Source organism: Papaver somniferum, chromosome 9 (assembly GCF_003573695.1).
Source record: "Papaver somniferum cultivar HN1 chromosome 9, ASM357369v1, whole genome shotgun sequence".
Lineage (NCBI taxonomy): Eukaryota > Viridiplantae > Streptophyta > Magnoliopsida > Ranunculales > Papaveraceae > Papaver > Papaver somniferum.
In genome coordinates, this window is record NC_039366.1 from 154,781,491 (window position 1) to 154,847,788 (window position 66,298).

Genomic DNA, 66,298 nt, shown 5'->3' on the forward strand with positions numbered 1-66,298 from the left:
GTTGAATGCGTGACTGCGCCGCCTTTTGATAGCGGTGAGGCCTTGGGTATCAAAGCTCCACTGAGCTTCCCTCGCCTCAATTCAACTTACTTTGACTCGGATTGATTCCAGATGGGTTTGATTAAATTGTAACGAATTCCCTTTCGAAGGATTAGAAGCTGGTCTAGAAACAATCTAAGTGGATCCATCATGCTTTTTGTTTGCTAGAATTCAGTAGGTTTGCTGTGGTGGAGTCAACCTTGTTTGTGTTTGCATAGAACTTCCCTTCCCTTTTAGGGCTTTTCGTTTTAGTTTTGTTTTTCTAGTGTATGCCCGAGGTCATTAGAGAACGGGCTTGGAAAAGAAACACTCTAGGTCGTCTGATTAGTGATAAACCTAGTAGTTCTTTTTGTGAAGGCGAGGAGCTCGAAGACTCTTCTTTAGAGAGCCCCGTTTTTGGAAACTTCAGTTTTGAGATCTGCTTCTTTGTGAAGAAAGTACTCCTAGTCCTTTGGAAGTGCCAGAAATGGAAACTTTAAAAGCTTTATTGAACCCAACTAGGACCTCTCGTCCGTCTTGTATCAAGTTAGCTGAAACCGAGGCAAATTATGAACTCAAACCTGGGACTTTACAGATGCTCCCAACCTTTTTAGGAAAAGAGAATGAGAACCCCTATTTTCATGTTAGGGAATTTGAGGAAGTATGTAGTACTCTGAAAATTAAAAACCTTAGTGATGATGCACTGAAACTTAGGTTATTCCCCTTTTCCTTAAAAGATAAAGCCAAATCTTGGCTGTATAGTTTGGATTCTGAGTCAATTGAAACCTATGAACAACTTACATCTGCCTTCATACATAAGTTTTTCCCAAGGCACAAAACATCGTCTATTAGGACATAAATTTGTACTTTTTCTCAACAAGAGGGAGAATCTTTATATAGGTATTTAGACTGGTTCAATGACTTAATATCTCAATGTCCTCATCATGGTTTAGAGAAGGTTAGGTTAGTTCAGATCCTCTACGATGGTTTAGATTATTCAACAACAACCATGGTTGAGTCCTTATGCACAGGTGGGTTTGAGAATAAAACTGTTGATGAGGCGATGACATTTTTGAATGAAATCGCCAATAAGACCCAACAATGGGAAAATAATAGGGAACCTCAGAAAACAATTCTTCTAAGTAGAGGAAATGTCAATAGGGTAGAAGGATCCTATGAGTCAGATGCTAAAATAGCAGCCATAGCCAAAAGGTTAGAAGCGTTGGAATTATGCCATTCTAGTGGTACTAGTGGTAGAATAGAGCCTTTTTGGGAAGACCATACTGTTGAAGAGCAAGCCAATGCTCTTTATAACAACACTAGATTCGATAACCGTCAGAAGTTTGACCCTTATTCAGAAACCTATAATCCTGGCTGGAGAAACCATCCCAACCTTTCTTGGTCTAAGGGACAGAATCAAGGCCAGTCTAGTAACTCTCAAGCTCCCCCAGGTTTTGGCTATCCTAAGAATCCTTCAGCCCCGATACAGTTTCAGAACCCTTCGGATAAGAAGATTATGAGTTTAGAAGAGTCTCTTGCTTTGTTAACTCGTAACACTATGCAGTTTCAACAATCTGTTGCTCAAGGTTTAGAAGAAAATAAGAGAATAGGTCAGGCTAACTCTCAGGCTATTTCCGAGTTGAAAACCCAGGTTAGTCATATAAATGAGTCTTTAAGAGAAAGAGGTAAGTTTCCTAGTCAAACTCAACCAAACCCTAGAGGAATTAATGAAATAGGTGAAAGACCATTCGATCATGTAAATGCTATTAAAACCCTTAGGAGCGGTATAGAGATATACAACAAGGTTTCCATGCCTAATAGTGAACATGTTGTAGTTCACCCTTCTGAGCCAGAGAATGAGAAGACTGATAGAGTCTCCAAAGAGACCAATGAGGGTCCTGCTGATCCCGGATTTGTTCCCAGAACCCCGTTTCCCCAGCTGCTAGTTCCGACTAAGAGGTAGTCCAACTTTAATGATATATTAGAGGTTTTTAAGCAGGTTACTATCAACCTACCATTGTTGGATGCGATTAAGCAGATTACGGCTTATGTGAAGTTCCTTAAGGACTTGTGTACACGAAAGCGTAAGCTTAGTTTCCAAAAGAAAGCCTTCCTAGCTAGTCACGTGAGTTCCATTATTCAGAATACCACTACTCCTAAGTATAAAGACCCAGGGTCCCCTACCATTTCTTGCACAAAAGGTAAACACCGTGTTGAGAAAGCTTTGCTTGACTTAGGAGCCAGTGTGAATTTACTTCCATACTATGTGTACCTTAAGCTAGGACTTGGTGAGATGAAACCTACCCAGATGACACTCCAGTTAGCTGATAGGTCCGTTAAAATTCCTCGTGATGTGATCGAGGATGTTCTTATTGAGTTCGACAAGTTTATTTATCCAATGGATTTTGTTATCCTAGATACCCAACCTGTCCCTGACCCAGAGAACCAGATAGCGGTGATTTTAGGTCGCCCATTTTTAGCAACATCCAATGCAATCATTAACTGTCGAACTGGTATTATGAATTTGTCTTTTGGTAATATGACTATTGAGCTGAACATCTTTCACATTAGCAAGCTACCCCAGGAACTGGACGACTCGAGCGTAGAAGAGGTGAACATGATAGGCACATTAGTAGAGGAGTCATTACCAAACACTTTGATAGAAGATCCATTAGAGAAATTCCTAGCTCACTTTGGGATTGATTTTGATGATGATGATGTGATTAATGAGGTGAATGCTTTGTTAGATTCAACCCCTTTGTTAGACACTAGTAATGGATGGAAACCTAAGTTCGAACCTTTAACCGTTCCCGAGTCTACCCTAGTTCCTTCTTTGGAAAAGCCTCCCAAGTTGGACCTTAAACCATTACCAGATACCCTGAAGTATGTGTTTTTAGGCCCCTCTGAAACTTTACCTGTGATTATAGCATCCGACTTGGATAGTAATCAGGAAAGTAGGCTAGTGACTGTCCTTCAGAATAACAAGGAAGCTTTAGGGTGGACCATAGCAAACATTAAGGGTATAAGTCCTATTGATTGTATGCATCATATCTATTTAGAGAGTGACACCAAACCTTCTAGGGAGATGCAACGTCGATTGAACCCTAATATGAAAGAAGTTGTTCGAACCGAGGTTCTGAAGCTGTTAGATGCAGGCATTATCTACCCCATTTCAGACAGTAAGTGGATCAGCCCCGTTCAGGTTGTTCCCAAGAAATCCGGTATTACTGTAGTCCAGAATGATAACAATGAGTTAATCCCAACCCGAATGACCACGAGTTGGCGTGTATGTATTGAATATAGAAAATTGAACAAGGTCACTAGGAAGGACCACTTTTCCCTTCCCTTCATCGACCAAATGCTAGAGAGATTAGCTGGACGTAGCCATTATTGCTTTTTAGATGGATACTGCGGTTATAATCAGGTTCCTATTGCCCCAGAAGACCAAGAGAAAACCACTTTTACCTGTCCCTTTGGTACCTTTGCGTATAGACGCATGCCTTTCGGCCTATGTAATGCCCCTGCGACCTTTCAGCGTTGTATGATGAGCATATTTTCTGACATGGTAGAACGGTTCTTAGAGGTCTTTATGGATGATTTTTCAGTGTTTGGTTCGTCTTTCGATGAGTGCTTGCATCATTTGTCATTAGTTTTGACTAGGTGTAAGGAAAAGAATTTAGTGCTTAATTGGGAGAAATGTCACTTCATGGTTCGTTCAGGAATTGTTCTAGGGCATATCGTATCTTCGAAGGGTATATAGGTAGATAGAGATTAAGTTGACCTTATTAAAACTTTACCGGTCCCAAAAACCGTAAAAGGTATTAGGTCATTCTTAGGGCATGCTGGTTTTTATCGTCGATTCATTAAGGATTTTAGCTTGATTTCTAGACCTCTTTGCAATTTGCTTGCAAAAGATGTTAAGTTTGTCTTTGATGATGCTTGTTTAGAGGCCTTCGAGAAGCTTAAAAGTTTACTCACTACCGCCCCCATAGTCCAGGCACCCAACTGGAACCTACCCTTTGAAATCATATGCGATGCTTCAGATTATGCTATTGGTGTTGTGCTAGGTCAGCGAGAAAACAAGTTACTTCATGTAATTTACTATGCTAGAAAAACTCTGAATGATGCCCAGTTGAACTACGCCACTACGGAGAAGGAACTGTTAGCCATTGTGTTTTCCTTATACAAGTTTAGACCCTATCTCTTAGGTTCTAAGATCGTAATATATACTGATCATGCTGCTTTGAAATATCTTTTGTCTAAGAAATATACGAAACCTAGATTGATTAGGTGGATCCTGTTGTTACAAGAGTTTTCTCCGGACATCAGAGACAAAAAGGGTGCAGCAAATGTAGTAGCAGACCACTTGTGTAGACTTGTTGTGGATACCCTTAATGATTCCCTTCCTATAAGGGACAACTTTCCTGATGAACAATTGTTCTTTGTTACCCAATTACCTTGGTATGCGAATATAGTGAACTATCTTGTTACTGGTCGAATGCCCCAACATTGGGGTAAACTGATGTTAAGCACTTCTTTTGGGATGATCCTTATTTGTTTAAGTATTGTCCAGACCAGATTATTAGGAGATGTATACCTGAGAGTGACCAGTCCAGTATTATTTCCTTTTGTCATGATCATGCATGTGGGGGTCACTTTAGTGATAAGAAGACTGCTGCTAATATATTGCAATGTGGATTCTATTGGCCTTCGTTGTTTAAAGACTCACACAGTTACTGTGTTACTTGTGAACGTTGCCAGAAATTAGGAACCATTTCCCGTAGGAACATGATGCCCTTGAACCCTATTTTAGTTGTCGAGGTCTTTGATGTGTGGGGTATTGACTTTATGGGTCCGTTTCCTAATTATTTTGGTAACCTATACATCCTTGTCGTTGTAGACTATGTCTCTAAGTGTATTGAGGCGATTGCGTGTAAAACCAATGACCATAGGGTTGTGATTGTTTTCTTGAAAAATAATATTCTTACACGTTTTGGTACACCGCGAGCTATAATTAGTGATAGTGGGTCGCACTTTTGTAATGGAACTTTTAGGCTTTTGATGAAGAAATATGGTATTACATATAAGGTAGCTACCCCGTATCATCCACAGACTAGTGGTCAGGTTGAGGTTTCCAATAGGGAGATAAAACGTATATTATAGAAAACAGTTAATCCTAATCGGAAAGACTGGTCGTCTAGGCTTACTGATGCCTTATGGGCTTACCGTATTGCGTTTAAGACCCCCATTGGAATGTCGCCTTATCGTCTTGTGTATGGCAAGGCATGTCATTTACCTGTCGAGTTAGAACATAGAGCTTATTGGGATGTTAAGCAGCTAAACTTTTCTCTTGACAAGGAAGGAGCCCATAGGAAACTCCAGCTCAATGAGTTGGACGAGATTCGTATTGATGCTTACGATAGTGCGAAGGAGTATAAGAACAAAATGAAACTTGTGCATGATAGAAATATTTTAAGGAAGTCATTTTCTCCAGGTCAAAAAGTTCTTCTGTATGATACCCGCTTGCATCTTTTCCCTGGGAAGTTACGTTCTCGGTGGACGGGTCCTTTTATTGTTCGCACTGTCTTTCCTCATGGAGCTGTTGAGATCGAGACACCGGATGGTAGTAGTTCTTCGAAGGTTAACGGTCAGAGATTGAAACCCTTTTTAGAGCCCTTTCCAACAGGTGATTTTGAATATGTCCCTCTGCAGGACCCTGTTTACCCTTGATTGACCATCGAGGCGATTGTATGTTGTATATTAGTTTTTGATTTCTCTCTTCCCAGGTACTATCTTTTCGACTTCTCTCTTTCCTCATGTTACTTTACTTTTTGGTATTGATCTTTCATTAGAAACATTGAGGACAATGTTAGATTTAAGTTTGGGGGTGGGGAAGAACTTTTTAGTTGCACTTTTGAAACTTCTAGCGTCACATGGTACCCGGTTAGCTAAGTTTACATACTGTTTCTCACCGAAAAGATAAAAATTGGAATGCTAGGGATAACAACCTTTTGAGACATTAGAGAAAAAGACATTGAGATCCTTGAAATTCAGGAGAGAACTTGTTCCTTTTAGAGGGTAACCGTGATGGACCTAACCATACATGATGGAAAGGCAAGTAGGTCAGGAAATGCCAGAAAGACAAAGCAACCTCACAATGTAGTCTTAGTTGCTGGATTACGACTCTCTCTCAGTAGAAACTTATCATCGTCAACAAGCGGAGCGACATCAAAATCTATGAAGAAAGTTGAAGACGTTTTAGGTTTAGAAGCAACAATAGAAAAAAATAATTCAAAAATCAAAGTTGAAGTTATAAGAGCAAATGATATAAGTTGTTAGAATCCATGATACCAAGACATCACAAGTTGCGAAGATCCAAGTTTTGAAAGTCCTTCTCTCATGGCCATGTAAATTGTTGTCTTGTAATTTTTGTTTCCAAAAAAAAAATGAAAAAAAAATGAAAAAAATGAAAAAAAATCATCGTAACGTTTTGTTCAATAAGGCCAAAGGGAAGTAGAAATTTATAAGTCAAGGAAGAAATCGAAGAGAAGAGTTAATTGTCAAGGTTCTATGAGGTTCGATAGTTTATCATCAACAGTTGAAGACCGAAGAAGACGTTGTTTCTACTGAGCACTATGAGAGAGTCGAAGAAAGATACATTTGGTTCCTTTGTTAGTCCGCTTTCATTCTGGCACAAGATCTTTCTAGCACTGGTTTAACTCATCACACGTAATTAGTCCAGCTGTGTAGCAGATGTCCCTCTCATCTTTATCTCTCTCCTAATCTTATCCAGCTGTAAAGCAGCGGACGCATCTTACAATGTTTATCTAGCTGTGTAGCGGATATCTCTTTATCTAGCAGTGTTGCGGATGTGTCTCCCCTTTTCTTCAGTCATCTTTAGAGCTGACACCTTTAATTTCTCTGGCATTCTAGTTACTTGGAGATAGGTTGAGAATATGTATGTCCTCATAGCTCTTTGGATACTTGTGACCAATTAGAAGTAATGGTTTTGTGGGTACACCTCTGGTAAACCCTCCCGAGATTAACTCGGTTTTATTAGTTTTGCTCGAGGAATAGCAAATAATAAGTTTGGGGGTATTTGATAGACGCATTTATGTGTCTAATTTGTCCTCAATGTTTCGTATTGTTGGTACTCGTTTTCGTCCTTATTATGATGTTTTGTGTATTTTTAGGTATTTTTGGAAATAAATATTGTTGGAAAAATCGGCTCGAAAAATAAATATTCATGGGTAGTTGTGATATGTCATAAAAGAGCTGGTATGGGTGTTTGTTTCGATCAAATTTGGCTGGAAAATCCGTGACAAGGAATCAGGGCAGCTCGTGCATGAGAAGAATAGTTCACGGGTTTTGGAAGATTTATGCGTGTTCTGCTCGTGTATGATGACTCTAGCAACACTCTGGACCGTTAAGAAGATAAATGAGGAGATTTTGCAACTGTAGAAACACGTGAGAAGCTAAAACAGGGAAGAAAATATTCCCAGAATATTTTTCTTCACTGCCGAGTTTAATGAAAATTTGTGAGAGTTATGGCGTGATATTTTGCTGCTGTTGAGTATATATAGGGTGAGGGGATCATAGAGAAGGGAGACGGAGAGATTGGGAGAGAAAAAGAGCACCACATAGCGAAAAATCAAATTTGCAACCATTTCTGCTGCTGCAAAACTGAAGAACACGAAGAACAGACCTGCACCAGCGGTCGTTTTTGAACAGTGACAGCAACTCATTCTGTGGGTCGCAGTTTACAGGCAGACTTAAAAACGCAACATCAACGGCTCTTTGTAACGGTTTTTGCAACAGTTATAAGCGTTGCAAACCCGATTTTTATTATAATTCTCCCTTATTCATCATTTGTAACCCTTTGAGCATAAATGAAATCAACTTTTGAGCGTGTTTCCAACATGATGAGCGGCTAATTCTCTCGTAACCAAGGCAATGGATGAAGCTATTCACACATGAACAATGGGTAACTATTTCATTTTCTCTAATATTTAATTATAATTCACTCAATCATTGCTTTTGCAGAGTTCTTAAAAGTTTACATAATTTTTTTCATTAGTTGTGATTCAATTAGATAGGTTATGCTTTGGTTAGATAATCTATGCTTAGGAAATACAATTAATTTTTGAGAATATGTTTGATTATTTGTGGATTAAGAAATAAAGGATTAAAAGGATAATTAGAGTTATGAAATATTTGACATCATTCATGTGTAATAGTGGATTCTGGTGTCTTGGTTATTTTCCAATCACTTGAAATCAATTTTGAGTTAAGTTTTCTATATTTTTAAGTTCTATTAAGTCTAGAATTCACTGCCTTCACAAGCCTCAACGAACTCTTTACTACAACATCATTGAAAATAATATCAATTTTTGGCGCCGCCGACGCGGGCTTGTCTTTAGGATAGAGTTTTTAGAATTTTTTTTTTAGTTTTTTTTGTTCTTCTTTACGTTTTTGGGTTTTTGTCTTTTCCTTTCAGATTTTGGGAATTTGGAGCGAAAGAAATTTTTGCCAAAGCTTTTGGCGAATATTTAAAGACTTGAAAAAGGCAAAGCGAAAGGAGCTAAAGAAGAAGAATTTTTTTTATTTTATAGAAAAAGAGAAAAAAAAAATAGTGTTATTTTATTAGATTGTATTAGGATTTCTTTTTATTTTGTATTTTTCTTTATCTTTTTGCACTTAATTTTTTGGACCTTTCTTTTGGACTTTGGACTTTGGACATTTGGACATTAATTTTTTTTAAACCCTACGGAAGGGTAGATTAAATATTAAATTGTTTGCAGAGAAGGACGGTGATTACGATATCACCTCGGCCCCTCGGGTTCGTACATAACATAGGAGTTGTGGCCCGAGTCGACGACAACGGTTCATCCCCCGTCTGGAACGGGAGGTAAGTTTGTCGAAACACTCGCGAATCCTCTGTCAGCGAGTTACTGTATTCCTTCGTTTGCATATATGCTGAGGAACTGAAAACGGATGTTTTAAATTCCTAGTAAAGGGCAAGGACTGGCCATACAAGATAAGGGTTCGGATTTCATCACCGTTCTCTTCTTGCCCGCCTTAGGAAAATGAAACCAAACGCGAACCTAAGCTTTAAAATTTGGAATAGAACGAGACCTATAGGGTAACGAGCTTAGTAGGAAAGTCGATCGAAAAATATTGGTTACTCTTTTAGCATACTTCGAAGTTCATGATGGTTTCTGTGAGTTGAATGCGTGACTGCATCGCCTTGTGATAGCGGTGAGGCCTTGGGTATCAAAGCTTCACTGAGCTTCCCTCGCCTCAATTCAACTTACTTTGACTCGGATTGATTCCAGAGGGGTTTTGGACGGTGGGTATACAATGGGACTGATCATCCCCACACGTTGGAAACTGGCCAATGGTGTGCGTTGTCAGGCCCGGCTAGCATCCCACTTACAAGTGGCAACCAGGATGACCGTCAGGGACGGTGGGCAACTGGAAGCTGTTCCACACAGTACTCCGCAAAAACCTTGTCATTTCGATGACATCTTTCAACCTGGTGAACTTTAAGGTTGATTGAGTGTGTAATATGGGATGCACATTTAGGATACCTTGTCGAGACATCCTTTTGGCACTGACCAATTGAGATTCTTGGTATTGTTGTGGGCACTTTTGGATTCCTAGGAAGGCGATATGGGACGGTTGCTCAGAAGTTCTTAATTGTTATCACGATAACTTGAAGAAAACCGTAATTTCTGAGCATTTGGTATGAGACTTTTGCTCAGGAAATCCAAACGGAAGAGATTAATAGTTTTGGTTTTGAATTTCGGGGAAGAAATTCTTTAAAGGGGTGAATAATGTAACACCCTGTGTTTTTAGCATGGCGCATGCCAAAAGATGCGCCATGGCCTGAGATGATGCTTCATCCAAAGCTTCTGTTGCGTAGGAAAAGGAACATTGGCCCTTGACCAATGCGTTGACAATGTTAAGCCAACATAGCTGGGCATCGGGTTGACAGTGGACAACCAACATGGCTGGACACCAAGATGGTAATGCACAGCCAACATGGCTGGACATCGGTTTGGCAGCGGACAACCAACATGGCTGGGCATCGTGTTGGCAGAATACAACCAACATGGCTGGACATCGTGTTGGCAGAATACAACCAACATGGCTGGACATCGGGTTGGCAGTGGACAACCAACATGGCTGGACATCGCAGTTGGCTAGGGTGGTAAGGTACAACCATCACGGCCTGGGGAGTTGATGAATGATTTTTGCTCCCCCAATTTAAGTTGTAAAAATGTCAACTTAACATATATAGGGAGGGGTAGTTGGTTGAAGGTACAGATGCGGGCCATGTACCAAGTAAGCTTCATAGCTTAGCCGGAAGAGTATAAATGATGCATAAGGCTCATTTATAGTTGCGTAGACTTTCAAAGAGTGCATTTTATGCTTAGGCATCACTATGCCATGTCATAAACCCAGTATTCATCACTTGGATGCATTTTGACGGAAGGGACTATACGGACTAGGCCATTACCATTATTGCTTGGCCACGGCTATGCAAATGAGTTGGCTTAAGCTTCTGTCCCTTCGGGATGAACTACGGTCTGTGCTTGATCCCTTTAGAGTAGGGAAGGGTACGTAGGCAGCCGCAATGAGTGCAGCATTGCCGGTCCAGAAATTTGTCGCTCATATCATCTAATTGTGAGATGATTGTGACATTCTGGCCTCTCACATCATCTGGCTCGGTATCCCGACGCAAGAGATGATTGTGGCCAAACTTGATGAGGCAAGTTGCATTCCATCCACTGGATGCTCATACTTCCTATCAATGCGTTCGACATAGGCAAAAAACCCGAGTGTCGTAATTTAGATCAAGAGGAGTCCATTTTGATGGGAAACAACCCAAAGATCAAGACATGTCCATCTCTAGATCCACATGGTCACCATAATTTAGCCAAATTCCATCATTTAGGGCCTCAAAAGGCCGTTTTTGCCGTTTTAGGAAAGTTTTTGTTTTCTTAATAAACGCTTCGCGGAACAAGGGTAAGTTGGAACGGTGTGGGAGCTAAGTTAGCTACATCATGCTTCACGAGCATGCTTGAAAGGGCAAATGGACGTGCATTTGCCTAGCTTTGAGGCCCGGATTGTAGCTTCATCAATGGCGCTTCGGGGGAGATTACGGCCTGCGGGGAAACGCGCCAAAGGAATAATTTTCCGGTCCATCACAGTTGGTATTAGAGCTAGTTCCGAGAAAACTCTAGGGACTTGTGCGGAGTGGACTCGTCAAACGAGCATTGTTTCCTTCCAAAGGAAATAAAGTTGGAGAGTAGGCCAAATTCTGCGCGGAGAGGAGTTTGTAACTGCTATGCCAGTTACTTTGCAAATCGAGTTGAGCTTGTTTGAGTGTTATGAGTTTGCCCGACCTAAGTGGCACCCCACTTACGAGTGGATATCCGGAAGACCGTTTGGGACGGTGGGTATACAATGGGACTGATCATCCCCACACGTTGGAAACTGGCTAATGGTGTGCGTTGTCAGGCCCGGCTAGCATTCCACTTACGAGTGGCAACCTGGATGACCGTCAGGGACGGTGGACAACTGGAAGCTATTCCACACAGTACTGCGCAAAAACCTTGTCATTTCGACCTGAGTGTGTAGTATGGGATGCACATTTAAGATACCTTGTCGAGACATCCTTTTGGTACTGGACAATTGAGATTCTTGGTATTGTTGTGGGCACTTTTGGATTCCTGGGCAGGAGGTATGGGAAGGTTTCTCAGAAGGTCTAAATTGTTGATCACGATAACTTGAAGAAAACCGTGATTTCTGAGCATCTGGTATGGGACTTTTGCTCAGGAAATCCAAACGGAAGAAATTGTCCACAATAGTTTTGGTTTTGAATTTCGGGGACGAAAAGGGGTGAATAATGTAACAGCCTGTGTTTTTAGCATGGCGCATACTAAAAGATGCGCCATGGCCTGAGATGAAGCTTCATCCAAAGCTTTTGTTGCGTAGGAAAAGGAACATTAGCCCTTGGCCAATGAGTTGATAATGTTAAGCCAACATAGCTGGGCATCGGGTTGGCAGTGGAAAACCAACATGGCTGGACACCGAGCTGGTAATGTACACCCAACATGGATGGACATCAGTTTGGCAGCGGAAAGCCAACATAGCTGTGCATCGTGTTGGCAGAATACAACCAACATGGCTGGACATCGTGTTGGCAGAATACAACCAACATGGCTGGTTATCGGGTTGACAGTGGACAACTATGACAGGGATGCATGTGGCGCATAATGATTACGCGTTACAGAGTTGCAGGCCAAGTCAGTGTGCAACCAAGATGGCGCGACACTGCGTAGACTTTCAAGTGCTAAGAATGGCATAACCCCGCAGGGTCAATGAAGTGAAAGGGTTGCAACTACATTGTAAATGCATTTGGATAAGTAATGAATCTATTGGCCGACACAATGAAGCTTCATTAAGTAGGAGGCAAGACAAAACCAAAGTTGCAAGATGCAACATGCAACATGCGAGGTGGCATGTTGGCATGTCCTTGGAATTGAGTTGGCCCAAACTCAAGGACGATGCAAGCATGCAGAATAGACTAAGGATTGGTCTATGGCATTAGTTCAAGGCTGGCCAAAGCTTGAACAATGCAAACAAGTTGGAAATGCAAGAGTTGCATTGCTGTTGTCGAGCTAATTGGCGAAGTGAAGCATATATGACGCATGAGTAACTAGAGTGAGCTTAAGGAGCTGGCCTCGATGTTTGAAGCATAAGGATTTTCCGTGCATGAGTTTGGAATGATAAACATGCAGGTCCAAGAGAGCTGAACGTTGGTGCAAGACAGAATCCAGTATGGCACAGCAAGTGTGCAATACGGCTCAAGTGACAGTTATAAGTTGGTTATTGGCTTCAAAAGCGTGCCAAAGGTGCGATACAAGATGGAAGGGTTATGAAATGAGTTCATAACCTTAGTAGAGTGTCCCTAACCGTTCAAGACAAGTGTGGCTTCAATCTGCATGACAACACAAAAGGTGACAGTTGAAAAGCAGATTGGCGGTTATGGAAACTACCTGATTGGACACATGGTTGTTCCATGCGTGTGCAAGTGTTGTGCACGGTTTTGGCCATTTTAACCATTGTATTAATATCCCTAAGGAGTGGGAAAATCAGTAGGCTTACATAGGAGAGTTAGTCTCATGTTTGAGAGAGTTACACATTCACCAAGAGGGTGAATGGTCTGTTTTTGGTCCATGTGATGGAGTTTTGTAATCTTCCTTTAGTGCAATAAAATGGGTTTGTTGCAGTATTCTTTGTGTTCATAATGTTGCTGATGTTGTGTGAGAATTGGTTAAGTACATGGCAGAACCTCTTATGCTTATGGGGGCATGAAGAGTTAGAAAGAAAGAAGATGAAGACTTCCGTTGTGCAAAGCCTTTAGAGTGAAGGCAGATGCGTACTTTGATGCAAGTATGCAAGTGTTGATGGTGGTTTTAGGACCGGGGGTAAAACCGTAATACCTCACGTATAACATGACGTCACCGGCGACACTAACACATTTATTAAAGCATTTAACGCGCTTACACAAAAATTAGCGGGATACCTTTTTTAACGCTAAATTAGGGTTTCGATAACCAACCCCTAATTCCCGCACCACTGTGCCAACAGCATGCCAGACATGCTAGCCGCACCACCGTGCCAGCAGCATGCCAGACATGCCAGCCGCACCACCGTTCCCGCAGCATGCCACACATGCCAGCCGCACCACCGTGCCAGCAGCATGCCAGACATGCCAGCCACGTCTCCACACCAAGGCATGCCAACCATGCCACATGTGCCAAACGCACATACCGCGCAATCTTCTCGCGCCAAGGCATGCCAACCATGAAACATGTGACAAATGCACATACCACGCACTCTTTGCACGCCAAAGGCGTGCCATGCCAGCCGTACAACCAAAATCTAACCTTGGCCATACTGCCACCCCTTCCAAATTCTTCCTGATTTTACTGTCGGGCCGTTTTAGCCCCCTAAAAAAGCTCAAAACCTAAATATTCGCGAGTGAGGAGATGGATAATTCTGTTTGTGTCTGATAAAGGGGCAGACCGTCAAAATCCGAGTCCGTACGCGGATTCTACAGCGATTCTAGTAAAGGGCGCTAATTAGGGTTTCGGTGTGTCAAACCCTAAACCGCAAGCGCTTCCCTTGCAAGTGTTACCCTTCCAAGCGCTTCCCTTCCAAGCCGCCACACGCGTCATTGGCACATGCCAAGCAACGCTTGCAACCTAGCATGCCAAGCCGTGCAAACCTAGGGGCCAAGCCGCCACACGCGCCATTGGCACATGCCAAGCAACGCTTGCAACCTAGCATGCCAAGTCGTGCAAAGCTAGGGGCCAAGCCACCACACGCGCCGTTGGAACGTGCCAAGAAACTCTTGCAACCTAGCATGCCAAGCCGTGCAAACCTAGGGCCAAGCCGCCACACGCGCCATTGGCACATGCCAAGCAACGCTTGCAACCTAGCATGCCAAGTCGTGCAAACCTAGGGACAAGCCGCCACATGCGCCATTGGCACATGCCAAGCGACCCTTGCAACCTAGCATTCCAAGTCGTGCAAACCTATGGCCAAAAGCCGCTACGCGCGCCATCGGCACATGCCATGCAACACTTGCATTTTGGCATTACCACTTGCACCCGATGTGCAACCTACAGCCAAGGCATTCCACACAAGCATTGGCACATGTGGTGCAAACCTTGCACTTTGGCATGCCGCGCTTACATCTAAGGCCACGATTCCTCTTAAGATGCAAAATCTCGACCGTCGAAGGTCGCCACTGAGCCGACACGTCTCTCAAGCTCAACTTATCAAACACCATCGACATGCTACACGTTTTCTACGAAAATAATCGAGACATCAATACATGTCACAAACTGGGGGATGCTTTTTAGGGTTTTGGTTTGGCGGTTTACAGCGTGCGACATACACAGATGCCCGTTTCAAGACAATGTATTAAGAATAAAACGGTTAGTAAATGCAGGAAGTAATGGTGAAACGTTATTTCACTATGGAACATCAATTTCATCAAATTCCATCAATACCAGGCGTTACCACCTTTTCCCATTTAACTCATCCGTTTCTTTTTCTTACGAGGCCAGAGTACGTTTCACTTAGACTTGTATAAATAAGTCTTACCTATTTCCACCAAGACACAAGTTTTTGGTCAAGTAGAAATACAACACTCAGAAGGCAACTTTTCTAGATTTCCCAAATCTTTCACCTTCTGATACAAGTCAAGTACTACTCTTCCAGAACTGTTTTGGTCTCAACACTCTCTCCGCTTCCCTCCCTAAACCAGTCCTTCTCCTCTTCTTTGTGACCGAAGAAAATCCGGAACGACCATTTCTTGGTTTAGGCCGGAGTTTTACAGATTGATCTCTCGAATCTAAAGTACTCACATGCAGTGCATTTGTTTAGGGTTTAGATTTGTTTCTCACTCACCTACCGAAATTACCAAAATCGGCAGAAACGATTTTCACCCGTAAAAAATTTGCGACCACAGTGGGAGATTGATCTTTCGGTTACAATGTCAATTTTCAATCCTCGATCTCATACTTCGATCTAGACATCAGGACGGCAGAAGCAAGCGATCTGTTCATGGATCCACAACTCGACTACCAGACAACCTGGTTACCACTCGCAGACCGCAAGAGACGGCTGGGGACTTCACAAAAACCGAAAGTAAACGATCCAGTCATCAAGTGACTCAAAACGAATGGGGACTTCCCACAATCGCGGCGGTGCTTCCCAAAAAACTCGATCTTACACACGAAGGATCCCCTTTTCATCAAGAGATCCGGGAAACCGAGTAAGTCTTGCCTAGACAGAATATATGGTTTATAATTTCAAGTTTTCACGAGAATGAAAAAACCAATAGCCATGTTATGTTTCATCCCATGTCATCTACCAACACGCAATGTTCACGATTCCATATCTTCTCTGGGATGTTCGTATCACTTACAATCATAACCAAAAAACGGCATCATCCTAAAACGGTTCATCCCGAATAATAACCCAAAACCCTCATAGGTAACACTTGTCTATCAACCCAGAAATCCAAAAAATCAAAACCATAAGCCAGGTGTTTCATTTGCCTTTCCAAAAAAAAAAAATAATTTCAGAAGACAGAAGTGCATCCAAAGGAAGCCATTCAACAGTGGTTTACTATTCTCGAAGAAGACATCATTCGTCATTTGGAGGACCGCCTATTTCAGCTCCAACTCTTTGGACAGCCTTCCAACCTCCGCCTCTTGTTGTTTGACCACGTCCGTAGAAGGACCTTCGGTCGCCTTGGCCTGCAACCTTGGATCTCAGAGGAACCCTAACGCCCAGTTTTCATGAAATCAGTTGCATGCCCATGTGTACCTACTTTGCATCATAATGATTACCAGTCACTATTCATGAGGTAGCTGACGCTACCACGATAATATTCGAAGATAAAGAACAATATTTCTACAGGTTTATGAGAGGCGTACCTATGGCTAGGGTTTGCACCAACACAAGAAACGCTGGAGTACATACCTGGAATATGCTGGCACGCTTTATTGCTACCGCGCCACGCCAATACAACACCCACACCGGAACCAGCACCCACGCCAAGCCAGCGCCATGCCAATCCAGCGTCCACGTCAAGCCAGCGCTCGTTCCAACAAGATACAGCGCTAACAACTTGCATCTTTCCAGGGCCAGCAGCTTGCATCTTTTCCAGCGCGCTGACGGCTTGCGTCCTTCCAGCACTGGCAACTTGCGTCTTCCAGCGCTGACAGCTTGCGTCCTTCTGGCACCGACAACTTGCGTCTTCTAGCGCTGACAGCTTGCGTCCTTCGAACACCGTAAATTTACATCTTTCCAGCGCCGACAGCTTGCATCTTTTCCAGCACGCTGACAGATTGCGTCCTTCCAGCGTCACACTTGCACTTCCATCTTGCATCTTTACAGCAGCTTGGATCTTTACAGCAGCTTACATCTTCCCAGCGCTAGCAGCTTACATCCTTCTAGCGTTGCACTTGAACGCCCCGTAGGGAATCAGCAATCCGATTTCATCACACATAAAGATCAGGAACGACTTCTCCAAAATCGAAGCAAAGAAAATCATCAAACCCCCTGAGTTCACGAAGACTCTCTTCTTGTAGAGACGCATGATTTCTGGGGACTTCGACCACAAAACTGTACAGTCTGTGATGAATCATTTATATGAGATTCTATGTTTCCCCAAGGAACAACGTCAAGACATATTTGCAGCCCTCGACCATACCGCATCATGGAAGCATCCTTTCCCAATCAGATAAATCTTCCTCAATTCCCAACCTCCCTTGGAGAGCACGATTGATAGATGGAACTGGGGACTCCTAACCACTGTCCGCTTGAGATACGTCCAGCCTTACAGCACACTGATTGACGCAACCTCTCCAGCGACTCCGCTTCAATGTTCGCTTCAGCAGCCGCTATGCTTTAACATTCGCTCCAACAGCCGCTCCGCTTCAGCGTTCTTTCCATAAACTGCTCCAGGATCCGAAGCCGAAACTTCAGCGTTTGGCTTCCTAAGTTTCAACATCCTCTCCAAGAACCAAAGTTGCTTCAACGCCGCTTCTTCCTGCAAAGGATCGTACCACCGCGCTCCCCATGTCAAGGATCATGATCACAGCCAGCCATTATTCGTAGTCATGGCTGCCTTTTAATCCATCCCGCCAAAACTTGTGATCATGGACAGTTTGCTCGCTAACACATCCAGCCAATCCTTTTATTTCCATGGATGCCCGTACAATTCCATCCAACCTACCTTATTACCACGACAATGCAGTCTCCTCTGAATACATCTGCTACCAAGAACTGTTGCCGCTCATTTGTTGTTATCAGCCAGAGCTTCACCACAGCAGCAATCACTACAAAGATGGAAACATGTAAACCATACTTGAAGACTGAGGATATATACGGAATCCCTTCACTGTCAAAGCTCGGAAGACACAGTCAACCAAAAAGGCCATAGCCACAACAAGGTCATCTACTCTTCAAGGGTGCAGCGCAAGAATATCATCACTTATCTGTATAGAAGACGCCTTCGACACTCTACGAGGCCGCGACGGATCCCAAGCCTGCCCATAGGAAAAAACTTCAGAAACTAAAGAAGAGCGCGACTGGGCACTGATCATCGCAGTCCATCCCGACGACCATCAAATAATATTTCATCCTTGTAATATTCAGAGCATCCCGGCATCACATCTAGAAGAGTACAATAAGCTTGCATCAAATCCCGTGGACGTGGATTCAAGGCGATGCAATTAAAGTAAGCTACACATGGGGACTACCGGCATGGGACGCTTTCACTCCCCTCAATCTGGTTATGTCTGATTTCAACATCATCGCTGCCGAAGTTTTACGATCCGCAAGAATTTCTCAACATGAAGCCGTACATGTGCATCGAAGACTCCAAAAGCACACCACAAGGATACATTCACATATTATGCCATGTCATCGGATTTAACAAGAAGATAACTGGGGACTGCTCACCGCATCCTATTCCATATGACAGTCCAAGATTCAGAAGCTGGTCCAAAGGATGTCTCTTGGTACAAAGTACTTGAAGACTTAACAGCAGCACATCGGCAACAGAATGTCTCCCAACTCATCTATTTCATCCTGTGGCTTCAGGATATTTCTACCATACAATCATCCACGACATATCATCGTCCTGATCGGAAGGTCCAGACACTGAACAACCTAAAGTCAAGGATGGACCGACAACGCAATCACAACCTCCAAGGTTAGCCCTGACATGATCGTTGTCGAGCGTATGTTTCATCCATCCATCCCAAGAATGCAATGGAGTTTGGTAAATTTTGGAATCCACTGGAGATACACTGCGAACGAAAGCCCAGACTCGGACGAGCAACAGAAAACAGAAGAGGATCGATACCTCTTTCCATGCGAACAGAGTTTTTAGAGCTTGAACAGAATGAAGATTCCTTCTTGCTCCATGAACAGGAATAGGTGACTGGCGCGCGACTATGCCACCCGGGTCCGCAACATCCCTCATGACTTCTTCCTGATTTTCATTGTCGGGTCGTTTTCACCTCCTAAGCAAGCTCGAAACCTAAATATTCCCTCGTGGGAAGATAGAGAATTCTGTTTTGTGTCCGATAAAGGGGCGGACCGTCAAAATTCGAGTCCGTACGCGGACTCTACAACGATTCTAGCAAAGGGCGCTAATCAGGGTTGCGGCGTGTCAAACCCTAAACCGCAGGCACTTCCCTTGCAAGCGTTTCCTTCCAAAGCGCTTTCCTTACCAGCGCCATGCCTTGCCAAGCGCTTTACAGAGCGGCCCACACCCGTTCCATGCCCGTCAGTGCTAATAGGTCCCCTTCATGCCAAGTCCATGCTAGCAGCTCCGCCTCGCGTTCCAAAGCCTAGCTCTGAAGACACCCAATCATACCGGGATTTACACAAAGCTACTAGATGAAAGGATTGCGGATGCTACCTACCTCTTGAAAAATATTTTTTAATAAGGAAAGAATTCCCTGTTAAAGCCGCGCATGAAGAGAGGCGATCGGGTCCCCCACGAGCAAGCCTTGCCACTCTCAAGACATCCGCGCTTTCCTTTCCAGTGCCAGTCTTGCCAACGCTCCACGTCAGCTTTTGCAACACCCCGCGCCTTTCATGCTAATCCCATCCAAAGCCAACGCTCCGCGCCAACCAGGACAATCCGCGCTTTCCATGCCAACGCCTTACCAGTGGACCACATCAAAGCCTTGCCAGCAACCTGCGTTTCCCCTTGCCGCGCTGCCCTCGCCGACGCCATGCTTTGCCAATCGGCCCACGCCCATTGGTGCGGGAAAATCCCTTTCATGCCAAGTCTATGCTAGCATCTCCGCCTCGCGTCCCAAAGCCTGGCCCCAAAGACACCTAGTCATACTGGGATTCGTGCAAAACTACCAGATGCAAGGATTGCGGATTCTACTTACATCTCGAAAAAGGTCAGACAAATATCCTCGGCCCTCTTTCATGACTTGTTGTCTCAGTTCTATCTTCGTATGTCACCATCTTATGCTTACATCGCAACAAGGCCCATGTTACAAGCTAAGCAGGGGACTTAATGTTGATGGTGGTTTTAGGACCAGGGGCAAAACCGTAAAACCTCACGTATAACATGACGTCACCGGTGACACTAACACATTTATTAGAGCATTTAACACGCTTACACAAAAATTATCGGGGTACCTTTTTAACGCTAAATTAGGGTTTCGATATACCAAACCCTAATTCCCGCACCACTGTGACAGCAGCATGCTAGACATGCCAGCCGCACCACCGTACCAGCAGCATGCCAGACATGCCATCCACGTCTCCACACCAAGGCATGCCAACCATGCCACATGTGCCAAACGCACATACCGCGCAATCTTCGCGCGCCAAGGCATGCCAACCATGCCACATGTGCCAAACGCACATACCACACACTCTTTGCACGCCAAAGGCATGCCATGCCAGCCGTACAACCAAAATCTAACCTTGGCCATACTGCCACCCCTTCCGAATTCTTCCTGGTTTTACTTTCGGCCGTTTTAGACCTCTAAAAAATCTCAAAACCCAAATATTACCGAGTGAGGATATGGAGAATTCTGTTTCGTGTCCGATAAAGTGGTGGACCATCAAAATCCGAGTCCGTACGCGGATTCTACAACGATTCTAATAAAGGGCGTTAATTAGGGTTTCGGCGTGTCAAACCCTAAACCGCAAGCGTTACCCTTCCAAAGCGCTTCCCTTCCAAGCCGCCAAACGCGCCATTGGCATATTCCAAGCAACGCTTTCAACCTAGCATGCCAAGCCGTGCAAACCTAGGGGCCAAGCCGCCACACACGCCATTGGCACATGCCAAGCAACGCTTGCAACCTAGCATGCCAACCCGTGCAAACCTAGGGGCCAAGCCGCCACACGCGCCGTTGGCACATGCCAAGCAACGCTTGCAACCTAGCATGCCAAGCCGTGCAAACCTAGGGACAAACCGCCACACGCGTCATTGGCACATGCCAAGCAACGTTTGCAACCTAGCATGCCAAGTCGTGCAAACCTAGGGCCAAGCCGCCACACACGCCATTGGCACATGCCAAGCGACCCTTGCAACCTAGCATGCAAAGCCGTGCAAACCTAGGGACAAAAGCCGCTACATCGGCACATGCCATGCAACACTTGCATTTTGGCATTACCACTTGCACCCGATGTGCAACCTACAGCCAAGGCATTCCACACAATCCATTGGCACATGCCGTGAAACCCTTGCACTTTGGCATGCCGTGCCTATATCAAAGGCCACGATTCCTCTTAAGATGCAAAATCTCGACCGTCGAAGGTCGCCACTGAGCCGGCACGTCTCTCAAGCTCAACTTATCAAACACCAGCGACATGCTACACGTTTTCCACGAAAACACTCGAGACATCAATACATGTCACAAACTGGGGGATGCTCTTTAGGGTTTTGGTTTGGCGGTTTACAGCGTGCGGCATACACAGATGCCCGTTTCAAGACAGTGTATTAAGAATAAAATGGTTAGTAAATGCAGGAAGTAATGGTGAAACGCTCTTTCACTATGGAACATCAATTCCATCAAATTCCATCGATACCATGCGTTACCACCTCTTCCCATTTAACTCATCCGTTTCTTTTTCTTACGAGGCCAGAGTACGTTTCACTTAGACTTGTATAAATATGTCTTACCTATTTCGACCAAGACACAAGTTTTTGGTCAAGGAGAAATATAACACTCAGAAAGGAAACTTTGCTAGATTTCCCAAAGCTTTCACCTTCTGATACAAGTCAAGTACTACTCTTCCAGAACTGTTCTGGTCTCAACACTCTCTTCGCTTCCCTCCCTTAACCATCCCTTCTCCTCCTCTTTGTGACCGAAGCAAATCCGGAACTGCCATTTCTTGGTTTAGGCCGGAGTTGTACAAATTGATCTCTCGAATCTAAAGTACTCCCGTGCAGTACATTTGTTTAGGGTTTAGATTTGTTTCTCACTCACCTGCCGAAATTACCAAAATCGGCAGAAACGATTTTCACCCATAAACAACAAGGCTGAGTACTTGTGGGTGAAGTTGATTCACTGAACCACATAGTATTTCCGGTCATGTCCCATGAAAATTTTAGGCGATTAAATGGGCGTGTGACAGCAGGTATCAGAGCTGTGTTAGGGGACACAATTGCTGATTTTCTCTCTTTTTACTCAAGTTGGTGTCATTTTTTTGTCGAGTTCAGTGGTGAATTGTTTGGGTTTCACTAGTATGGAGACTAGAAGAAGTTGGTCTTGTGTGTAAAGATCAATTGGAATGAACTTGAAGCTTGAAGTAGCAGCATGCCATGAAAGTTTATGACAAAGGTGTCAAAATTCCAGCCCAAAGTGTTAGACAACATGCGAGAATCATTGAAAACCGGGTTTTCAAGTGATGGCATGACAAAACTAAGGAGTATGCTGACTTCTATGGTGCAAGTCAGGTGTTAAAGTCTATGTTTCTACTAGTATGCGAAGATTACGCATTTGGAATGCATGTTTTCGTGGTGTTATCAGTAGCGAGTACACTACATGTGTGGTAATGTGAATTTTGCGAAAATTCCTGAACTCAAAGATGGTGTTGGCCTTTGCAGTGGAAAAGTAGATGAAGAACATGTTTGTGCGATAGATTGAAGGTGTTTTCATCGTATCCAGTTGATGGAAGATTATAGTTATCTCTCTCGAATACATGTATCTTGGTGTTAATGCAAAGTCTTGTTGCAAACCAGCATGTTTGTGGCAATGTGATGCCATGAAGGAAGAATTGGATGGTCAATTCTTATCTACCATAAAGCTTGTGGAAAGGCTGAAGAAATAAGCGCAAGTTAGGGGAAAACCGATACACCACGGTCTTGCGTTTGCGAAGAGTTCTTCATTGATGCTAGATGAGCACAAGGAATGTGTTTGCACCTGGTTTATGAGTGGGATCAATATGCTTGAAAAAGGGTGTTCAAAGACCTGCATTTGATCATATAACCACAAGCGGATGTTCTTGTCAACTAAAAATCAGTATTGCTACAAAGCTGATTTTGGAGAAGGAGAAATGAGTTCCAAGTTTGAAGAGAATGCGGCATTCTTGCTTCATGGAACGTAGGCAGTGGCGCCTCATTTGCAAGGATTATGACCTTGTTTGCAACTGTCCAAAGTGTTTATCCGCGGAAGTCATTCAGTGATATGACTTTGCTGAGATCTATGGTGATGCTCAGAATCACCAAGTTAAGTCTGTTCCAGTTGTGCAAAGGTGCACAAGTTTTTGTCAAGATTTGGGTGCTAATTGGCATAACATGTATGCAACAGTAGCATGCGCCAAATGGGATTTGGGCATGGCCAGAATGCATAATGCGTGAAGAAATGCAAGTTATGCGAATTATAGATGCATTGAGAAGAAGGACAAAGTAGTGGTGATGCATAAGAATGACATGAGGTAATTTTTTAAAAAATCTTCATGAAAGCTAAAGAAAAATGATAGCATCAGTCTAAAAGGAGTATTCAACTAATTTTCAATTATAGTGTGCTTCGTTATGGGAGTGGCATACGAATGTTGATAGTTGGAAGAGTGCATGTGGCAAAGTGAACTGCTACATTGGGGACAGTTGGTGTTTTCTCGCTTCCTTTGTTGCTTAGAAGCGAAGATGAAGTCAGTATTGCAAGACTTGTTAGGTCTTTCAAGTTGCAATCAGTTGGCGCGAGTATTTGCTCAAGTTTGAGTATACTTTCAGTTTGGGTCGAGTGGACCTTGGTGTTGGAATGAAGTCTCTCTATGTAAGGTAGTAGTGAATGAGGGTATTTGAAGTGAAAGATCTTACCTCTTCCGTTCAAAGTAAAGCTAGTTTGCGTGGAAGATGCTACATAGCATATTAAGCCAAAATATGCAATAGAAGACGCCTAAAGTGAAAAGAAGCAAATATAGGAGTTGGTGGTATAGTCGAGTTTGTTGTTGGGAGTTATGTGGAAGTGCGAAGGCGTTTGGCAGCGGATGCATGGAGTAACGCAGCAAGAATGAAGATGTAAGTCCATCAAGTATATGAGTTAAGAGTAACTCATTGTTAGGAAGAGCATGATGTTGTTTTTCCGCCACGTTAAAGCGTAGCAGTTTGAAAGAGCAAGTGATGCTTAGAGTGCTGGTTCCAGAGGCGCGTGAAGAGGAACCTAGTCTAGTGAGACAACCGTAAAAACCCAGGTTTCCTAAGTCATGGATAATGTCATGCATTTCAGTCAAGTTTGCACAAGAGTGTTGCAAAAATATTGAAGAACACTTAGTCTACAGTAAGTCATATTGAATTGCAAGAGTGCAATGTCAGTCGGAACTGAAGGCAGTAAGCTAAGTTATGCATATCAGGGTGATATGTTGGCTATTTGAAGTGTATACTTAGGCACGGAATGGCTTGAAGAAAATATTTGTGATGCGAATGCGAACGAATGAGGACCATTGGTTTAGGGTTAGCCAAAAGATTAGTACTGTCGATATTTCAGGAAGAGTTCTGAAAATGCATAGCGCGATAGATCACAAAAGCATTTGGGTGTTGAGATGTGAATGAAGTGGAGATTAAAGCATAGTCGACGATGCGACAATGAAGCTGGAATTCATAGGATTAGTGGCAAGGCAAACAAACTAAGTGGTGGCTTTAAGTACTAGGCAAATAAGGTTTGGCGAGGTTAAAGGCCAAACAAAGTTTGATGATTTCTGAGAAGGGATTAGAAGCGTATAAGGCCAGAGAACAAGTATAACGAGTATACTTGGTTGCGTTCAACGAGGACGTTGAAAATATTAGGTGGGGGAGGTCTATGACAGGGATGCAAGTGGAGCATAATGATTACGCGTTACAGAGGGCCAAGTCAGTGTGCATCCAGGATGGCGCGACACTGCGTAGACTTTCAAGTGCTAAGAATGCAATAACCCCGCAGGGCCAATGAAGTGCAAGGGTGGCACTACATTGTAAATACATTTGTATAAGTAATGAAGCTATTGGCCGACACAATAAAGCTTCATTAAGTAGGAGGCAAGACAAAGCCAAAGTTGCAAGATGCAACATGCAACATGCGAGGTGGCATGTCCGTGGAATTGATTTGTCCCAAAATCAAGGATGATCCAAGCATGTAAAATAGACTAAGGATTGGTCTATGGAATTAGTTCAAGGCTGGCCAAAGCTTGAACAATGCAAACAAGTTGGTAATGCAAGAGTTGCATTGCTGTTGTCGAGCTAATTGGCGAAGTGAAGCATATATGACGCATGAGTAACTAGAGTGAGCTTAAGGAGCTGGCCTCGATGTTTGAAGCATAAGGATTGTCTGTGCATGAGTTTGGAATGATAAACATGCAGCTCCAAGAGAGCTGAACGTTGGTGCAAGACAGAATCCAGTATGGCACAGCAAGTGTGCAATACGGCTCAAGTGACAGTTATAAGTTGGTTATTGGCTTCACAAACGTGCCAAAGGTGCGAGACAAGCTGGAAGGGTTATTAAATGAGTTCATAACCTTATTAGAGTGTCCCTAAACGTTCAAGACAAGTGTGGCTTCAATATGCATGACAACACAAAAGGTGGCAGTTGAAAAGCAGATTGGCGGTTATGGAACTACCTGATGGGACACATGGTTGTTCCATGCGTGTGAAAGTGTTGTGCACAGTTTGGCCATTATAACCGTTGTATAAATAGCCCTAAGGAGTGGGAAAATCAGTAGGCTTACATAGGAGAGTTACTCTCATGTTTGAGAGAGTTAGGCATTCACCAAGAGGGTGAATGGCCTGTTTTTGGCCCATGTGAGGACGAGTTTTGTAATCTTCCTTTAGTGCAATTAAATGGGTTTGTTGCAGTATTCTTTGTGTTCATGATGTTGCTGATGTTGTGTGAGAATTGGTTAAGTACATGGAAGAACCTCTTATGCTTATGGGGGCATGGAGAGTTAGAGAGAAAGAAGATGAAGACTTTCGTTGTGCAAAGCCTTTAGAGTGAAGGCAGATGCGTACTTTGATGCAAGTATGCAAGGCTGGGTACTTATGGTTGAAGCTGATTCACTGAACCACATAGTATTGCCGGTCATGTCCCATGAAAATTTTAGGCGATTAAATGGGCGTGTGACAACAGCGAATATGGCTGGACATCGGGTTGGCAGAATACAGCCAACATGGCTGGACACCGTGTTGGCAGTGGACAACCAACATGGCTGGACATCGGGTTGGCAGTGGACGGCCAACATGGATGGACATCGGGTTGGCAGAATACAGCCAACATGGATGGACATCGCAGTTGGCCAGGGTGGTAAGGTACAGCCATCACGTCCTGGGGAGTTGATGAATGATTTTTGCTCCCCAATTAAAGTTCTAAAAATGTCAAGTTAACATATATAGGGAGGGGTAGTTGGTTGAAGGTACATATGCGGGCCATGTACCAAGTAAGCTCCACAGCTTAGACGGAAGAGTACAAATGATGCATAAGGCTCATTTATAGTTGCGTAACCTTTCGAAGAGGGCATTTGATGCTTAGGCATCACTATGCCATGTCGCAAACCAAGTATTCATCACTTGGATGCATTTTGATGGAAGGGCCTATACGGACTAGGCCATTACCATTATTGCTTGGCCACAGCCATGCAAATGAGTTTGCTTAAGCTTCTGTCCCTTCGGGATGAACTACGGACTGTGCTTGATCCCTTTAGAGTAGGGAAGGGTACGTAGGCAGTCGCAATGAGTTGCAGCATTTCCGGTCCAGCACTTTGTCGCTCATATCATCTAATTGTGAGATGATTACAACATTCTGGCCTCTCATATCATCTGGCTCGGTAGCTCGACGCAAGAGGTGATTGTGGCCAAACTTGATGAGGCAAGTTGCATTCCATCCACTGGATGCTCATACTCCCTATCAAGGCGTTCGACATTGGCCAAAAACCCGAGTGTCGTAATTTAGCTCAAGAGGAGTCCATTTTGATGGGAAACGGCCCAAATATCAAGACATGTCGATCTATAGATCCACATGGACACCAGAATTTAGCTAAATTCCATCGTTTAGGGCCTCAAAATGCCGTTTTTTCCGTTTTAGGAAAGTTTTTGTTTCCTTAATAAACACTTCGCGAAACAAGGGTAAGTTGGGACGGTGTGGGAGATAAGTTAGCTGCATCATGCTCCACGAGCATGCTTGAAAGGGAAAATGGATGTACATTTTCCTAGCTTTGAGTCCCGGATCGTAGCTTCATCAATGGCGCACCGGGGGAGATTACGGCCTGCGGGGCAACGCGCCAAAGGAGTAATTTTCCGGTCCGTCACACTACCCTTGTTAAACAAGGGTACCGCCTTTGTGTGGGGATAAACACAGTGCGCTGCATTCGAGAAACTAATTCAATGCCTCGTCAGCCCCCAGTTCCTCAGACCTCCGATAAGGGAAGTTCCCCTCTATCTCTACATGGAAATTCACTAGTTCGACGATAGGCGCGGTCCTGGCACAAGACATGGGGGGAAGCGAATTTCCACCTATTTACTACGTCAGTCGGGTCCTGCGAGAAGCGGTACTGAGATACCCACGTGTAGAACATGCATATTAAGGTATAACCGATCCTTGTGATTGGTAGAACCGATTGAACCCATGGTTGTGATTTGATATTTGATTAATCACATAGTTGTCTTGGAATACAGATGAACCAATTCTAAACTTGTTTGGAAGTGTGGTATAATCGATTCCAAGATTGTAAATATGAAAGATGATTTACAAAGAAAAGATGTCAACATACTTTGAACACGAACAATAACTCTTATCTTTTATTGTTCAAAGATATTCCTTAATAACTCAAGGAGATCCCGGTCCGAAATAAATTAAAAATCTTTTAATTAAGGTTGTTAGTTTTATATGTTTTAATTACCATCAATTATATACATATATCTGAAAAATAAAAATTAGTAATGTGCATTTACTAATTGAATATTTTCTATTGAGAGATTTCAGAAATATTGGACAAAGCATTTTCAGGAATTATGAAAACCAATTTTGGGCATTTATTCCATATCTTGAGAATATTCGGTTTTGGAAATTCCTTGGTGTCCAAACATCCTTGGTCTATAAATACCTAAGTTTGCATCTCTAGCAAACTATCCTAAGAGCCAGGCAGGCAAACTTCATCTTTTTTTTTTGTTTTTGGTGGAGCCGTGTATCCGGAGAAGAAAGTATCCTAATTAGGCGAAATCTCTTACGACCGCTCGTTTAAAGACTTCTGTGGGATCAAGAAGCTCTACGAGTACCGTTGGTGGGAAACTAGATAATTGCAGTTTATTAGTTTTCGATTGATTTGATAGACTAACGGTTGTTGAACTTTGATTGCACCTAGTTTGTTTATTCTTGAGAAATCTTCTCTTCTGATATAAGATTCACTCAAACTAGATCGAAGTATCGACTGGATCTTTAGAACTGTTTGTAGATCTAAAAACATTTTGTGATAATCCATTGTTAACAGACTCCGTTCTGTGCGTGATTGATCACAAGAGATTCAAGTGGTGTTGTGCAGTTTTAAGTGAAAATTAAAGAAGATGAAGAAGATTTCTTATTGGTTTCTCATATCTTTGTGTAACACAAACCTTGATCGGATGAGATCCAACTAGAATCAGATTTATTCGATTGATTAGTTGCGTAATATCGGCATCGCTTTATAGTCTCTTGTTAGATTCTATATTGATTGATTTCAAATCTAAACTCTGCTACTTCGGTAGTTATTGGATAGATTGATCTAACCAGGCAAAGGAGTTTATTAGTTTAAACAGAAGAGCCTTTGCATATGACTTGAGATATCTTTATCTGGAAAGAATCATTAGAGTTGTTACCAAACATATTTGTTGTTCCTTTACTGTTTGGAATACGATCCAAAGGAATTTTTCTAGTGTGTGCACTTATTGAATGTCGGAAGCACAGGGATACTGAAGAAACTAAGTGAACTAGGTTTAGTTGCTTGGTCTCAACTATACGAAGTTGGTTTAGATTTTGTATAGCGGCATAATTCTGAGAGTATTCAATTCTGGACTTGGTCCTGAGGTTTTTCTGCATTTGCGGTTTCCTCGTTAAAAAAATCTTGCTGTGTTATTTACTTTTATTTTCCGCAATTATAATTGTTGTTATTATAATTTAAAGGAAATTACACAAACGTTAACTCCGTATTACTTGATAGTGATCCTATAGTGATTGGTTAAGTCCGAACCTATTATCAAGTAATCACACTTTGATTGTTGCATTGTCTTGATCTCGTATCCATAGACGATCACACAAAATGTGAATAACAATTTGTCGTATTGTCTCGACTTTGTCCATAGACAATCACTTTCTGTAAGAGGAATTATAAGTGGATATTTTAAAGATTGTGGTGTATTTGGGTACCCTCGTCTTTTCTGTTAGAGCATATCTCGGTTGAACACATCAAGCGTTGGAATGTCAAGTTCGGTTGTCATATTTTAGTGAATCAAAACTCATTTAAGAGTCGCTTGATTATGTATTATAGTCAACTTCGTATAGGTTAGCTTGAAAATATATGAAGATATGAGACATTACAAGTATTACGAAGACTTAAAGAAGTGAAGAAGTAAGAAGCTACAACGACAACATCATCTTTCCACTTGAGGTTAGTGATATTTGACTTGAACTGTTTCATTCCCTAACGTATCTTTCAAGTCGTGCATATTGAAAACGAAACAGCGAAGCATGAATGCTCTAGATAGACATAGTATTAAGGAATACAATATGAAGTTTATTGCTTAACCATTAAACTTTGTAGATAAGACATCAACATAATCGTTTAAATGCTATTGTGATTATGTATGGGTATGAGGTGAGGATTCCATCCTAGGAAACAATGTTTTACATGTGTGTAGATGGTGGATTTTCGACAAAGGCTAAAATCGTAAACCCATAATTATACGAACTCTTGATCCAGCAATCAGACGTGAGTATTGAGATACGAGTCTCTCATCGAATCTCTGACTGAAAATACTTTTTCTCAGAATACATGCGGATATGTAGTCTCTCGGCTGGACAACGACATATCTTAATGAATACTGAACACTTCAGTAATTATTTCTATATAGAATCACGAGATTGACGGCTCCTAGACAGCTTGCTCTGCTAGTATAAAGTGATAACGTCTTCAGGATACAAGCAACAAGTTTTCCCTAACTATATAAAGGATATGAAGCTCCAGCAAGCTCATGTCAGAATAATTAATGCTCCTAGACAGCTTGCTCTGCTAATATAGAGCCATCAGTAAATTATTCTTAAATTCTTGGATTCATCCACTGAATTTCCGAAAATATTCAAATATTTTCGCAATATTTCGTTACTTCAATCTATGGTTCTTCCCAACAGAATTCCATGGGTTAGTAATAAATATTTGACGCACGGTCATCTGAGCTACCTCTGAGTAAGCCCCGGCTCAAAAGGTGCAAGTGTACTCAACGATGATGCACTAACAATCACCGCACGAACAAGTATTTCAGAATACGACGAAACGATGAACCTATACAAAATAGGAAGAAAAATAATAAATAATTAAAATATTGACCAAGGCGCTGGGAGCATAGGCTCATCGACTGGCCGGCCGTGCCGTGGTCAATCCCACGCCAGTTTTATATTTTTGTCATATTTTCTGTTATTTTCCTTGATATCATTAAAATCCTTTCATTTGAACAAATATCCTTCGTTTTGAGGAAACTCCTCGATTTCTTGGTGTTTCCTTCACACCAAGGAAATAATATAAAATTAGGGAAAATATTGTGGGGTCGTGATTATTGGCCAACCGGCCATGCCTTGGTCCCATTCTGCCCCACACCTCATGGTTCCTCATTATTTTATTATTAATTCCCTAAACTCATGAAAACTCCTTAATCTCATGGTATTTTCACAAAACCATGGAAAATATAATATAAAATTAAGGAAACCCGTGGGACCGGGCCCCAGCTGGAAGGTCATGCGTCATCCGGTCCCACACGCCTTATTATTTTATTATTATTATTTTAAGGTTTCCTTGATCCCATAAAATTCCTTGATTTCATGGTGTTTCTCTCAAATTATGAAAATTCCTTCAAATCATGGAAAAATACGCATAAAATACATAAAATTAAGGAAGCTCGTGGGACCGGGTCCTAGCCAGCCAGTCATGCCCTAGCCGGCCCCACACGCCCTTATTTTATTATTGGACGACGACCAAAGGGAGGAGTCCCTTAGTGATGAAAAATGGTGAGTTTGTCCGTCACAATGTTTGTGCAGAGAAACTGAAATTGGCTTTTTGGAAATCACAATTTCATGAAATTAAGCTCAAACTTGGGATCATCAATCAAATTGATTACAGATTTCAGTCAAACACCATTAAACAAACAGATTCACAGTTCAAATTTCTTTAAAATAGCCATCAGATCGATTAAAATCGATCAATTTCAGTATCATTTTATTAAAAGCAGTTCCTTTTCATCATCGGCCTTCACTGTTGCAGCAGTAATCTAGTTTTAATATTATTTGCTTCCTTGATCCCATGGAAACTCTCACTTTAAGGAAACTCCTTAATTTCAACAAAATTCCTTGATTTCATGATATTTTCATAAAATCATGAAAAATATTATAAAATTAGGAAAAGGCACCATGGGACCGTGGTCACTGGCCGGCCGGCCATGCCTTGGCTCCAGCGGTACCACGCCACATATTTCTTCATTTTATAATTATTTTCCTTCATCTCATGAAGTTTCCGCAGTTTCAGCAAAACCCTAATTTTGTCATATTTTCTCGAATTGATGCTCAACTGCACGCCAGAAAATATCAAAATTCTCAGGATTGAGACACGGACGTGTTGACGACGTGAGCATGTTACCTTGACCGACCAGGGTTGGATCCTTGGCTCACAATGAGCCTGTCCCATGTATTTTCATGATTTGACCTAATTTGCGCAATTGCACGTATTAGGTCCAAAATCTTCCAAATAATTTTGGATTTTCATGGAATGACCGTCAGTCGATCCCGTGACCACCCAGGGATGACTTCATGACCCCTTGGTCGGTCCCTCACCTCTTCATAATTAATTAGGTTTTATCACCTAAGGCTCAGACGAGCATTATAGGAGAAATGATTGAACCAACATTTGATCATTCTTTCATCAACAAGTCACCAACTCTTCAAGAGACCTTGGTATTTGCTCACATGAGCATATGGGCGCTACATGGTCGATCCATGATCCCATGTAGCCGATCCCTCCTTCATTCCATGGATTGATTTTGAAATAAACCATCAATTGGTCATCAATTGATCAAATTAGGGTTTCTGAGTCCAAGGATCATAATTCCAGTTTCGAACACTAATAACTTTAAGACGATCTCATGATCAGTATTGTTATTAATTATGCTCGGTTCAACTACCAGTATTCTAATTAATGTTTTATTTTGGTCACGCTACCAATAATTTATCAGACGAGTAACACTTGCTCAGATAAGCAATATTTGCTCAAATCAAGGAATATTGGTTCAATTATCAATATTCAACAATTCATCGAATGAGAAATACTTGCTCGCCTCAACTATCAACGTGAGAATTATACCTCTGTCTCAACAGACACGTTCAATTCATGAGTTTCAGAACATTTTGCAAAATCATGTTCAACTCAACAAATACATGGACCCATTGTCCCATAAAGTCATGAAGTCAACAACTGACTAATTAACCACGAGACGTTAATCGTGTCACATGGGGGATATTAACTAGGGTTTTGGTATGGCGGTCTACGGAACGTGTGTTCATACACACGATGGAATGTGAGCAAGTCGTGCAATCAGTTGAAGGAGTTAACAAAGTAGTGGATGGAAAATCGACCAAGTCTCCGCACGATGAGCAACTGGTTTCAAACACGATTTCCATTTCCCCACTCTTTGATTCCATCAACTGTCACACTTCATGGGATCATGGTGTCTACAATTCCAGCAATATAAATAAGTCTCTAAAATCATGATTGAAGATACAAGAATCTCAAGTTTCACAGACAACACGAGATCAACACTTCATCAATTGAGCAATTACTCTCAACTGAGTAACTTCAATCATTCAGAACTTATCTTATTCAGAATTCACAATACACCTACAATCTTTGATTCCACGCATTTCTCAGCTTCCCTCCTACAGATCAAGCCATCCTCTCTTGTGACCGAATTTACTCTGGAACAGCCATTGTCTTGGTTTAGGCCGGAGTACTACAGATTGGTCTCTCGAATTCAAAGCACTCCCTTCTTGCAGTGCATCTGTGTGATGTTGAACATTTTGCTCCGTTCAAGGAGTCTCCTCTGTAAGGTCGTCTCCTCAATCCCGTGAAAACCAGCAAATCGTTTTGCCCCATCTACAGATTAGCGACCAAAGTGGGAGATCATTCTCTCGATTGCAATCTCAAGATTTCACTAGATGGTTGGTCTTAGGTCTTCATCAGAAGCTTCAAACCCTAACCAGAGTATTTCAAATGGTGACATTCCTCACGCTCGTCCGAACGACTCTGGTAATATTCGTCACTCCTACTTTACTACTCTTTTTCCATATATTGATGCGTTCGACGGAGAAATTCCATCATTGGTTGAATTGGCATGGAGGCAAGAAATTGTGACTAGGAGCATCAATCGATTGAAGGAGGCAATCGATGAACTCTTCAACTGTATGGTAGAATTGAAAAAACTCTTGGGAGCAGAAGTGGTAGATCATCCCAGCGCTACTGCCAACGATACCCCTCAAACCAACAGCTTTACTACTTACAAAAAGCCGGTAGACCAAGAAGTTGCACATCTGATCGAAAGTTTATGTGAGCTTCTACACTTCTCCAGAGATCAACGTACGAGTACATTCGCTGCACTCAACCAGATATCGTCAGACATACCTCTGACCCCCTCGTGCCTAACAGCTGAGGAAACACCTGTGATGTCTGACCATTCAATCATATGGAGAAGAAGACCACATGGCAGACGAAGGACACAATCGATCCCTGTACGTGACTGGCTTCATCAGAGACTACGAATTCAAGAGAGCCCTCGTTGATACAGGTTCTTCTACAAATATTGTCACTATGAAGACTCTCAAGACGGCCAGATTCCCACAACACAAGATTGTCCGGCACCCTATCCTGATGACAGGCTTTGAAGGAATTCAGATCCATACATATGGGTATGCATACATCGATTTGAAGGTAGGGCCTATTCAGTCAAAATTCAAGTTCCATGTGATCGAACAAGAGCCCGACTATCACATGATACTTGGGCGCCATGGCTCCATGATAACAAAGTGGTCCCTTCCATGTACCATCAATGCATGAAGGCACTACTCAACAACAAGATCGTTCGTATCCCAGCTTCGTCATCTCCTTATGCTCCTGTCTACAATGCTGAATTCCTTGAATCTCAAAAGAGCATCCCGGAGCCTCCAAGCAAGGTTTGCAGCATCCCACTTCCACATTGGAAGGATATCGCAAAGGTCGCCGACAAGCCATCATCCTCATATCTAAGGCGATTAAGTCATCTACTACATCGGTTAAACGCCGTAATGATCAGGTTTCAACTCCAGGACCAAACTTCATAACCAGCCGTGATGCGGGGGGGAGGATCGTTTATCGCCGACGGGAAGATTAGCAATTAATCTGGGAGAACGATGAAAAGTCTCCCCACCCTGAAGAATCATGTCAGAACGAATCGTCACTCGAAGATGAGGTTCAAGACGCCCCACGAAAATTACAAGACGGCACCGACTCTACCACCGATAATTTCGAGACAATCAATATTGGGACTGAGGATGATCCAAGGCCGATCCTGATTAGTTCAACACTGTCATCGGAGGAGCGGGTGGAGTTGATAAAGCTGTTGAAATAATATCAAGATTTTTTCGCCTGGACGTATGAGGAAATGCCCGGTCTAGACGACAAACTGGTCACCCACCACCTGCACATCGTTCCTGGCTCCAAATCTGTCAAACAACCGCCTAGGCAATTTAGACACGAAGTCGAGGAGCAAATCAAAGTCGATATCCAGAAACTACTAGCAGCAGGATTCATCAAGCCCATTCAACATCCAACGTGGCTGGCAAATGTTGTTCCTGTCAAGAAGAAAAATGGTCAAATCAGATGTTGCGTCGATTTCAGGGACCTGAATAGATGTTGTCCAAAGGATGATTTTCCTCTACACCCAACATTGATATGCTCGTCGACGCAACTAGTGGCCACGGTATGTTCTCATTCATGGATGGTTACAGCGGATACAACCAGATCAAGATGTATGAGCATGACGTCAACAAGATTGCATTCCGTACTCCCCTTGGGAACTTCCATTACACTGTGATGCCCTTTGGATTAAAGAATGCAGGTGCCACTTATCAACGAGCCATGACTGCCATATTCCACGACATGATGCACAAACAAGTGGAAGACTACGTCGATGATGTGGTGGTAAAATCGAAGACTCGAACGTCTCACTTCGAAGTCCTGAGACAAGTATTCGAGAGATGCAGAGAATACAAATTAAAGATGAATCCTTTGAAGTGCGCTTTTGGTGTTTCCTCTGGAAAGTTTTTAGGATTCCTAGTCACAGCCGAAGGAATCAAAGTCGATCCGGACAAGACGAAAGCTATCACCACCATGCCTCCTCCACGCACCGTGAAGGAACTACAGAGTTTTATGGGCAAGATGAATTATATTTGACGCTTTATTCTTGTATTGGCTCAACTCATTGCCTCATTCACCCGTCTACTGAAGAAAGGAGCAAGTTTCACCTGGACAGACGTTCAACAAGAAGCCTTCCATAAGATACAGCAGATACTATTGTCACTTGCTGTCATGAGGTCTCTAGTACAGGGACGACCCCTGATTCTTTACACAGCCTCCAGTGACGTTGCTATCGGAGCACTCCTTGCTCAGTAAGACGACGAAGGCATCGAACGACCAATCTACTACTTCAGTCGCACAATGAGAGACGCTCAACTCTGATATCCAAAGGCTGAAAGGGCATGTCTAGCATTAGTACATGCAATCCAGAAATTCAGGCACTATTTACTGTCCAACAAGGTCGTACTCGTCTCCAAAGCTGATCCTATAAATTTCATGTTATCAAAGCCATCCTTGATAGGGAGGCCAGCGAAGTGGCTACTCCAGATGTCAGAATTTGACATAGATTGCACGCAGCCTAAAGCGATCAAAAGCCAAGCAGTTGCAGACTTGCTCGCTGCTTTTCCAGGAGAAGATACGACAACATTACACGAGGATATACCCGGTGGATTTCCAGATATCTTAGTTATCAAAGAAGAAACATGGCTTCTATACTTTGATGGATCCGCCATCCCTAGCAATAACACCAGAGGAGCGGGCATAGTGCTAGTGTCCCCATCTGGTGAAGTTTTCTCACATTCGTTCAAGTTGGATTCCCACTGCACCAACAATTCAGCAGAATACGAAGCCTTCTTATTAGGATTGTCCCTGACCAAGCAAGTAGGAGCGACACACCTTGAAATAAGAGGAGATTCAAAGTTACTGGTCAATCAGATGAATGGAGCATACTCTCTCAAGGAAATCACGCTCGCTCCATTCTGAACCGAAGCTCAGCGACTATTAACTCATTTCGCTGATGCCACGATCGTCCATACTGGACGGACCAACAACAGGCATGCCGAATGCATAGAAACTCTCGCTTCTAAGCTGTAGTTCGAAGGGGAAGAGAAAACAATCACTGTACAGAGGCGTATTGTGTCGTCTACCTGGCTCACTCAAGTCGAAGACATTTCAACAGACGATTGGCGGGCACCCATCATTCATGAATTGAGCAGCTCTATTTCAGAAGGCAAAATCAGCCTCAAAGAATTGAAGAATTATTTCCTTCTTCACGGGGCGTTGTATTACCGAAACCCTGGTGGATCCCTATCACGATTCCTTGGAAATGATGAAGCGGAAGAACAACTCAAGCGCATACATGAAGAAATATGCGGACAAACACTAGTAGTAACACTTTACAGAAGGCTTCAAAGGGAAGGATACTACTGGACTTCCATGGAAGCTCAAACAAGGACTCTACAAGGATCTTGTCCCAATTGTCAGACACCTCCCCATCACTTAGAGGTTTTGACAGTCCTCAACACTGGGGACTGGAGGGAGCCTTACATCAAACATCTCCGGGACAACGAACTACCAACAGAAAAGAAGCAAGCAGTCAACCTCATTCAGAGATCTAAGAGATTTGTATTTCTTGACGGGATCTTATACCGCAAAAGCTTTAGTGGGAATTTACTGAGATGTTTAGCTGAACATGAAATCCCAACAATTCTGAAGGAAATGGACGATGAATAACATCAAGGAAAGAGAAAATTATTTGTCCAAGTCCATGAGAAATATTACTGGACGACCATGGAAGACGATGCAGCCGCATACATTCAGTGGTGTCACCAATGCCAAATCCATGGTAATCTTATCCACACTCCTTGTCTCCCGTTGAATTCAGTGAATAGTCCATGGCCCTTCTACAACTGAGGACTGGATATCATCAGGAAGATCAATCCAGCATCTTCAAAGCAGCATGAATACATCATCACTGCAACTGAGTATTTCACCAAGTGGGTTGAAGCGATTCCTCTTCGAAGCACCACCGGAGTCGCGATTGCAGCCTTCATCAAAGAGCACATAATATGTAGATTCGGTGTTCCTAAACACATTGTTACTGATAATGGAACTCCTTTCGCGAATAAACATGTGACTGAACTGCTCGAGGAATACGGCATCAAACAAATCTTCTCCACACCATATTATCCCCAAGGAAACGGACAAGCGGAGAGCACCAACAAAACTTTGATCTGAATTCTCAGTCGGAAAATTCATGACAATCCTCGAACGTGGCATGAACAGTTGTGTATGGCTCTATGGGCTTATCGAACCGCACCAAGGAGCTCAATCGGAACTTCGCCATATTCCTTCGTCTACGGAGTAGACACCATACTTCCAGCAGAAATCAAAATTCCTTCAGCAAGGATTGCAACATCCAGTGGAGTACAATGGGATGAGGCCGAAGTATCCAAGTCAAGAATCGCTGAACTAGACATGATCGAGTCAAGGAGAGCTAAGGTGAAAAAATACATAGAAACCTACAAACAAAGGATCTCCATGGCCTACAACAAAATGGTAAGACCTCAAACATTTCAAGTAGGAGATCTGGTATTAAAGACATCAAAGCACATTCAACAAGATATGTTCGCTCACAAGTTCTCTCCGAAATGGGAGGGACCATACGTAGTCATCAAGACAGTATCCAGTGGGTACTACAGGATCTTAGCTGTGGATGGAGGAGTGGAAGGGAATATAATCAATGGCAAATGGCTCAAAGCCTATTACGCCTGATTCATGAAAGCAATTACCTTTTCATCATTCCAAGCATTTTCAAAAATGTAATTTTCATTCCTCCAAAGAGCGTGCAAATGCTCCTTTGTTCATTAAACATTTCATAAATGAGCAAAATTCCTTCATATCATGATCAATTATTCCACCTAACCAGAAGCTTAAACCTATTCAAAAACAACAATCATAAATGCTCACTCAGAGCAAACCATCCAACAATGGGTAATCTCTGTAAGCAACCCTGTCAAGCTTCTTCTGGAAACTTTTGGTTTTCATCTTCAACTCACGTACCGCCTTCTCAACCCGAGCTGACTCCAAGGCGAGCATCTTCTCCTCCTCCAGTAAAGCAGTGGTCAGAGAAATCGCATCAGCGGCCTCCGCCTCCTTATGAATCTTGATTATCTCGAGCCGATGACGAAGCCATCCTACATTGAACCGCAAGGTCTCGCAGTTCGAAATCATCTCATCCCACCTATGTAATTCCTGATTCTTGACATCTCGCAGGCGCATCTGGTCCATCTCCTCAATGATCGGTAACAGTCCTGCAACTATAGTCAAGAGGGTTGGTAGGAAACCTTTCCACACTTCAGTCGTAGAAATATGCCCATATCTTTTCCAGATTTTGGTGTAAAGGAGTGTATGACACTTGGGAATGACGAATCCACCGACTACCTCATTGTCCGGGAAAGTATTGATCAAAGGAGCTTCAAACAAGAGTCCAGTTGTTGGATATTCACGAGCGTGAACCGTGTCTTCAACCTCCACAGATTCTGCAGAGTCTTCACCAACTCGGTTGCTGCTGCCTTCAACCTCAACCACGGTCACGGACTTTCCATTCCTCCTCCTTCTAGCATCAACGACGACACGGACGTTCGCCTGCGACATGAAGAAGTATTTAATTTCACCGAAATTGAGCATAGTGGAATTTCAAGAGTTATAAGATTGCCTACAGATGATCCAGCCTCAGCATGAGCTGACCTGTATCGGGCAGAGGCTCTAACAGTCCGCTTGGGCCTTGAATTATGAAAAGAAGGATTTTTCTGATCATCCTGCAACGAATCATTTTCTTCTGATCAATAATCTCGATCAGACAAAGATGAACAAGGTATACAACTTACTGAGATGGACGCTTCTATTTCACGCTTCGACTAAGGATCATCTTGAGAAGAAATACTACTGCTCGACATAGTGACAACAAGGCATGATGATCGAAACTTCTCTGCACGATGAAACTGACTCAGGAATGAAAGAAATATTCAGGTAGATGATGGACTCAAAGCCTTGAAGATATATATATATTAGACACGGTGGATGTTTATCTTCTGCGAACAATCAATTGAGTTACTAGTTTCACTGAAACCCTAAGTTTCAAAGATCAATACTGAAGACGCGGAGGAAAATAACGCACTGGGGACTGAAAATGACATAGTCAGAAAATAGCCACGCAGCTTTGTGCACGTCATGTGTCTCTTGGCCGTACTATGGTACTTCTCACAAGACGGAAATCATCGAAGGAGATCATGATGGATTTAGGCGCATGGACATTGGTCCATGTCATTCAATCAGAAGGAATCAACATTAACAAAATGTTTATTATTCAGAAGAAAGCCCTAACTCTGAAGCAAAGTCATTCAAATAATCAAAGAGATGTCTACTACGAAGGCTAAAGAACGTTCAAATATTCAAGAAAGAAAATAAGATGGAAGTAAAGCTACTCGTCAGACTCATCCGAATTATCTGATTCGTCATCACTTTCCTTTTCATCATCTGAATCATCAGATTTGTCATCACTATCTTCCTCTTCGTCGGAATCAGCGTCAGGACCGTCGATGAAGTCCGGATAGGCATCAAGATCATCATCTGAGTCCGAATCTTCTTCCGCTTCAGCTTCAATTTTCTTCATGGTCTTCCGGAACTCTCTTTCATATCTGTCAGGCTTTATCTTACACTCTGGAAACACCCACTCAGCTTCCTCTTCGGAAGCATCAGTGTCATAATCAGAGGGCACCCCATCAAGGAATTGACGTCTCTCCTCAGCCGCTTGTATTCGACGCCGAATTCGGTCCTTTTCGCGCTGACGGTTCCCTGCTTCATCATCTTCAGCCTTTCTCTTCATAAGTCCAGCATAAGTGACCATTCGATCATTCAAGGGTATGCCAGGCTTCGTTCCCTCATCAGAGTGGTCTTAGCTTTCGATTTGGCTATAGGAGCTTTGGAATCCTCATCAGAAGAGCTAGAAGAGGAAGAGGAATACCAATAATCGTAATCGTTCCCGCTGAAAGTTGACATTTTCTGAAACCAGGAGCACAAAATTATCAACGTGCAAGTAAATCCATCTGCAAAAATAGTAATTCTTAACTCTTACATTTTACGATTCCACTAAACAGTAGTGATAGTAATGCAAGAGTTAACACCTCAAAATCGTTCGTTCCTTCGAAACCTACAACAAACGAACGAAGTTCAGATTTTCATAAAATCATGAACACTTCCACCACTGTAGTATCATGAAAACTAAAACATTATTTCATCATAAATGATTGCTTACTTTGAACATTACTCGAAATCAAACTTGGTTTTTGAAAATACGTATTTACGAAAACGGGAACAATAACTCACGTTTTCGTTTTATGAGTTACAACTCACGCAAATTTTTTTTTCCCGTGGAGCATGTCACGGTTTTGTTTACAAAAATATTTTTCATGGACAGCCCACGATTTTACATAAAAAAAAAACTCTTTTCCTTCGTATCATTTAAAACGAAGGTTTATTTTAATTTTGTGAAAGCTCACACATTATAGGATAAAATTTTGATTTACATGAAAGCTCATAAACTAAGTTTTATCACTGGACCTAGGTCTACATATATTAAAAAAAATCCCTCCTAAATCAGGGATTATTATTAGTTTTCAAAACTAACGATCAAACGAACATACGTTTTCAAAAACGAGGGTTTCCAACGAAACTCACACTCATATATGCACGTGTATATAATTTTATTATGATCAAGGCATGAACAACTCATGAAACTCATAACATCTGGGGAAAAAAAATTCGTCGCTTACCTGGTTGGCGTCGGCCGGAGTCTGGCTGGTCGATGATCAGACGGCGGCGGCGGCCGGTGATGCTCCGGCAAATTTTTTTTTCTCTCCTCCTGCTGATCACGTGAAGAAGATGGAGAGGTGATGAAGGTGCTGGTCGTGGAAAAATAATGAAAAAAAGGAATTAATTCCTTTTATGCTAAATTTTATTTCCGAAACCTAATTTTATAAGGATTTCCTTATTTGGGCCCGGCCCGCGAATCCTAAACGACCAGGGTCCCGTCATCCAAATCAGCGGTTCAACACCAATTTATGCTCATTAGACGATGCTCTATCATACCACTGGGATCTTCATTAAAGTCATGGTTTGCTCGTACTATCAAAATCCGGTAACGTCTTAACCTACGACTAAGTCCAATTACTTATATTGCTATGACCGGAAAATCACCATTCAATGCTGACTGGGGAACACGGATTTCCTCACTAAGCAGGGGACTTAATGTAGATGGTGGATTATCGACAAAGGTTAAAATCGTAAACCCATAATTATACGAACTCCTGATCCAGAAATCAGATGTGAGTATTGAGATACGAGTCTCTCATCGAATCTCTGACTGAAAATACTTTCTCTCAGAATACATGCGGATATGTAGTCTCTCGGCTGGACAACGACATATCTCAATGAATACTGGACACTTCAATAATTATTTCTATATAGAATTACGAGATTGACGGCTCCTAGACAGCTTGCTCTGCTAGTATAGAGCGATAACGTCTTCAGGATACAAGCAACAAGTTTTCCATGACTATATAAAGGATATGAAGCTCCAGCAAGCTCATGTCAGAATAGTTAATGATCCTAGACAGCTTGCTCTACTAGTATAGAGCCATCAGTTAATTATTCTTAAATTCTTGGATTCATCCACTGAATTTCCGAAAATATTCAAATATTTTCGCAATATTTCGTTACTTCAATCTATGGTTCTTCCCAGCAGAATTCCATGGGTTAGTAATAAATATTTTAACGCACGGACGTCTGAGCTACCTCTGAGTAAGCCCCTGCTCAAAAGGTGCAAGTGTACTAAACGATGATGCACTAACAATCACCGCAGGAACGAGTATTTCAGAATACGACGAAACGATGAACCTATACAAAATAGGAAGGAAAATAATAAATAATTAAAATATTGACCAAGGCGCTGGGAGCATGGGCCCATCGACTGGTCGGCCATGCCGTGGTCAATCCCACGCCAGTTTTATATTTTTGTCATATTTTATGTTATTTTCCTTGATCTCATGAAAATCCTTTCATTTGAACAAATATCCTTCGTTTTGAGGAAACTCCTCGATTTCGTGGTGTTTCCTTCACACCAAGGAAATAATATAAAATTAGGGAAAATATTGTGGGGCCGTGATTATTGGCCAACCGACCATGCTTTGATCCCAGACGGCCCCACACCTCATGGTTCCTCATTGTTTTATTATTATTTCCCTAAACTCATGAAAACTCCTTAATCTCATGGTATTTTCACAAAACCATGGAAAATATAATATAAAATTAGGGAAACCCGTGGGACCGGGCCCCAGCCGGCCGGCCATGCCTCAGCTGGTCCCACACGCCCTATTGTTTTATTATTATTATTTTAAGGTTTCCTTGATCCCATGAAATTCCTTGATTTCATGGTATTTCTCTCAAATTATGAAAATTCCTTCAAATCATGGAAAAATACACATAAAATACATAAAATTAAGGAAACTCGTGGGACCGGTCCCAAGCCGGCCGACCATGACCTAGCCGTCCCCACACGCCCTTATTTTTTTATTTTAATATTATTTACTTCCTTGATCCCATGAAAACTCTCACTTTAAGGAAACTCCTTAATTTCAACAAAATTCATTGATTTCATGATATCTTCATAAATATTATACAATTAGGAAACTCCTTAGTTTCCTCAGTTTCAGCAAAACCCTAATTTTGTCATATTTTCTCGAGTGGATGCTCAACTGCACGCCAGAAAATATCAAAATTCTCAGGATTGAGACACAGACATTTTGACGACGTGAGCATGTTATCTTGACCGACCAGGGTCTGCTCCTTGGCTCGCAATGATCCGGTCCCATGTATTTTCATGATTTGACCTAATTTGCGCAATTACACGTATTAGGTCTAAAACTCTTCCAAATAATTTTGGATTTTCATGGAATAATCGTCAGTCGATCCCGTGACCACCCAGGGATGATTTCATGACCCCTTGGTCGGTCCCTCACCTCTTCATAATTAATTAGGTTTTATCACCTAAGGCTCAGACGAGTATTATAAGAGAAATGATTGAACCAGCATTTGATCATTCTTTCATCAACAAGTCACCAACTCTTCAAGAGACCTTGGTATTTGCTCACATGAGCATATGGGCGCTACATGGTCGATCCATGATCCCATGTAGCTGATCCCTCCTTCATTCCATGGATTGATTTTGAAATAAACCATCAATTGGTCATCAATTGATCAATATAGGGTTTCTGAGTCCAAGGATCATAATTCCAGATTCGAACACTAATAACTTTACGACGATCTCATGATCAGTATTCTTATTAATTATGCTCGGTTCAACTACCAGTATTCTAATTAATGTTTTATTTTGGTCACGCTACCAATAATTCATCAGACGAGCAACACTTGCTCAGATAAGCAATATTTGCTCAAATCAATGAATATTGGTTCAACTATTAATATTCAACAATTCATCGAATGAGCAATACTTGCTCGCCTCAACTATCAACGTGAGAATTATACCTTTGTCTCAACAGACACGTTCAATTCATGAGTTTCAGAACATTTTGCAAAATCATGTTCAACTCAGCAAATACATTGACTCATTGACCACAAAGTCATGAAGTCAACAACTGACTAATTAACCACGAGACGTCAATCGTGTCACATGGGGGATATTAACTAGGGTTTTGGTCTGGCGGTCTACGACACGTGTGTTCCTACACACGATGGAATGTGAGCAAGTCGTGCAATCAGTTGAAGGAGTTAGCAAAGTAGTTGATGGAAAATCGACCAAGTCTCCGCGCGATGAGCAACTGGTTTCAAACACGATTTCCATTTCCCCACTCTTTGATTCCATCAACTGTCACACTTCATGGGATCATGGTGTCTACAATTCCAGCAATATAAATAAGTCTCTGAAATCATGATTGAAGATACAAGAATCTCACGTCTCACAGACAACACGAGATCAACACTTCATCAATTGAGCAATTACTCTCAACTGATTAACTTCAATCATTCAGAACTTATCTTATTTAGAATTCATAACACACCTACAATCTTTGATTACCATTGATTCCACGCATTTCTCAGCTTCCGTCCTACAGATCAACCCATCCTCTCTTGTGATCGAATTTACTCTGGAACGACCATTGTCTTGGTTTGGGACGGAGTACTACAGATTGATCACTAGAATTCATAGCACTCCCTTCTTGCAGTTCATCTGTGTGAGGTTGAACATTTCGATCGGTTCAAGGAGTCTTCTCCGTACGGTCGTCTCCTCAATCCCGTGAAAACCAGCAAATCGTTTTGCCCCATGTACAATGTTTTTTAAGGAAGTAAGTGCATAAACTTGTTTATGAATCGAAAAGGAAATTGCCAGGTGTTATTGGGATTGTTATTCATTGCATATCTTGTGAACATCCAATATGTGTGATTTAGTATAACCTTTCATGACCTGTTTGTGTTCTTGGTAAACAATTCACAAAGGTCTGGCTTATGTATTAGTATGACTTTTATTAGTGAAACCGATCTTAAGTAATCACCTGAGATGGTATGATCGAGTTTGTGATTTGTTTGACTGAATCTGGGTAAAGGGAAACCGATCCTATGAAGAGGTGCAACACATCACAAAGGGGAATCGATCCTCGTATGAGGTGCAACAAGTTTGTAGCAGAAATGGGAACCGATCCTATGGCCATGTGCAACACGTTTTTAGGCAAAGGGGAACCGATCCTATGGACATGTACAACACATATAAGTTAGATACCATATATATGTGGGGAGCCGATCCTAGTACCTAGTCAACCGAATTTTGGAAATCTAGTGTGACTATGCACAATACTCATATGGAGGTAGAACCGAAACTTGTTTTGGTAAAACTGTTAAAACCATGATTTGTGATTGAGTGTTTCTTAATCAATCGCATCGTTCTTGAAAGTCAGATGAACCAATTCTAAACTTGTTTGGAAGAGTGGCAAATCGGTTTCAAGGTTGTAAGTATGAAAGAGGACTTACAAGTCGACATACTTTTAAATATAAATAAGTTAAGAATCTTTTATTTAAGGTTGTTAATTTTATTTTAGGAAAATGCTAATTAGTAATGTGCATTTACTAGTTGAGATTTTCCAAAGAGATTTTCGGTCATTATTTTGGACAGGGCATTTCCAGGAATTATGGAAACCGAATTTGGAATATATTGAATATCTTTGAGAATATTTTCGGTTTTGGAAATTCCTTGGTGTCCAAACTTCCTTGTCTATAAATACTTGAAGTTTACATTTCTAGCAAACTAATCCTTCGTGACAGCAAACTTCCTCGGTTGTGTTTTTACTGGTGTATCCGCCTATTCCGAGAGGAAAGTAACCTAATTAGGCGAAATCTCTTACGGCCGCTCAGTTTAAAGTCTTCTTTAGGATTGAGAAGCTCTACGAGTACCGTTGGTGGAAACTAGATAATTGCAGTTTATCTTGTGTTTTCAATTGATTTGATTGGCTAACGGTGGTTGAAATTTGATTGCACCTAGTTTGTTTATGCTTGAGAATCTTCTCTTCTGATATAAGATTCACTCAAACTAGATCGAAGTTTCGACAGGGATCTTTAGAATATTGTTAGTTCTAAAGACGATCTTGTGATAATCCATTGTTAACAGACTTCGTTATGTGCGTGATTGATCACAAGAGATTCAAGTTGTTGTGTGCAGATGTTTATTGAAGATCTAAGAAGATTTGGAGACAAAATAAGATATTGAAGATTTTTGATTTGGGGTTCATAATCTTTGGTGTGCACAATACTTGTTTCGGTATAAGAGGATCCAACTATAATCGGTTTATCCTTGTGGTAGATTGGATTGATTAGTTGTGTAGATCGACATCAATACAATTCTTTGTGATTAAAAGTATTGATTGCAAAATCTTAACAATTACTTCGGTAGTTGAACATAAGATAGATCTAAGAACCTGACGAAGGAGTTTATCTGAGATAAACAAAAGAGCCTTTGTCGAACTCATATCACTTGGTTGAAGAGAGTTGATACCAAAAATATTTGTTGTTCCTTTACTGTTTGGAATACGAACCAAATAAATTGTTCCAAGTACGTGAATTATTCATAAGTTGGAGGCGTGGGAATATAGACGGAACTAGGTGAACTATAGGTTTAGTTACTTGGTCTCAACTATATGAAGTTGGTGTAATTTTATGTAGCGGCTTAATCCTGAGAGTATTCAATTCTGGACAAGGTCCGGGGGTTTTTCTGCATTTGCGGTTTCCTCGTTAACAAAATCTTGTTGTGTCATTTACTTTGTATTTCCGCATTATAATTGTTTTATTATAATTAAAGTAAATTACACAAACGTTAATTCCTATTTACTTGGTAAGCAATCCTATTGTGCTTGGTTAAGTCCGAACTTTTTTATCAAGTAAACATACTTCGTTGTTGTATTGTCTCGATCTCGTATCCATAGACGATCACACGAAGTGTGAACCAATTAGTTGTATTGTCTCGACTCAGTCCATAGACAATCACTCTCGGAGAAAGGACTTATAGGTAGGAAAAGTTTTAGCTTAAGGTATATTTGGGTACCCTCGCCTTTTCATTTTCAATTGGTATCAGAGCAGGCAAACACGAAAATATCTAACAATCTGTGTTTGGTGCGATCCAACCTATAAGAATTGAACCTAATGAATGATTCAGTTAATGTACCACCAAGATTTAATGGGACAAATTACCCATTTTGGAAATCTTCTATGAGAACTTTTCTTCTATCCCGAGATTTTAATACTTGGCTATTAACCGAAGACGGATATGAACGACCGAAAGTGGAATATCGGGAAACAGAGTTTAAACGGTTAGCGTTCTATACCTATGAAGAAAGAGCTCTTGCAAAGCATAATTCTGATGGTCTGAATGCCATTATAATGCAGTAAGTCATGATCTTCTACATCATGTTCTGTCATGTGAAACTTCTAAGGAGACATGGGATACTCTTGAGACTGTATTTGAAGGAAATGATTCTGAAAGAGAAGCACAACTTCTATCTCTTTCTTCTGAATAGGAATTCCTTAAAATGGATGATAACGATACCTTCGAGGAGTTTAATTCTAAAATTTCTGAGATTGTTAATGCTTCTGTCTCTCTTGGAAAGGCTATACCTGAAAAGGAAATAATATGCAAGATTCTTAGATCGTTATCATCCAGATACGAGTCTAAGAAACATGCCATAATAGAAGCCAATAATCTTTCTATACTTCCTCGAAGCTCTCATATAGGAAAGTTAAAGATCTTTGACAAGGAAACTCTGTTGAAGAACCGAAATGTTGCATATGATGTCTCAGATAATACATGCCAATCTTCGAAAGAAGTATGTATGAACCGGACTGAAAAACATTGTCAAGAGGATAAAATAATTCTTGAAAAAGAGCTTAACTCAACAATTGTACTCCTAACACAACGGATTAAGGATGTTTTATTGAAAGATAATTTTAATCCTAATACATTATTTATTTTTCATGAAAAAGGTAATGAAGAAATCCAATGTTTCAAGTGCCATAGATTCAGACATATGGCAAAATATTGTTCTAGCAGAAAAGCTCAGAAGTGCAACAAGGCTTACATCTCTACTCTAGATGATATCCCGGAGGAAAAACCCCATGAAGGAATATCTAGCTACAATGCACTTCTTTCCAAATCTAACAGTGATGTATCTTATGAGTCTAATCAACTCCTAAAGAACTGTTTAGAAAAACTTGAGTTGGAAATCAAGTAAAATCAAAGATTAAGTCTAGAACTTGAAAACCTTATGAAACCCCTGTTAGATAAAACGCAAGAGGTAAAATCTGAGCAAGAAAAATTGGTTGACAAACCAAACAGGTCAGAAGCTAATTCTTCTGATAATATGTTAAGTTATTTATGTGGAGAAAACAACCACACTGCAATCTTCCATGGAAATCTCCAACAAAATAAATTCATTAAGGCACTTCACAAGGGCATAAAGAGTTTGAAGGCTGATGAGTTTATAAGATCTCGAAAATAAGTTGCAGACTCTTGCAATAACAAGAGAAAGAAAGAACACAAAGAAACACAATCCATTGTGTTTATAAATCATCCTAAGGATTTCTTTGTTTGTCTTTGTTACCTGTGATGAGATTAATCCTCACCTCAACACACACTGATTGTGTTTAAAAAATGCATCCTCACTTATTGCCTAAAATTTTGATTATGAGGAGGCATAAAACTGGGCATAATGTGCAAATTTGTTCTTTAGGTAACAATGATCTCATAATCGATATATTTTACTTTTGGGATAAATATATTCGGTTTCCATAAACCAAACTATATCACCCCTTGATTTTCTCCTCTCTTATATATTCGGTTTACATATATATATATATATATATATATATATATATATATATATATATTCTTCTTGTCTGAAAGAAGACTATCTTTAATCAATGGAGAAATCGGTAAAGCAAGGGTCATCTCTTGATGATTTAGCAGTTTGTGCATCAGTTATGTCTGAAACTCGAGGTGTCTCAGAACATGATAATCTTCAAGATTCTCTGAGAAGACAGATTCTTACTGTAGAAGTTGTATTAGACATCATGAGCTAATGATAAAGGATTCAAAAGAAGTACTAGCTGATCTTCATTGTCAACTGTTTGAGATGAACAAATCTTCTGCTGGAAAGGAAATGCTCAGAAGAATTTGAATCCAGTTTTCGAAAGCGATATTCACAAGACTCGTGATTAGAAAGAAAAATAGACATCAGTTTTTGATTTATTTCGATTATTGTATAAGGTTTATTTTTGAATAAAACTATCAATTATTTTTATTATTTTATAATTTCTTGTGATAGTTTCCGATTACATAGCCTGTGCTTGAATGTCTATATTATTGCTATGTGTTTTCGGTTTATGGGATATCTGATTTCAGTTTTCATAACCTTAATATTCGATCTCATATGATGTGAACCCTTATAGTTTGTGTGACTTTTTGATTTAGCGGGATTAAGTTCTAGCCCATGTTGGTAGGCTTTATCAAAGGATCATAAGGTGTTCCGATTGAAACTCATATGTAAAAAGTCACAATGTGTTGATCAATTTGTGTTTACATAAGTTGGGTTTAGCATAAACATATGTGTTTCGGGTTTTCAACTTTTGCTATTGGCACGCATTAGTTAAAACCGATTCAACCTTTCTGTGGTAAAGGTTTCTCTTTGTTGTTGTTCTTTTGTTCTTGCGATAGAATTACAACTTACTGGGGGAGAGTTCTAACTTGAACTTGCGCTTAATGATATATCTTTATGGGGAGAAGATGATGTAGAATCTGAGGTAACGAATTTGTTAGTTAATCGTTTTCCTGTTTAAGAAAAGCCTTCTCATATTGCATATATATTTGCTTTTGCTTAACAAAATTTCGGTACAATTGATATATATTCCATTATGTGTGTATGGATGTGTATATAATTGAATATGCATACACAACTGAACAAATGCATCAATCCGCCGTTCAGCTAAAATCATCTTTCTCCTTGAAAATAATGCTTATTGCATACCTTTGATTCTGAGATCTTTATTAGCTCACATGTCCCTTGGTTTCCTTTCCTTTGCAATGGATATGAGATTCATCATAGGTCGAAATTCAGTTCTGATATGCTAAATCCAGATCTACAGATAAAACAATTACGCTATAGAGTGATATAAAGTAGAAAACTGAGGAAAGTACATGCAGAAGCAATAAGAGATACAACAGTGCCACAAATTAACGACAAAATCATAAGTATTTGTTAAATAGGAAAGCAATAGCAAACGATTCACAGTTGAGGAAAGCATATGTATCTGGTCAAGGAGGAAAGCAATCCACAACCGGCATAACCAATTCAACCATTACAACAACTAAGTTTATGAAAGCGTAATATCCACTAAGGATACAAAAGAAACCTGATCAATCAACCTCTGAGAATCCTTGTGAGCAACCCAGTTTTCTTAGTACTATGTACCTTTTGAAATCCTGGATAAATTTCATCATAAAACCATTCAACTGATTTATGAGCTTCATACACAATCTGTGAAACTCCTATATATAAAAACACCAAATCCAAATTCAAAAGAAACCCACAATCAGAAACAAACCCATCATCAAAACCATTTCCTAATTTAACCATGTAACACCAAAAAATTCATGAGAGATATACCTTAAATCTCATGAATCGCGGAGGTTTTCCAATAGAAAAATAGAAGCTCAAGTATGTGGACTATGAACGACATCAATTTTCAACAAATAAAATATGTTGAAAACCTAAAACAGAAATAAAAGAAAATCACGAACCTGATCAACCATGGAGGCTTCAAATACTTCTGAAGACTCGTATAGGGGAAGCTAAAAAATCACTAACAAATGATATTAAAGACCGATATTCAAGTTGATGATAAGATATAAGAAAAACAAAAGAAAACAATTTTCCATCAAAAACAAAACGAAAATGATAATGATAGAGTCATGAATTTACCTCAACCTAGAACACTATCCTTCTTTCCAACCCAATGTTGGCTATCATTAATTTCATTTGTTTGCAGAAGGCCTGATAGTGGCAAATCCGACGTTAATAGCATTCAATGAGATATTAATTCTGGTGTAACGGAAGAAGACTTCGCGTATAACTTGGGGATATCTGCCTAACCCTATCTTTAATGTGCATAACGCATGGAAATTTAAGGGGAAATCAAATCTAGGACGTTGGATGAGGGCGTAAGAAATGGATTCATTTTCAGCCACGATTTATCTCTTGCACTTTAAGAGGAATGAGAGCTATTGATCATTGTAAAAGGCCTATCCATATCCGTCAGATTGGGAACACATTTATTTTTCTAAGATAGATATTGACACCAATAACCCAATTTTTCTTTATTTTTTATTATGTATTGCATGATAGAGTCCTGTAACATGTTAATTCATACCCGTAACTTTATATAACCCTAAGATTTAATTTATAAGAACATACTTAAAGTTGCGCATGGTAAAATTACCCCACATAATATTGTTATTTATAAGACTGATCATAAATATAAATAAATTTTTACTTGTATCATTAATTAGGTTTTTAAGTATAGGCTACTTACTTATTATTTGTTAGTTTATTTCTTGTTGAACCAAAAGATGAACTCCTAGTTCTGATTACTTTAAGTTCAGAGTGATGTGTTTTTTGAACTCGACCGAATTTTGACAATCTGCATATATCAGTAACTATTACATGTGTTATTTCTAAATATAAATAAGTAATAGGTAATAAATAATCAAATGGATCGGGATATGTATGTATATAATCAAGATCAAAAGGAACTAGACCAGCATCATCGTAATCAAAATATAAATATCGTAAAGAAGGAAAAATAAAACGAGAAAAAACCCATACTCTGCCTATTTTTTTCCCTTTTCAAACTCCCTTATTTTCTTATAGTTTTTACCAAGATAAAAACAGTTACGAAACTCCCTAGAAATCTCTTTGAGAACAAACTCCTTGTAAATCTAGGATTTTACCACTAACAGAGATTTTAAAGGTTTCTCTAAAACACCTCCACGACTAACAAGATTTTATAAGGACTTTGAGAGACCTGTTAGTCATAGGGAAGTTTTATGACCAAGACTAACATGTCTCATTTTAGAAATCTCATTTGAGAGACCTGTTAGAAAAGAATAATTAAAATGAGATGAAAAAAGGTTTTCTTAATTTATTAACGCATAACTACAAATTAACAAATTTCTTTGAGCAATGCTATCCCGCGCAGCTTTGCGGGAGAGCTAAATAAGCAAGCAGTTTCTTTGTCATAGGATCTTGTTTAAGGGTGCACAGGAACCGAGCTGGACCGAGGAACCGTCCCGGAACCGGCGGAACCGAGCCGATATTTGTCCCGAACCGAGGAATGGGGTACAGGTACCGGTCCAGAAAATAGGAACCGAGGCTGATGAGGTACAGGTACACGGTCCTGTATAAGTCCCGCACCGTCCGGACCGAAAGAACCGACCATTCGTAGCCATTAGATTTAGGGGTACTGAACAAATATAGCCGTTAGATTGGGGGGGGGTATATATAGTACCTTAACGATAGGGTTTCTCATTTTCGTTTTTCTTTTCCGTCTTCGACTCTTCCCCCTGAGAGAGAGAACTGAGTTCTTGAGTCTCTGATTCTCTGAAGTCTGAAAGTGAACTCCATTAATCAGTGAACACGGAACACCGAACAACACCTTTCGATCCAGAAGAAGAAGGAGAAAAAGTCAGTGATTTCAATGATTTGATTTGTGTAAGTTTTTTACTTTTTTTGCTTTTTTTCTTCTCCAATTTTAATCCTAGGACTATGGATTTCTATATGAAGTCGAGTTCTTGATGATCCTAGGAATTTTGATTAATTTAATTTAGGGTTTCAGTTTCACAGGGTAAGTTATCAATCACGTTAGGGAGAAGACGAAGGGAAAGGATTCAAGGAAGAATCTAAAGAAAACCCATTAAGGTACTTTGGACTATGGATTTCTATATAAAGTCGAGTTCTTGATGATCCTAGGACTTTTGATTAATTTAATTTAGGGTTTCAGTTTCACAGGGTAAGTTATCAATCACGTCAGGGAGAAGACGAAGGGAAAGGATTTAAGGAAGAAGCTTAAGGAAACCCATTAAGGTACTTTGTATTTCTTTAGGCTTTTTATAATTTTTTTAATTAATATTGTTTTAGTGTTCTTTTAACTTCTTTTAGATCTTTGGAGCTAACCAATTTTGTTGTTTTCAGTTTTTAATTTTATGATGTTTTGGGTTTACAGTTATTCAATTTTGTCTGATATGTGCATAAAATTAGATGATATTCGTTGCTCCCCTGCTATGTGGATCTGTCCTTTTAAATTGTTTATGCAAACCAATTGTAATTGGTTTTAGTTTACTTATTGTTTTATTGGTGCCTTATACATGTTTGATAAAAGTCATGAAAAAGTTGGTTAATAGTTGGTGCCTTATACATGTTTGATAAAAGTCCTGAAAAAGTTGGTTAATAGTTGGTGCCTTATACATGTTTGATAAAAATCCTGAAAAAGTTGGTTAATAGTTGGTGCCTTATACATGTTTGATAAAAATCCTGAAAAAGTTGGTTTATAGTTCTCCTGATACCATATGATGTTTACTTCTGATCTTTTCTCTTGTCAGTGATGGAAATATGGCGCCATTTCACTCGGAGAAATGTTGAAGAAGCCACTTGCAATTATTGTGGAAGGACTTATAGGGATAACATGTTCAGAAATGGAACTTCTGCCTTGTGGAAGCACTTTAAAAGATGCCCCAGCAATCCTAATCATAACAGAGCTCACATAAATAATGCTTAGAATTTGTAACTTGTGCAGTTATGCTTAATGAAATTATGCTTAGAACTTATGCAGTTATGCTTAGAACAATGTCCAGTTCTTATTTTTTATAACATAGCTCAATGCTCCTTGAACAATGTCCAGTTATGAAGTTCTTATTTCTTCTTCATTTTATAAGTATGGAATGGATCAAGTTTCTTATTTAATTTTTCAGTTGAGTTCTTATTCATTTCTTATTTCATTTCAGTTCTTATTTAATTTTCAGTTGAGTTCTTATTTCATTTCTTATTTCATTTCAGTTCTTATTTAATTTTTCAGTTGAGTTCTTATTTCATTTCTTATTTCATTTCAGTTTCATTTCAGTTCTTATTTAATTTTTCAGCACTTAAATTTGTTTTCTCAGTGATAAGCTGGCATGGATGAATCAAGTCAAGCTCATGGAACAGATACCCCTACACCTACAACTGCTACACCTACCACTGCCACAGATGCAATTGTTGGATCCTCAATCCAACCAACAAATGAAGCAGTACAGCCAGAAACAACAACAGTAGATGTAGAAGCTACTTCTACTCAAATGGGTGGTAAGATAACTTCTAACATTTGGAATCATTTCAAGAGGTTGAATGTTCAAGATGCTGGATGCAATTACTGCAAGAAGGTGATAAAGGGTCATACTGGAAAGAATGGTACAACTGGAATGTGGAAGCACTTCAACAGATGCAAGCAGAATCCTAACAATCCAAAGCCAAAAGGACAACAAACTCTGACATTAAATCCTGCACAACTGGGTGAGGATGAAGGTCATTTAGTCTCTACTATTTTCAGTCAAGAGATGTAAAAAGGCAGTTGTTGAATTTATTATAATTGATGAGATGTCATTTAGAGCAGTTGAGGGTGAAGGTTTTAGGAGAATGATGCATGTCTTAGAGCCAAAATTTTTTGTGCCAAGTAGAATGACTATTTATAGATGTTTATTAGACATGTATGTATTAGAGAAAGAAAAGTTGAAAAATTACTTCAAGTCAACCAAGCAGAGGGTTAGTTTGACAACAGACACATGGACTTCACCAAACAATTTCAACTACATCTGTGTAACAGTTCACTTTATTGATCAGCAGTGGAAGTATCAAAAGAGAATTATTATGTTTTGTGAGGTTAGTGGTCACAAAGGAATTGACATTGGTGAGATGTTAGAGAAGTGTTTTTCAGATTGGGAGCTTAAAGATGTGTTTACTGTCACTTTGGATAATGTGAGTGCCAACAAGGTAGCAATGGATTATTTGAAGACTAGTATTGTTTCAAAGACAAGGGCAGAAGAGAGAGCTAAGTACTTGCATGTAAGTATATGTATATGAATATGACTTATTATTATTTTTACTTTCTAACTTAGGATTATGTTTATTAGTTTTGTTAAAATATCTAATACTTGTTTGAATTCACCTTTTCAGGTAAGGTGTGCAGCTCATGTACTTGCACTTGTGGTAAAAGATGTTGTGAGGGTCTACAACAAATCAATTGCAAGAATCATGTCACTTGTCAAGTATATAAAGGGTTCTCCATCTAGGTTGGATAAGCTTAAGCGTTGTGCAAAATTAGTTGGAATAGAGTCTAAGGTAACATTGATATTAGATGTTAAGACTAGGTGGAACAACACATTCTTGATGCTACAAGATGCAGAAGTGTTAGAAAAAGCATTTATTAGGTTAGAAAGGTATGACAAGGAATATCAGCAGTTGTTTTATTACCCAAAACAGAGTGAGAAAGATCTACCTGATGCTAATGATTTTGATATTGATGTTAATGTTGGTGAAGAAGAAGAAGAATTTAGTGAAGAATAACAAGAAGAAGTTGAGGTGACAGGGTCCACAGGGAAGAAGAAGAAGGCACAAAAGAAGAAGAAGAAGAAGGTAGTAGTGAGGAAACCTGCTCCATGTGAAGAGGACTGGATCTTTGCCAGAGGCCTTGTCAAATGTTTGAAAGTATTCTTTGATGCCACTGTTGCATTTTCAGCCTCAACTAAGGTAACAACAAACACTTTCTTATGGCAATTAGTTATCATATATGAGCAACTAGTTGAGTTTAGAGATAATGTAGATGAAGATCCTTTTATTGCTACTATGGCTGGAAAAATGTTTAAGAAGTATAACAAATATTGGGGTGATTATGCAAAGATGAACCCTACAACCTTTTTTGCCATGTTGTTGGATCCTAGAGAGAAAGAAAAAGGACTACAATTTGCTCTTGAGCTCTTGTATGGGAAAAATTCTTCTAAGGTTGAATCTGTTATGAAGCTTGTTAAGTTGGATTTTAAGATTCTATTTGAAGAATATAAGGATGCCTATTCAGTTCATGAGGAGGAGTCAAGTAGTTCTATCCAGGGACAAGCCAAAGCAGTGGTAAGTAAAGCAGTGACAGGGGCAAGTCGTATGAAAGAGTTGATGTCAAGGAGGAAGAGGTTCAAGAAAAGCCCAAATGATGATGAGGGAAAAACAGAGTTGGATAAATATTTCATTGACGAGTATGAAGAAGGTGAAGGAGAAGATGATGATGAGGAGTTTGACTTATTGGGTTGGTGGAAGACCAACAGTACAAAGTATAAGATACTTGGACATATGGCTAAGGACATATTAGCCATTCCTGTGTCTTCTGTTGCCTCTGAGTCTGCTTTTAGCACAGGAAAGCGAGTATTAAGTCCTTGTAGAAGCTCTTTATCTACAAGGACAGTTGAGGCATTGCTTTGCACACAAAGCTGGCTAAGGAAGCCAATACAACTTGATCTTCTATCTGATTACATACCAGATGATGATGTTGAAGTTGAAGAAGGTAACATATTACATTATTACTTGTGTTTGGCAGTAATAGATATAGTCTAATAGTTACTAACTGCTATTATTTGTTTTTGCAGCGTTACTTGGTCCTATCAACACTGATGACACCACAAGTGCTGCTGACATGGATTAGAAGATCAAGATTCAAGACTCTAGTTGTTCTTTTTTCAGATTTTCTCATTTTCAAGACTTCGTGTGTGTGTCTGTGGCTACTGCTACTTTTTTTTCCATATTTTCAAGACATTGTTTGTTTGGTTTGTTAGTAATATTGCTAATTTGCTACTTATTAGTTGCTGCTTTGAATGAGAATTTGTTATATAGAAAAAACAGGTAAAAGAAAAGGCAGGCAGTTTTTTGCCGTACCGACTGGTACCGGTCCCGGACCGGAACCGAATGGTACCAGAATCGAGGTACACGGTACCGGTACCGGTCCCAAAAGTTCAGTACCGACTTCTGGGGGTACAGGTACTCGGCCTCGGTCTCGACAAGAACCGAGCCGAACCGTACCGTGTGCACCCTTAATCTTGTTCCCCACCGTTAGATCACATGTATTTTATTTTATAATCGAAAAGTACAGCAGGTAAAGTCTGGGTATTAAAAATAGATCCCTATTCTTCATTTTATTTCATCCAGTGTCCTTATTTTCATCTCAATTCTAGCAATCGTGGCAATTTTATCACCGTCATCAGAACCAAATCTAAAAACTCCACTACGAGTTCAAGATGAAATTCATCAAATGCTTCATTAGCATTAAGAAAATCGGAGTTTTATTTCGCCAGCTAAACATGATTCATTAAAACTTGAACCCTTTTAGCTCTTGATTCTTACTACACTTTCATTACCAGCAACAACAATTCGCAACTTGAAACCATTTTATCTCTTGATTCATTAAATCGAATTTTCATCGTTATCTACTTATTTTTTAATTTCTCAAGATTACTCAGTAACCCACAAAAAGAAAAAAAAAAAAGATAAAGAACATTAAGTATATCAGAGAAGACGAAGAAACGAACCCAAATCTTCTGAAAATCCCACTAACTGAGCTATCCAAAATCAGATGTTCCCCAATTTTCGCCCTAATTATTTTTTTTTCTTTTTTTGGCATAATAACAAAATGTTTTCCTGATTGATCCTTTAATCGGATTTCCCACCGGTATTTTCCTCAATCGGAACCGGCAATCCATAGTCCGATACTCATCTCTTCAACGTCTTTAATTTAATGATTCAATTGCTTGAAAATCTAGGTGTGATTGGTGAGCTTTAATCATTATCATCTTTGATCACATTAAATCTATCTGATATTTTTGGTATTGGATTTTTCTCATAATTTTTTCTTTTACTTTCTAGAAAGGTCTCTCTCAGAAATTGTGTCAATGAAGGAATGGTTTTTGTTCACTGTAGAAAGTAGAAACCATATTGATTTTTTGATGGTACTTTAATTTTTTTCATAAACAAGGACATGTTTATAATACCAAATATTTGACAGCTGTTAGTTTTCTAAAAGGGATAAAAAAAATGTGATCTAACGGTAAGGAACACGATCCTACGGCAGAGAAACTGCTTGCTTATTTAGCTCTCACGCAAAGCTGCGCGGGACATCATTGCTCAATTTCTTTTAGTTATTTACTTGACTATGTTTAATGTAAAAATTGATGATGAGTGTGCATAACGAATTATTGAATCAGTTGTCTAATTATCTTCTGAATTTCCAAATCAATCCGCATTGAATTTTGGTTTTCATTAATAGCGTTAATGTTACGTGCTAAGCGTGAGGTAATCATAAGCTTAATTAACTTAATAGCTTCTGACTGCTTTATAAAACATCATCTTTGTTAACATTTTTTGTTCCTCGACTGGTGTTGTCCCCTTTTTTGCACAGCTCCTTCGAGCACACCTTAAAGGATATTTCTTTTCAACTTTGATCCAAACTGGAAAGTTGGTTAACGATGATTGCTCTTTATGTTCTTCATCAACACTTCATAATTGGTCTTCCCCTGCTATACTTCTCTATGGAATTATCATCAGAATGAAGGATCGAAGCTGTCGTCGGAATTGAGATGGTCTTCAGGTTACTCGCAATTTCATCGGATTTTACATCGTTATCTGGCTTCAGATCATCGGGTTAATTGCATCATCGAACTGAACTTCAAGTATTTGCAGCATCGTCACTGGACTTCGATCTTGTGATCAGACTTTGCGTCATCGTCGTCATTGGACTTTGCATCTTTGTTATCAATTTTTTTGTTCATCTGCATCGGATTTGAATCATCATTGCAAGACTTCACATCATCGTTGCCAGTCTTCGCATTTTGGGAAGTTTTCACGTTGCTAGAGCGCCGGATTTTACGTTGGGGACGTTAGCTGCACTATTGGATTGATGGACCGGAGGCACACCATCGTATTGGAGGAACTGAGCTACATATATAGTTGGTCATCGTCTTGGTCGCCTACTTTGCTGTGGTTACATAGATTCTTCACAGTAATGTTAGGAGCTTGCATCGTCGTCATCAGTGATATAATAAAATTCACGTTAGTGAAGTTGAAATTCAGCTCCACATAAATTTAGTAATTAATTTAAAAAATGATTAGTCAAATTTAAAAAATTAAGAGTTCGAATTTATTATCCTAATCAAGGTATAATTGGCAACTACTTCATTGATATTATTGATTTTACTATAAATGCTGATAAAGACTCTAATCATGACTCGTAATTATCCTATATTGCTGATTAAAAATGGAGGATTCATTGGTTTTGTTTCATAATTTAATTTCTCATTTAAAGTTGTCTAACAAATACAAATAGTTCATGATATCTGTACAATAAAGAAAGAGACGAACATTATATTAGTGAGTTTTAGACTATAAAATAAGTGATGACTTCAATTGCTTTGTCTGGATAACATGTTGAACCATAACAGGCTTTATCTTCCTAACTATAAATTCATGGAATATTGCCTTGTTGCATTGCAGTTGAAAAAAAAAAGGAAAAAAACCATTTGGTAGTTTTTTTTTTGTTTTGTTTTTTTTGAAGCATGATTTGGTAGTTAGTAATGCTCCATTAGTTCAAATGTATGCATGTACATGTGACTTTCAGATGCACGTGCCCTATTAGATTATTCTCTTTGAATGGGGGTACATCGAATTATTTACTGCCATATGTTGTGTTATATTACGATTTGCTTTCTGATCTAACGTAATTCAGTTGCCATATTTTTGTTTCCAATGTAAGGTAGCTGTTATATATACAATGTTCACTCCTTAAGTACACTAGTTCACCCCCTCTAACTTGGTCATTAGCTTGGAATAAATACGTCATAATTTTCGGGACTCAAACCATCTTAATTAATATTAATTTATTTAATTTTGCTAATCAGGAGTAACTTAAATCAAGATTAAACACCCAAATTAAATCAAGATCGAACACATGATGTAAACTAAAACCAAGCAGTCATATGGAAAGCCCCATAGAAGGAGTTAATTATTAGTAACGTAAAAAGTTTGTTACAAATCATGGTTTATCATGGATTTCATCCGTGATTCGGTCCGTTATTTATTCAGTGTGATCGTTACTAAGTGATGGAAAGAAAACGTCCTTAAACATGACGAATAAAATATGTGAATTTAGGTCTCAAGCCAAATCTGTTATTTACTACCATAGTCATCATATTTTAGGCACAATATCTTCGATATTTTCCATAAAATATACCACGGTTATTGTATATTATATACAACAACGGTTAATGTTTGTCATAAGAAGGACGTTTTTGCCAAAATACCCAAGTCTGATTTATTCACATGCATCATCATGGTATCTTTACTTCGTAGACTACGAAATATATAGGATATACGTTCTTGATGTCTATAGCAATTATCACAAATTGGTTTAACTACCATTACTACCTAAGTTTTATTAAATGGCTCTCAAGTGTTACCTTTAAAACTCAAAGAGGTCTGAGACAAGGGGGATCCCCTTTACCCCTATCTCTTCATCCTTTGCATAAAATCCTTCTCCAGAGTCTTGATGTTAGAGCAACGATCGGTTGAACCCATAAATTTTGCTATCTCAAGCTTGTTGTTAATATTGGATGATCCAAACTATATCTTGATTTCTAATATACTAAGTCAAGTCTCGGACTAGTTTAAAATTTGGTAGTTGAGTATCAGACATCACCCTCGAAGACTGAAGATTGATGAAGGCATTTGAAGAACTTCTGTATCAGGTATGTGAAGACTGGACCATTTTTTTTTACTCACTATCTTACCATTCTATCTATTGAGACTATGTCGTATGACTTCTAGTAGATTTACAAATAACAAATTTCGAGTCAAGCTTGTCTTGTTAAAAATCTCGAAATATGATTTCAACATAGATGTTCAAAGGTCTTCAACAATATTAGTTCGAAACAATTTATTGTTTGAGAATTAATTTGTGGATCAATTGAAAATAGCTCGTACAATTGGTTTTATCATTTGAGAATGTTTCAAACATCATAAGAGAGATACTCATGAACTTCTGATATTTATGCTTAGGGTAGGTTGGCAAAACCACTTTGTAAACATATATGAGTTTGAGAAATACAGGGAAGGTTGGCGAACTAGTTCGTAAACCATAAGTTTAGTTGGGAACAGTTCACGAACCCGGTTGGTGAACTGTAGTGAACAAATCTTTTTGGTGTTGGTATAAAAGGCTTAAGATTTGCGAACCCGGTTGGCGAATTGTGTCCATTTGGTCAATCTATCATTTTGACAAATCATGTCTGGCCTTTAGCTCCAAGCTTATCAAGGAATGATCTATCTAACATCCTCGACATTAAAAAACTTGCTTTAAATGATAAGTACTTGGATGTTCCTCTTATGTTGAAGGAAAAAAAAGTACAATCTTCCATTCTCCTTCTTGATATTGGGATAGGTTAGCTGAAAGGAAACCTAAATGTCTCAACCAACCGGAAAGGACCATTCTTACTCAAATTGTTCTTAGGCCGGTTCCTATGGGTGTGGCAAATCAATTGATTTGCCAATTTTGTATCCATTATGGAACTGGCAAACAAGCAAACTTTTCCACTTAGCCAGGTCAGGTCAAGTTTCTACCGAACGGTGTAGTTTAGATCGTTTATAATTATTTAGTTGTTTTTTTTCTTCTCTCTTACTTTTTAGTTATTATAACAGATTTTTATTACAAGAGGACCCCACAAAATATTATATAATCCCTAACATTTAATAAAGACCGCATCAAACACAAATAACTACTCCCTCCGTTTCAAAAAGATTGTCCTCCATTCCATTTTTGTATGTTTCAAAATTATGTCAAGCTTTTGTTTATAGTCATATTTTTCCTATGGCCTCTCTAATATACCCTTAAATTTTTATTATTCATAAATTCTTTTTTAATGGAACCCAATTTAAAATATTAATGAAATATGTATAATGAAGGAAACAAATATATCCTTCTTTCCTTTTCGAAGACAATGTATATGGTTCCAAATTAAATTCCTCATAAAGGTTATATACTCCATAAATATACAATCTTTTTATCTCTATAATCTTTTCATCTCTCTTTTTTCCAAACACCATGGACTATGAAAAGCTATCTTACCTACTTTGACGCACAATGTTCACAATATTTTCAGAATATTTTCTCTTTTACTCTGGCGATATTGTTTCCATAAATCGTATATGTTTAATTTTCTTTCTTTTATTTCCTATTTACAATTCCATGTCAATTTTTGGTAGTTTTTATACTAACATTTTTATTGAAAAATTAGGCAAATACTTAAGGGTAGGCATGTAAACTATTACGGTCTTCTTAATATCTTGACAAAGTCAAAGCGGACTATCTTTGAAACAGAGGGAGTATTTTTTTTATTGATAAGGATCCCACAAAACACAATATAATATACTACTTTATTAAAATTTGCCAATTTTACCATAATGGGGAAACTAGTTTTCCAGGCCATGTGGCATGGCAAAACAACTTTTTTAATACATCCCATAGGAACCAGCCTTAGCTATCTAGCTTCTCATTATATGTCTGTCTTCCCCGTACCTACTCAAACAACTGACAAAATGGATAGTATACAAATGAGGTTTTGGTGAAAAAATAAATAAATAGTAATAGAGGTTTTTTCCCTAGAAAATGGCAAGACATTCGCAGGGCTAGAATGCTGGGAGGCATAAACATCAATATCACTAGTATTATGAACAAAACTCTATTTTGTAAACTTGTTTGGAGGATGATCCACTCCCCTGACGATCTTTGGGTAAGAGTAAGTATTTTAAGAATGATGATCCTAAAACCGATGTCCTTAGTAATTAAGAGTTCTTGGGTATGGAGGGTATCTTTCAAGATTTAGATCTGGTTAAGAAATATAGTTGTTGGAAAATTAGGGATGGTACTAATATCTAGGGTTATTTGGTTTTTGGTACTCAGGTTCTGGCCAAAACTTGGGTTTGATCTAACATTTGTCCAGTCTTTGCGTTTGGTTTTAAGACCAACGTTGACCCGCGTTGACTCCGCCAAGTGATGATGTGTTTAACTTTTAACTTGATTTATTTTATTTGCACCCTCCAAAATAACATTACAGTAAAACCTCTCCAGAAGAATACTCCATATAAGAATAAACTCCATATAAGAATAAAATTTTCTGGTCCCAACTTGGGCCAGTTATATTTAAGAATAAACTCCATATTGGAATAAGTCATAATTTTTTCCGGTCCCGTCTTAGGGAACCTACCTCCATATAAGAATAATTGTCATTATAATATAAATAATATAGGTCTTGTCATACATGAAAGTTTAAGATGAAGAGATTCATGTAACCATTTTACAAGATCATTTTGCTTCAAAGTAATTCTTTGCTTTGTTCATTTTGCTTCAAAGTAATTCTTTGCTTTTTTGTGCACAACTTAATACAAACACCTTTCACGCATATGATTTCATTTGTCAATTTTGAGTTTTATGTGGATTGCGTTATAACAAATTTCATATATACAAACATTTAAAGCGAAATCCCATTTAAGTAGTAGTTTTATTTACCTAGATACATTTTGTGCTTCCTATGCATATGTATGTGTGTTCCCAAGTACATCTATGAACTTTTTTTCTTTTGGTATATTCAAGGTATACCTCCATATAAGAATAACCCTCATATAAGAATATTTTTTAAAGTGATCCCTAGGATATTCTTATACAAAGGTTTTACTGTATGTTCTTATTACATCCCCAACTTTGACCAGTCTTCTCGTTGACCCCAAACTTCCTATTTTTTTTCTAATCAAACAGACAACCCATTTATAACGAAATACTCCTCAAAATTCGGCCCTTAAAATATACCCTTATTCAATTTTTGAGAATACCCCTACCTTCTAAAAAGTGGAAGCAACTAATACAAGTTGCTTTCAGAAGTGGAAGCAAATAGCACAAGTTGCTTCCATAAATGGACGCAACTTTATACAAGTTGCTTCCAGAAAATGGAAACAACTTTCTCAGGTGGACTCCAAAAAAGTTATCTTTTATCCCTCGAAGATATTTGTGCAAGGTCAATAAAAATGGAGGGTTTTATAACATTCCCACCAGATAGATCACATGTCCACACTTGTCATATCTCAGATTCTTCTTTCCTTTCATCACCATCTATAAATCGGGAATAACCCTCGATCCCAACAAAACAATATTTCAGAAATTCAATACTTTTGCCTCCTACCGTAAAATTTAGTTTTTTAGTAGGGAAGATGATGATGAAGAAGAATACTTCACTTGGTAACGTTTGCAGCAGTGGATTTGCTTGCAATGACGATGACGAGTAACATGTATGTGTCCATGGCTGCTAAATGCCAAGCTACAGAATTACAACCTTGCTTAAGTGTGATTACATCACCGGCCCCTCCAACTGCACTGTGTTGTACCAAGCTGAAACAACAACAATCTTGCCTTCGCCAGTATGTCAAGGACCCTAACCTTGAAATATATGTTAAGAGTCCAAATGCTAAAAAAAAAATGGCAAAGAAATGTGGTGTTGTAATTCCGAAATGTTGGAATACTCTGTGTCTGCTGCTTAATTCTTCTCGAAGCCTCAAATAACCATCTAGTATACAGTAGCATCACCAGAACCAATTAGAGCACCAGCAGCATATCCTCCTTGAACTGAACCTGCAATCCCCTGTCCTATCATAATCTAAATCCATTCTTTAGCAGCATCAGCTCTTTATCTTCTTCTAATCACACCCAAATACAAAACCCTTGAACTGAACCTGCAATACCCTAACTCTCCATGAATCGATCAAACCTTAAATTCTTGACTCAAATCAGTTTAAACCCATTCAACCAAGTTCTTCTTCACCAACAATTCAACATAAAACCATTCTCACACTTCGCATAACCTGCATCTTGTTTCTCACTACAGTGGAACTATAACCACTGATTTGGCTACTTCGTATCGACAACACCATGTAACACAACCTGAAACAAAAACTATGGGAATCTACACAGATCAGTTAACCCCCAATTCTTTCAATGCTTTTTGCCCCAATTTAGAAACCCTCAATCTCAAACAGTTGAACTAGTTGAATTGGGAATTCAGTAACTTACCTAGTTATAAGAAGGGTTGATAATTAATTAAATCAAACAAGAAGCGAATCCAATAATGAACACCTAGGTCAGTTCAAATCATCATCACCATCTCCAATTCATCTCATGATTAAGAAAAGGTTGAACTTCTTAATTGGTTTCTTATTTAGAAAATTGATTATTATATTTATAAGGGAAGAACGTTTTGGAACATAATAACGATTTCGGAAGAGAAGAACAATTTCGGAGATTAGTTTCTTCTCCGGTTGTTTTGATTGAGAAGAACATGTAAAGAAAAGATGGTGGTTAGAGTTGGGGATGTAATAATGTTATTTTTGGAGGATGCAAATAAAATGGACCCTGGATATTAACAGGGCCATAATCTTATATACACAGGTACAGCCTATACACAGGCCCAAAGTAAACAAAATTAATTTGGAAACGATATACACAGGACCGAAAAGTACCCACCGTCCGCCACCGTCTTCTTCTTCCTCCCTTGTCGCCGCCACCTCCATCACAATATCTTCCAAGTTCAATGGCAAATCACCAAAGTCACTTGTTTAATTTATGGATTAGTATTACATGTAAGTTTGTAAAGATGGAAAAGGTAGCAATTTAGGTTTAGCAATCAAGAACAGCTAGCTAGAATCAAATCTATGGTCTATAGAAACCAATCTCACTAGACTGCTCCCATTTTTTCTATTTGATTAATAGAAGAACAGTAACAATTAATCAAGAAGTTAACAACCCGATTAAGAGAGAAAGCTCAAACATGATGATTAACTCAAAGTATCTCCTCAAA

At 39.8% G+C, this 66,298-nt stretch overlaps 1 protein-coding gene across 1 annotated transcript; it reads right to left on the reverse strand.

Annotated features, from left to right (window-relative positions):
- Positions 1–40,159: 40,159 nt before the first annotated feature.
- LOC113312747 (phosphopantothenoylcysteine decarboxylase subunit VHS3-like) lies at positions 40,160–40,585 on the reverse strand. The gene has a single exon (XM_026561485.1). The coding sequence runs from the start codon at positions 40,583–40,585 to the stop codon at positions 40,160–40,162; it is 426 nt and encodes a 141-aa protein (XP_026417270.1).
- Between the last annotated feature and the right edge of the window lie 25,713 nt (positions 40,586–66,298).

Excerpts from the sequence above, each read along its gene's own strand:
- LOC113312747 (XM_026561485.1), bottom strand. The coding sequence starts at position 40,585 with ATGGTCACTTATGCTGGACTTATGAAGAGAAAGGCTGAAGATGATGAA.